Below are 72089 nucleotides of genomic sequence, written 5' to 3'. Positions count from 1 at the left end.
CAGGTCTTGAATAGTCCCGTGAGTATTAAAGAAACAGAAATGGTAGCCAAAGAACTCTCCTTTAAAACCCTAGTTGGTTTTGTAGGTGAGTTGTAGCAAACTTTTGAGTTTCTGATCTTATGCATAACAAAAGGGTGCAACCCATCCATTTTACTTTTTGAACCTACTGTAACCTAGATTGCAAAACCAGGTAAGGAGAACCCAAGAAAAGAAAATCCTAGGGCTGTTTCATTTATGAAACAAAAATCCAAAATAAAATATTGGCTAACAGATATTAACAGTATATTCAAAAGCACAGATGATGGCCAGGTAGAGTTCACCTCAGGAATATAAAGATGTTATGGTTCAACATCAAAAGTCGCCGTATAAATGGTTGAAAGGAAAACAGTCATAAATTAGCTCAACTGATGCAGAACAAGCATTTGATATATTTTTATGTTGAAGTTGGTGCATTAGCTTTTATTTTTTATTTTTTTAAAGTCTATTTATTTTGAGAGAGACAGAGACAGTACAAGTGGGGGAGGGACAGAGAGAGGGGGGAGAGAGAATCCCAGGCAGATGCCACGCTGTCAGCGCAGAGCCCGATGTGGGGCTCGAACCCATGAAACCGTGAAACCATGACCTGAGCTGAAACCAAGAGCCAGATGCTTAATGGACTGAGCCACCAAGGTGCGCTACATTAGCTTTATTTTTAAGAATTATGTGTGTATGTGGGTTCCATTACTATTGAATTCCATTTCAGGATAGTAAGAGACATATTGAGGCTTATGTGTTAAGACTACTGCTCTCAGGTGTCACCGACGCATACTGAGGACCAACAGAAACACTGTCTAGTTCCCTTAGAGATAATGAGTGGGGCCTGGGAAGGGACAGCCCAAGTTATCTGTTGCTGATGGTGGGTGAAGGCAGAATTCTGGGGAATTGGGGTGTCCTGAGACAGAGAAACAAAGTGTTGGTCAGATCAACCTCAAAGAAGCTTGAACTGGATTCATGGAGAGGATGATGGTGGGTTCAGCACTCTGGGATGAAAGGGGTGACATATTCATTGATGTGGTGTGGGTCCTGATCAAGGTGGCAGACCTGACTGCTCTTAGAAATAAATTTGCCTTGTCTGAGGCACCTGGGTGGCTCAGTCAGTTAAACATCCAACTTGGGATCAGGTCATGATCTCACAGTTCATAGGCTTGAGCCCTGCGTCGGGCTGTGTGCTGACAGCTCAGAGCCTGGAGCCTGCTTCAGATTCTGTGTCTCTCCCTCTCTCTTTCTCTGTCCCTCCCCTGCTCACGCTCTGTCTCTTTCTCAAAAATAATAAACATTAAAAAAATTAACTAAACGAAAGAAAGAAATTTGGCTTTCTTACCAGAGCCATTGCATAGATTCTGAGTTGGCATTAAGATGCCTTGTTTGAGGAATACATTGGTAACAGGATCTTTTCCCTTTTCTGCCTGTTTTGAAAGTGGGCACTGGGACAAAAAGGTGGCAACATGTGCTGTGTAGTTTTGACTTTAATGGGAGTGTCCTAAGCAGCTGTCATCCCTTGTTAAGGTCAACTGTCTGGGACTTCTGCAAGGACCCAACATAACAAGTCAGCTACTGTGGGTCAGATCAAGTTGTTACAGATCACAGGGGGAGGTCATTATAGCCCAACTGGTCTACAGCATATTACTATGTTTGATTTGCAAGAAATATTTATACCTGGTGTGTTAGTAGACATGCAGGAGTTAGGAAGGAAGGCACATAGCTCAGTGAGGCATCCCATGGTGATAGGAAGCCATTTCATAAGGTAAGGGATAATTGTCTCGATCTTGATTTCAATTATAGCAAACAACAGATGTGACAAGGCAAACTGAACATGGAGTGGCAAGGCAGAATAGGTGACTTTAGTGTTCAGGGAAAAATGTTAATTTGCCCATCAACAGAGACAGGGCCACTAAAATTGGGGGACAAAAGCAGACACAGTCTGAGTAGACTCAGACCCCCACGATTCTTTTCCAGGTTGAGGATGGCTAGGTTTACACGAGCACTCATTTGTCCAACAGCCAGGTTTTAGTTTCTTGTTATTATTATTATTTGTTAATGTTTATTTATTTATTTTAAGAGAGAGACAGAGAGAGCATGAGCAGGGGAGGGTCAGAGAAAGGGAGAGAGTGAATCCCAAGCAGGTTCCATGCCGTCAGCACAGAGCTTGACGTGGGGCTCGATCCCACAAATCGGGAGATCATGACCTGAGCTGAAATCAATAGTCTTACCAACCGAGCCACCCAGTTGCCCCTAGTTTCTAGTTTCTTGTTTTTAAACTATAGAGGCAATTTCCAAGACATGGTCCAACATGGGACTGCACCTCTAAGGTATGAGGGTATGGTCCTTTCCTCTTATAGGGACATGAGTCCAGTTTCCTGATTTCTCCACTGGTTTTTGAGTTTTATTATGAAGTGGGCTGATGAGCCAAGGGCTGCATTTTGAATTCTTCTAGAACATTGGGCAGTAGTCCACAGATGAAACTTTGGAGAAATGACCACTCAGAGGGGCCTTCAGTAGGTTGAGCGTCTGACTTCAGCTCAGGGCATGATCTCATGGTTCATGAGTTCAAGCTCTGCATCAGGCTTGCTGATGTCACCACAGAGCCCGCTTTGGATCCTCTATTCCATTCTCTCTCTGTCCCTCCTCCACTCATTCTCTCTCTCTCTCTCTCTCTCTCTCTCTCTCTCTCTCTTAAATAAATAAATAAATAAATGCAAGACTTTAAAAAAAAGATGCTTCAGAGGAAGTCAGTGGGTAAGGTCATGAGTGAGTCCATACATAGCTCAACAGTTAGGGTACCAGTGGGTTGTTGTGTGGACCAGAAATTAGTTGTCTGGTAACAATATGGTTTGATAGTGAGTGCACCCCTCTGAATTATCTACTTTTTAAATTAATGTATGCTTAACATACAGGGTTATATTCATTTCAGGCATACAACATAATGATTCAATAATTCTATGCATTGTTCAGTGCTCACCATGATAAGCATAGTCATCACCTGTCAGCAAATAACATTTTCACAATCTTATTGAGTATATTCCCTATGCTGTCCTTTAAAAAAAAAGTTTTTTAAATTTATTGTAAGAGAGAGAGAGAAAGAGAGAAAGAACTAGAACAAGTGGGGGGGGCAGAGAGAGAAGGAGAGAATCCCAAGAAGGCTCCACACTGTCAGCAAAGAGCTCCATGAAGGGCTCCAACTCATGAATCATGAGATCATGACCTGAGCCAAAATCAAGAATCACTTAACCCACTGAGCCACCCAGGTGCTCCATCCCTATGCTGTACTTTGATCATCTCTTGACTTACTTCTTTTGTAACTGGAAGTCTGTATGTCTTAATTTTTTTTTAGTGTTTCCTTATTTTCGAGAGACAGAGAGAGAGAGAGAGAGCAAGTTGGGGAGGGGCACAGAGCAACGGAGACAAAATCTGAAGCAGGCTCCAGGCTGTCAGCACAGAGCCCGCAGGGCTCGAACTCACAAACTGTGAGATCATGACAGGAGCTGACGTCTGATGCTTAACCTGCTGAGCCACACAAGTGCCCCTGGAAGTCTGTACATCTTAATCCCCTTTGCCTATTTCACCCATCTCCCTACCCACTTCCTCTCTGACAGCCACCTGTTCTCTGAATTTAAGTCTGTTTTTTGTCTCTTTTTTCTTTGTTTCTTAAATTCCACATATGAATGAAATCATATGGTATTTATCTTTTTGTCCAACTTATTTCACTTAGTATTATACTCTACAGGTCCATTCATGTTGTCACAAATGGCAAGATCTCATTATTTTATGTGGCTGAATATATATTCTAATATATATATATATATATATATATATATATATAAAATATATCCAGGTGCTCCAGTACTTCTACTTTTAATTCTTTGAGGTACCTCCATACTCTTTTCCACAGTGGCTGCAGCAATTTTCATTCCCAGCAACAGTGCATGAGGGTTCCTTTTTCTCCAAAACCTCACCAGCACTTCTTCTTAACTTTTTGATTCTAGCCATTCTGACAGGCTTGAGGTGATATCTCATTGTGGTTTTGATTTGCATTTTCCTGATGACGAGTGATGTTGAACATCTTTTCATGTTGGCCATCTGGATATCTATTCAAGTCCTCTGCCCATTTTTTAATCAGATTGGGTTTTTTTGGGGGGGGGATGTTGAGTTGTATAAGTTATTTATATATTTTGGGTATTAACCATTTATCAGGTATATCATTTTTAAATATCTTTTCCCATTTAGTAGATGTCCTTGTCATTTTGTTGATGGCTTCCTTTGCTGTGCAAAAGCTTTTTATTCTGGTGTAGTACCAGGAGTTTATATTTGTTTTTGTTTTCCTTGTCTCAGGAGACATACCTAGAAAAATGTTATAACGGCTGATGTCAAAGATTACTTCTTGGGTTTTCTTCTGGAATTTTTATGGTTTGGGGGCTCACATTTAGGTCTTTAATCCATTTTGAGTTTATTTTTCTGTAATGTATAAGAAAATGGTCCAATTTTATTGTTTTGCAATGTAGCTGTCCAGTTTTCCCAGCACCATTTTATTAAAGAGACTATATTTTCCCTATTGTATATTCTATATACTTGCCTCCTTTGTTGCAGATTAGTTGACCATATAAGCAGTTGACCCATATAAGCATGGGTCTATTTCTCGACTCTCCATTATGTTCCATAACTTCTCTACTTCCAGTCTTCCCAGGACCTGTCCCCACCAAGAGTTGATGACAGCAGATAATTTCTGTCAGGTGGTATGCATGTACACACCAGACCAGGCTGCTGCGGTGCTTGGAAGGAGGGTGTGCAAGAGCTTTGGTGGCAGGTGATCAAATTAGCCAAGTACAAATACTCTGAGCCAGGCTCACCTGGACATTCTGTCTTCAGGTTAACAGAGAACAGGTGGGGCTGACTCTTCCTTCCAGAAGCGCAGATACTCAAGGATGAATGCTATGGGAGTGGGTGACTGAAAGTAAAGGAATATAGTTCTTTTTTCTTCTTTCGTGTTTTATTTATTCTCTATTATCCACTCTCCCATTCCTCTCCAAATCCTGCCACACAGACATCTCTTTGAATGTGTTTAACTTACATCCTTGTTTGTGTGAGTTCTTGTAAGATGTGTATTTGGTGTGTATGTGCATGTATTTGTAACTTATGTGAAAAATGTTTCACATTGTTACATGGCTTTTTTTTTTCCCAGTGCTACATGCAGAAGATCATCAGTGTTGCTCTGTGTTTATCTAACTCATTGATCTAACTGCTGAAAGGCTGACTGTGGCATGCCTCCCTTGCTATTTCCCTGTGCACTCCCCTGGTGATGGGACACCCAGAATGGATCCAATTTCCCACTGTTGCAAACCACACCATAATGAACATTCTCCTACATTACCCTTTATGGATCTGTGTGAGAATTTCTTCAGAGTTCATGGGGATAATGAATTCAACTATGTACTGACACATTCAGCCCTGTGATGGTTGCTAAAGTCTCCACTACCACTAGAAGTGCCCCTGCATTCCCGCCACAGGATTTGGCATGATTCAACTCTTTATTTTTATTTTTCTTAATATTTTTTTTTGAGAGAGAGAGAGAGAGCGAGAGAGAGCATGTGTGCACAAGTGGGGGAGGGCAGAGGGAGAGGGACAGAGAGAATCTTAAGCAGGCTCCACACCCAGCACAGAGCCCCACTCAGGGCTTGATCCCATGATCATGAGATCATGACCTGAGCTGAAATCAAGAGTTGGGCGCTTAATGCACTGAGCCACCGAGGCGTCCCATGATTCAACTTTTTAAAATGTTGCCTACCGGGCCCCTGTGTGACTCAATCAGTTAAGGGTCTGACTTCAGCTTAGGTCATGATCTCGCAGTTCATGAGTTTGAGCCCTGTGTTAGGCTCTGTGCTGACAGCTTGGAACTTGGAGCCTGCTTCAGATTTTGTGTCTCCCTCTCTCTCTGCCCCTACCCCACTCATGCGCTCTCTCTCTCTCTCTCTCTCTCTCTCTCAAAAATAAATAAAAACATTAAAAATTTTTCTAAATAATAAAATGTTGCCTACCTATGAAATCTAAAGTGAAATGTCATCATAGTTTTATTTTGTATTTCTCTGATAACTAATGCATTTGAGCATCTTTTCTTATGCCTGTTACCTTTTTTGGGTTTTCAACTTCAGGAAATTGCTTGTTCAAATCCTTTGTAGACCTGTTTGTGGAGGCCCCTCCACTATTTTGGTTTCTATGTGGGCTTCATTGATTGTCCTGATCCCATGGGAAGGCTGGACTCTAACCAAGGCTTCTGTACTCTGTATCAGGCACGATAGTGCCTTTGTACTTCCATATGAATTTTAGGATCAGCTTGTCAAGTTCTGCAAAAAGCCTGCTGAGATTTTTACAGGTATTATGTTGAATCTAGAGATCAGTTTAGGAAGAATCGACATATTAACAATACTGAGTTTTCCAACACATGAAGAAGGTATATCTTTCCATTTATTTTGTTCTTCTCTCTCTCAGCAATACAAGCATACAGGTCTTCACATCTTTTGTCAAATTTATTGCTAATTCACATTTTTAGATGTTATTACAACTGGAATTCAAAAAATTTATATATCCAATTGTTCATTGCTATATACAATTGGTATACACAATTGTGTATATTGACCTTGTATCTTGCAACTTGCTGGCTTCACTTATTAGTTCTAGTAGGGTTTTTTGTCATTGTTTAGTAGATACAATTGTATTTTCTACACAGATGATTGTTTCATCTTTATTTTTTAACAATTTATTTTATTTTTTGAGAGACAGAGAGAGAGCGAGAGAGAGAGAGAGAGAGAGAGAGCACGAGCAGGGAAGGAGCAGAGAGAAAGGGAGACACAGAATCCAAAACAGGCTCCAGGCTCTGAGCTGTCAGCACACAGCCCGATGTGGGGCTCAAACCCATGAACATGAGATCATGACCTGAGCTGAAGTCGGGTGCTCAACCAACTGAGCCACCAAGGCACCCCTCATCTTTATTTTTTAATGTTTATTTATTTTTGAGAGAGAGAGAGAGAGAGAGAGAGAGAGAGAGAGAGAGAGAGACGGGGCGAGGGGCATAGAGAGGGAAACAGAAGATCTGAAGTGGCTCTGCGTTGACCCACCTAGGCACCCCAGTCAGTTCATCCTTAAATACAGCTTTACTTCCTCCATTTCAATCTGGGTGCCTTTTCTTTCTTTTCATTCCATTGGTAAGAAACTCCAGTACAATGCTGAATAGAAGTAGTCAGAATGGACATCCTTGTCTTATGTTTGATCTTGGGGGGAAAACATTCAGTCTTTCACCACTAAATATGAAGTTAGCTGTGGGTTTTTTTAGATGCCCTATATCAGATGGAGGAAGTTCCTTTCTAGTCCTAGTTTGCCAAGTAGTTCTTTTCTTTTTTAATCATATATGGATACTGGATTTTGTCAAATGATTTTCTGCATTTATTGCAGTGATCCTATGGGTTTTTCTTTTCTTGGTTTGTTCATGTGGTGAATCACATTGATTGATTTTCTAATGTTAAACCAACCCTGTATTCCTGAGATAAACCCCATTTGGTCATGATACCTTCTCTTTTTAATATATTGTTCAATTTGATTTGACAAAGTTTTGTTTAAAATTTTTGCATCTCTTGCACCTTCTCTTTTGACACCATTTCCTCAAATTTGCCTCGCCACCAAGTACTTATCTTCAGTATGACCCCCTCCTCCTGTCCATATCCTTCAGACTGTGTCTGAGATGATTACTATGGCTGAGACTTCCCAAACTCAGAGGGGGCCCAAGAAAATTTAAAACAAAGGTTGAAAGCATTTCTGATGTGGTAAGTCCTACCTTTGAGAGCAAGGATCAACTCCCTGGCGGCAGGCTTGCCCCTCAACAGATGCAGGTTCCCAGCCTGAAGAGCTATCACACCTTTTAAAGCCTCTCAGTACCTGACAGGTGTGTTCTGAAGAGGAAAGCATTACTAAATGCTTAGGAAATCCCTTGCCCTGGATTAACCCCTCACTGTCACTGTTCCCCCATTTGGTATTGCTCTACACTGAGGAAATATCAAATACAGGTCACCTCTCAAGAGGGGTCCACCCTTAAACACTGCTGAAGAATCCTATCCTGTTCTACCTAATGAACTTGATATCCCACACCCTAAGGGGCCCAAATAACTACTTCAGATATCTGAGTTTGTGTTTTTTTGTGAATCACTTTTGTTTCCAAGATATTGGGAGAACACACAGGACAGGATACACTCTGCACTTTTCTTGTTGCACCGCAGAAACTCTTCTCCTTTTCATCCCTTCATGCACAAAAGTAATAATGGTAATAATAGCAAACACATATAGAGTGCTTACTATGTGCCAGACACTATTCTAAATTAACTTAATACCCTCAATCACCATATGAAATAGGTACTATTATTATCCCCATTTTTACAGACAAAACTAAAAAATATAGAAGTTAAGTGACTTAGGGTGCCTGGATGGCTCAGTCAGTTGAGCGTCCGATTTCGGCTCAGGTCATGATCTCAGAGTTCGTGAGCTCAAGCCCAGCATCAGGTTCACCTCCGTCAGTGCAGAGCCTGCTTCAGACCCTCTGTCCCCCTCTCTTGCCCCTCCCCAACTTGCACGCGCACTCTCTCTCTCTCAAAAATAAATAAACATTTTAGAAAAAAAAAAAAAAGAAGTTAAATGACTTGCCCAGCTATGCAATGACAGATCTGGAATTTGAGTCCAGGCATTCTGGCTCCAGAATCCACTGCACTACTATGCTGTCGAGTGACAGAACCATGGCACTGTTCCATACTTGTACTCTAGCAGAGGGCCCCTCCCCACCTTCCCACCCCTACTATCTGTACAAACTTTAAGACTTCAGAATATGTCACGTCTTTGGTGTCTGTGGTGCCTCTGGCCAAATCTGACATCGGGGAGAGTTTCCCACTGTCACTGACACCCAAACATACATATGTGGAAACAAAAACTAGGACTGAGGATGGAAGATTTAATGTGACATGAAAAAATATTGCATATTCAAGAAGCAAGATGAGGAATCTATAAAAAGCAACATGCATTCCCTAGGTATTCTTAGACCCCAGAACTCTGCCTCTCTGCAAATGTTGAATGAACATTCCATCAGGAACAAAACAGGACTACCTGCTACTACCATAATCCTCAATGTTGTCTTGGAAGTTATAAAAGAATAGTAGGACAAAACAATCAGGTAACTGGTATAACACTGGAAAAGCAGAGATAAAAACCTATTTGCTGCTGATATAATTTCATGCCCAGGAAACCCAAAAGGTTCTGATATGAAAAATGCATTAGAATGAGTATATTAATAAGATGGCTTATAAGTCAGTCAAATGTACAGAAGTCAATAACCGTCCTCTATCTTAATAATTTCCTAGGAAAAGAAATGGGGGAATTTTTTCCATTCATAAAAAAAGGAACATTCAGAGAACAACAAAAGCCCTTAGAGTCAAGCAATAATCAAAGAAGGATCTTCAAAGCATCCAGAGAAAAAGGACACACAAAAAAACCAAAAAACAATTAGACAACATCAGACTTCTCCACAGCAGTAATGGAAACCAGAAGACAGTGCTGTAATATCTCCTAAGTGTTTAGAGAAAAAAAGTGTAATTTAGAATTGAGTACTCAACAACCCTATCTTTCAAGAAGAATAAAGTAAAATAAAGGCATTTACAGATAAATGCAGTTGGAGACAGTTTACTGTGAGGAGATTTGCACTCAAGGATCTTCTAAAGCATCTATTTCAAGAAGATGAAAACCCATCCCCCAAAAGAAGGAAGCTGAGCAAATAAAATAATAAATGAGTATTCAAATGTAAACAAGCACTGTCTGCATAAAATAATATTATTTGTGTCTATTCTTTGTGTATTGAATGACTTCCTTAGAAAAGAAAGAACTAAAATAGTGAACAACAAGAACATGTGACTTGGGCAACAATGCTTTATTAAGTTTTTGTACTGTTTGGGTGGGGGAATTATGATTATGTTTAACTTTAGACTTTAGATTAAATATGTATAGTAAAATTTTAAGACAAACCACTAACAAAACTTTTGGAGGGACCAATCAAGAAAAAAAGAGAAAAGGCACAAATAAGTAATACGAGCAATGTAAAAGAGCAGAAATAAAAAAATAAGAGAATAGAATGAATTTTATAACTTATGTGAATTGGGACCAATTTCTAGAAAATTCATTTATTTATTAGATGAGCCCACTATAACCTTAATCAGACAAATGCAGTAGGTGACCAAAGATGCAAAAATCCTAAGCAATTTATTATCAAACCAAATCCAAGATGAGTAAAAAAAAAAAAGATTTAATATAACATGAAAGTGTTGGGTCTAATTCCAGAAATGCAAGAGCAGTTTATCATTAGAAAGTCCCATAACAGGGGCGCCTGGGTGGCGCAGTCGGTTAAGCGTCCGACTTCAGCCAGGTCACGATCTCGCGGTCTGTGAGTTCGAGCTCCGCGTCAGGCTCTGGGCTGATGGCTCAGAGCCTGGAGCCTGTTTCTGATTCTGTGTCTCCCTCTCTCTCTGCCCCTCCCTCATTCATGCTCTGTCTCTCTCTGTCCCAAAAATAAATAAACGTTGAAAAAAAAAATTAAAAAAAAAAAAAAAAGAAAGTCCCATAACAAAGTGTCCCCGTGACTCTCACAGGGAAGCTCAGTCCTCTTTGTCATCCCTGGAGAGAAGGGGAGGCTGAGAAAGAGGTAAATCTCTTGGAGATGGGGTCTTTGAAGAGGCCAGGCTGGGGACAGGCCTGGAGCCTGTGAAAGCATATTATACACTGCTAGAATAATATATACAGGCAACAGCTCTGAAGCAGGGACATTAACCTCATTTTACAAATGTAAAAACTAAGGCTAAAAAAAGTTAGGAAACTTGACCAAGGTCAAAATGCTAGTAAGTAGTTGAGCAGTGACCCAAACTGAGGTGGTTCTGGATCTACAGCTCGTGTTCTTAATCACTCTGCTCTTCTCCCTTTATTGTTGATGGTAGTAGATGTTCAATAAATGGCAGCCAAGGGCCAAGTACTTGACATATGTTCTAACACCCACAAAAACTGTCCAAGGTTGGCATTAGACTCATTTTACGGATGAGAGAACTGATGCTTAAAGAGGATCAGTTAAGTCACACAACCAAGACATGGGGGTTCCAGGATTTGAAACTGGGCCTGCCAGACTCCACAACCCACTTGTCCTAGATTATTGCAGGGGTGAATGAAGCCCGAGAAAAGATGAATCACAATGCCTGAAGACAAGACTCCTGGTGAGATGAGGGTCTCTACATCATGGCTGGTGTCAGGAGTCAGAAAAGCTCCTCTCCACAAGGAGATCCCCACACATAGGGCTGAGGAGACTCTGTCATCTCCAGGAGAGTGGGAATGATCCCTGCCCCAGGGAGGTCCAAGGGAAGCAGGTCACATGAACATCATGGTCTAGATAAGGAAGCCAGGGATGTTAGAAACTGGTGTGGATGAGCTCATGGACAGTCAGGTCTGACCAACTTTTCATTACTTTTCTTAAGAGTTTGAACACATTGGCATGTCGTGGGGGGGGGGCACAAACTTCTCATATCTGGGTTTTGGTGCTAGATTATCTTAGGATGATCTCATAGGAAGACAGGTGAATAGTAAGGGTAGTTAGGCAGGTCAGTACACATCATTCTGCTTCCTATCTTTTGGCCTTTGCTCATGCTGTACCCTTTGCCTGAACTGACCTCCTCTCCCCTTGTTAGTCATCCAGAAGATCCCTACTCATCTTTTAAAGCTCAGTTCAGGGGCGCCTGGGTGGCTCAGTCGGTTGAGCGTCCTACTTCAGCTCAAGTCATGATCTTACAGTTTGTGGGTTCGAGCCCCATATCAGGCTCTGTGCTGACAGCTCAGAGCCTAGAGCCTGCTTCAGATTCTGTGTCTTTCTCTCTCTCTCTGCCCCTTACCTGCTCACACTCTGTCGATCTCTCTCTCAAAAAATAAATAAACATTAAAAAAATTAAAAAAAAAAAGCTCAGTTCATATGCCATCTCTTCTAAGGAATTTTCCCTGGTTCCCTGTCCTGGGTTCTGTGTTCCTCAGAGGCTCCCACAGTCTGTTGTATCCACTGTACTGGCCATACTGAATTATGGTTCTGTGCCTGGGAACACACTTTGTTCATCTCTGGGTCCTCAGTGCAGAGCAGGATGCCTGACACAGAGTAGGCGGTAATTCAGTTTTGCTCAACTAAATTTATAACTAGTTAGATGGTTCCACTGGTTATAATAAACGAATTCATGTTGGTCTGGGGAGGGAAATCTCTAGTGGAGTGCTATAGGGCCCTGTGTATAATGATGGCATTTTGATGAAATCAGTGGGTGACAAAAAACTAAGGGACTAGGTTGCACATTAGACAACAGAATTAGTATCCCAACACTCTTGGCAAGTAGATACACTGGAGCCACAGTGGTCCCCAAGGAGTTTAGGGGAAAAGTCAGGACTAAAACCTCATAACCAATTGCAGCCTTGACAATGGAGAAAAGGTTTTTTTGAGCTGAAACTTACCTCCCCATGTAGTCCACCATTATAACAGTACTTACTAGGTGCCAGGCTTTGTACCAGCTTCTGTACCACCTCCAACCCAGAAGAAATCCAATGGAGGTGATTTTCTTGGTCTGGGACCAAGAAACAGTTACACAGCAGGAAAAAGGGGGATTCTAGCTGGGATCAGAAGGCCCAGTGAAAGCTGAGGCTTTGTTTTTTACCAAGAGGCGGGCATGACCACAAAGCAGTTTGAGGGCTGTTTGAAAAAGAGACAGGTCTGGGGCACCTGGGTGGCTCAGTCGGTTAAGTGTCTGACTTTGGCTCAGGTCATGATCTCACAGTTGGTGGGTTTGAGCCCCATGTTGGGCTCTGCACTGACAGCTCAGAGCCTGGATCCTGCTTCAGATTCTGTGTCTCCCACTCTCTGCCCCCTCTCCTGCTCACACTCTGTCTGTCAAAACTGAATAAACGTTAAAAAAATTTTTTTAATAAATAAAAATAAATAAATAAGTAAGTAAACATAAAAAAAGAGGCAGGTCCACTTTTAGGAGCCCCAGGGCCCAGAGCCAGTCACAGAGAACATGGGTCTTTGTCACCACCCTACCAACTGTGAACTTGCTTCTCGAAAGAACCCAGGAGCTATCTTCACTGATTCTTCACAGCCCTCACCCTTCTGAACAATGACATCCATGCTCTTTGGCATGCCATGAAAGGCCTTCATGCCTAGCCTAGTTCTCAATGCATTTCTCTATCATCCACATTAATTAATACAGTTTATTCCATAAATATTTATTGAGTGTCTACTAAATATTACTATGCACTGTTATTCTTGGCACTGGGGATACAACAGTGAACAAAACAAAGCCCTGCTTTATGGAGCTTACAGTCTACTGAGAAGAGGGAAACATTAATCACAATAAATAAATATAAAATATATCAGGTGGTGGTCAGTGTTTTGTACAAAAACATAAGACATCAAGTAGAGTTAGAAAACACTGGTGAACAGGACTAGTTTGTACGTGCTAGTCAGGGAATGCTTCTCTAGGGAGGTGACATTTAAGCACACTGGAAGTGGGTGGGAAACTCACGAGATTATCTGGAAAGAAGAGTGTTCCAGGCAGTTGAGAACAGCAGATACAAAGGCTCTGAAAGGAGAGGGTACTTGACATGTTTGAGGAACATGGAGACCAGGGTGCTAGAAAAGAGTAATTGTAAGATTAATAGGATATGAGGTCAGAAAGAGGATGGGGACCAGATTTTGTAGACTTTTGGGCCATGGTGAGGGCTTCAAGTTTTATTCTGAGGGAGCTGAGAGCCACAGGAGAACTTTGAACAGAGAGACATGATCTGATATGGATTTAAAAGGAATTTCAAAGAATTAGTAATAGGTATTATAACATTAGGCAAAAGAAAAAAACAGACAATTACTAGGAAAACAACAAAGGATGTATAATCAGAGTGCACTATGTGGTTTGGATGTGGACAGTAATTACAATGTCATACTTATGCCAACAGTGATTGTTGGTTGAACAAAAAATGTATATAAGATGTTTTTCAAAATAACAGATGCAGCCACAAAGATAAGCAAGCAAAAAGAGACTATGAGGGATGACTAGGCAGATTAGAAAGTGAAATATATGCAGTTTGTACAAATGAAAAATGCATCTATTGAAATAAAAAAACTCAGTAGATGGATTAAACAGATCAGATATAGCTGAAGAGAGAATCAGTAAACTTAAAGATAAATCTGAAGAAACTGCCCAGAATGAAGTGCAGGAAGATAAGGAAATAGGAAATATCAATGAGACATTATGAGATATGGAAGATATAATGAGGCCCAAAATATGACTGACTGGATTCTGAGAAAGAAAATACAGAAAGAATGGAAGAAAGGCAATATTTTAAAAGATAATGGCTGAGAATTTTCTAAAATTATGAAAAAACATGAATCCAAAAGCATGAAGCACATTTCCAAAGTAGAATAAAAAAGAAATACATGCCTAAACATGTTACACTGAAACTGCATAACCCCCTGTACATCCCCCTCTGAGACAGAGGGGGATTCTCTGTCTCTACAGAGAATTTCTTAAAAGTGGCCAGAGTAGAAGAAAACAATAACACCTACCAAAAATAGCAATTATACTGACAGCAGACTTCTAAATACCTATAACAAATCATCTTTTAAGCATGGGGATAAATTACAGACATTTGCATATAACAACACCTGGGAGAATTTAACACCACAAAACCTGTACTAAGAGAGCATCTAAACATTGTACTTATGATAAAATAAAAGGATCCCAGAATCATGGTCTGAGATGCAAGAATGTATGCATGTAAATCCAAACAAATACTGTCTATATAAAATAATACTCACGACAATGTGTAATTTGTGAGGTTAGCAAAAAAAAAAAAAAAAAAGGAAAAGGAAAAAACTACAATACTCAAGCAATAGCATGTGGCAAAGAGAGGATGGACCAGGTGTGAGGTTCCTGCATTCTTCAAGAGGGAGGTGAAAATGCGATTTAACTTTAGGCCTTATAAGTTACACACACATGATAAAAGTTCAGGAATAACCACACAAAGAAGTGGGTAAAAAAAGAATGTGTAAATCCCAAAAAGTAGAAGACAAAATTGAGTAAGAAAGCAAATAAATAAATCTCAAAACTAAAGAAAACAGGCAAGAGATAAAAGAAGCATAGAAAAGGCAGTGGTAGGAAACAGAAATAAAAAAGTACAAACAAGTCCAAACATATCATAGAAAATGCAAACAGAGTAAACTTGTCCATTAAAAGAGAACATCAGATTCGATTTTTTAAAGGGTCCAGCTATATGCCATTTTCGAGAGATATAAAGTATAAGGGCATGACAATGTTGAAAAATAACAGGATAGAAAATTGTATACCACACAAATCCGAACAAGAAGAAAAGCGTGTGTTAATGTAAGATAAGATAGACTTCAAAAAATACATTATCGAGAATAGAGAGGGTCATTACATATTTACCAGGAATGTATAATAATTCTTCATTTGAATATTCCTAATAAAATATCCTCAAAAAATATAAAATTTTAAAAAAGAACTATAAGGAGAAGCAGATGACAAATCCACCACCATAGTTGAAAATTAACACACTTCTTACAATTACTGGCATAGCATGACCAAAAACTCAGTGTAGATATAGAAAATTTGAATAATACAATTAACAAACTTGATAGTAGACATATGTAAAACTCTGTGTTCAACAATTAGAGAACATACATCTTATAAAGCACATAGGAAACATTCAAAAATATTGATCATGTACTAAACCATAAAACAAGTCTCAATAAATTTCAAAGAGTTGTTATGACACAGACCACATACTCAGACCATAATGCAATTAAGACAGATTTCAATAACAAAAAATTACATTAAAAATTCCCCATACTTTTAGAAATTTATAAACACACTTCTATATAACTCACCAAATAAGTAACCATGATGGAAATTCTGAAGTACTGGGAATCGAACAATAATGAAATACGACATGTCTGAATGTATAGAAAAGTAGTATTTGGAAGGAAATTTCTATCCTTAAATGCACACGTTATGAAACAAGAAAGGCTGAAAATGAATGCGCTCCATGTCCAACATAAGAAATCAGAAAAAGAACAACAGAATAAATCCAAAAAATGTGGAGGGAAGGAGATCAAAAAAGATGAGAGCAGAAATTAAAGAAATAGAAAACAAAGACACGATAGAGAGGAGCAAAAGGGCCAAAAGCTGGTTCTTCGAAAAGACTAATAAAATAGACAAACCTCTGGTGAGATTGATTAAGAAAAACAGGGAGAAGGCACAAATAACCAATATCAGCAATGAAAAAGGAGACATGATTACAGATTATATACAGCAGGGAATCTTTCAAAAGAGAACTTTTTGCCAATAAATTTGAGAATGCAGATAAAATGGACCGATTCCTAGAAATTGATAACTTATCAAAATGGACTCAAGAAGGAAAACAAAATCCTGAATAGCCCTCTAATGGCTGGAGGAACTGAAGAAGCAATTAAAATTCTTCCTACCAAAAAACAAACACAAGAACAACAACAACAACAACAACAAAATAGGAGGCAGAATTTTCTAGCTGATTACAGGTAGGTGAAAAGCTATTGAGCCCCTCAGCCCTGGAGGTGTCCACGTAGGACTTAAGGCAGTGGAGACCCTAGGCAGGCCACTTCTCTCTATGGACAGCCTCCTAGGGAGATCCTTACAGGGCGGCCCCCTGTGAAGTGGGGCCTGGAAAATCCCTCTACAGTCCCTGGAGGTAGGGAGCACAAGTGAATAACATCCAGCACTCAGTTAATGCTCTGTGGTCAGTGTGCTGATAAGCAAAGCCAAGGAGGAGCTCTCTCACTTGGACAGCCTCTTCAGCAGCCAGCTTCTGTAGTCTTCTGCTCACTGAGGACAAGGGACCTGTGGAGCTGCTGGAGGAGTCTGCGTTCCAGTTGCCAAGAAACACCACACACAGCCCAAGTTGTGACTGGTTGGTGTGGGGTGGGGTGCAGGGAGGCCAAGCAGGGGCTTCTGGAGGGTGGGTAGCTCCAGGTAGAAGCCCTGAAACTGTGTCTTCGCGAATAACAGAAACTTCTATCCGTTTGCAGCTGATGAGCCCTTTTAATGGTGTCCAAGCTAGCTGCAGGGTGATGGTTCTAACAGTGATGCGTGTTCTGAAAATAAGAGCTTCATCATTATTTTGAAATAATTAATATGAAAGAAGTCAATTGGATTTGAAATCTAATCACATTATCTCAAGAAATTTGAACAACAGATTTGTCAGGAGAACAACAACAACAAAAAGCTGTTATGTATCATTTCAGTTGTTAAACATTTTTGAACAAGTTAAAAATTGGTTTTAAATGCTTTAGCACTTAGTTGTACAAGGAAAGATTTTTGATGATGGGGACTGTTAAGAATTTGAAGAATGTATCATTAAAGAGTCTTGATCAGGATTTGTGTTTAGCCATTTCAAGAATAAAACCGGATATAAAATAAACATGGCATGGAAGCAGATTTCAGGCTTCTCATTTACATTTCTGAAAAGATTTTATTTAGAAATTTAATATTAATTCAATGGTAGAAAGCAAAATACCAGGCCAAAATAGTTTTACCAGAGGATTCTACCAAACAGATCATTCCCAAGTCATATAGCATCTTCCAGAATATTGTCAAAGGGGGACTGCTAACTCATTCTATGATATCAGCAGAACTTGAGACAAAAAGCAAATTATGACAGCATGAGAAAGGAAAATTAAAGACCAATTTTACTCATGGACACAGATACAAAAATCCTAAACAAATATTAACTAAATCTAGTACTGTATAAAAGGGAAAAGATCATGAACAAGTTGTGTTTATAGCAGAAATGCAAAGGTAAAATCTATAAACATCATTTACCACACTATCACTTTACTGACAAAAAAAACCCATAATCATCCCCAAAACTAGAAAACGTATCTGATAAAAAAATTCAACACCCTTTCATGATTTAAAAACAATAATAAAAACTTGGCATAGTGAAACAGGTGGGCACTTGCTTTAATCTGATAAAACCTGGAGAAATCTACAGCAAATAGCATTCTTAAAAGGGAAAAAAGTTAGTGGGGTTTCCTTTAAAATACCCAACAAGACAAGGATGCCCACTACTGGTTTTTTTTCTCTTGAACACTGTACTGGAGGTCCTGTCCATCTCAGTAACACAAGAAGAATAAATTAAAGGCATAAAGATTGGAAAGGCAAAAACAAAAATGTCATTATTGGTAGCTGATATTGTTGTCAACATAGAAAACACAAAAGAACATACAGACAGCTTAAAAGAAACAAGGGATCCTTGAGAAATGGTCAATGCTAGGGATGAGGCAGGAAAATCTTCAGATGAGTAGGGAACATCTTGTAGTGCCAAAGCCAGTAAGGCAGTGCTAAAAAACAAACAAACAAAAAAAGATGGAGGCATGTCAAAGGGACACAGGAGCCAACCTGAAGGAGCTCCCAGTGACCAAACTATTAAATAAATAGGCATGAGTTCTTACTGATACAAACAGGTGACTGGATAAATGAGGGAATGAATAGGTAAATAAAGAAGAAAAAATAAATAGTTTTTACAGAAGAATTCCAAACGATACATGTAAATACATGTATACATGTATCATTTACCACCCCCTTCCAGAGGTGGAGCTTAAATCCTCTGCCTCTCCTTAAGGGTGGGCTAGATTCTTCTAAAGAACAGAAAATAAAAGGGGAAAAATAACAACTTTGCAGTGGAGAAACTGGACAAACACTACCTTAACCAAGTGATTAAGGTCAACATCAGTGATGTCATGGGGTATCACATACCTCTGATATAATGTGATGAAAAGGGCACTTCAACTCTACGGTATTCCTTCCAAAAACAACCCCAGGCTAATTATGAGGAAAACTTCAGACAAATCCAAACTGAGGGACATTCTATAGTATGCCTCAAAACTGTTAAGGGCATAAAAAACATGGAAAGACTGAGAAACTGTCACAGAGCAGAGGACAATAAAGAGAGAGAACTAAACTCAATATGGTATTTTGACCTGGATCCTAGAACAGAAGAAAGACATTAGTGGGAAAACTGATAAATCCATATAAAGTCTAAAGTTCAGTTAATAGTAGTATACCAATATGGCTTTCTTAGTTTTGACAAATATACCATGGTGAGGAGTACACAGGAACTCTCCATACTATCTCTTTTTTTACTCTTCTGTAACTGTAAAATTATTCGAAAATAAAAAGTTTGCTTAAAAAATATAAGTTCAGAAAGGTGAATGGCTATAATATTAATATAAAAACCAACTTCATTTCTATACACCTGCAAATGAGATAAAACATGTTAAATAACAAGATGTCCTTTAAAGCAAAACCATTAATATCAAGGAATAAGTCTGACACAAGATATGCAAGACCTTATGCAGAAATTAGAGAACTATACCAAAAAACATTCAAGAATTTATTTAAAATGAAAGGGTATATATCATGTTCATAGCTTGGAAGACTTGACATCATAAATATACTCAATTCCCTTCAAACTGATCTATAGAGTCATTGCAATTCTAATATTCTTGTAGAACATGAAAAGATGATTCTGAAATGTGTTTGAAATAACAATGGGCCAAGAATATGTGATATTCCTGAATAGGATGGGGAAGATTTTGCTGTATTCATTATCAAGATTCTTCATGAAACTAAAGTTATTAAGGTAGTGTAAAGTGATTAAGGTGGTGTCATATTAATTCAGGGACAAAAAGTTGGCCAATAACAGAGATTCCAGAAACAGACCAATACAGATATGGAACTTTGGTGTATGACAGGGGTGGCACTTCAGATCATTAGGCTATCCATGTGGAAAATAATGAAACCGACTCCCTACCCCATCACCTTCTACCACACAAAAACCAATTCCATTCAGACTAAAGACTTAAATAGGAAAAATAAACTTTTTTAAAAAATGTGTTTACTTATTTTGAGAGAGACAGAGACAGTGTGAGTGGGGGAGGGGCAGAGAGAGAGAGGGAGAGAGAGAGAATAAAATCTCGAGCAGGCTCCGTATTGTCAGCACAGAGCCCAATGCGGTGCTTAAACTCACGAAACCATGAGATCATAACCTAGGCCGAAACCAAGAGTCAGACGCTTAACCAACAGAGCCACCCAGGCGCCCCAGGAAAAATAAACTTTTAAACTTTTATTTGAAGGAAACAAAGAATATCTTTACGACCATAGGTTAGGAGAGATACACAGAAAGTGTGCTGGTTGGAGACAAAAGATTGAATTGTTCAACTAAAATTAGGAATTCCTGCTCATGCAAAGACACCATTAAAAAAAAAGCCACAAACTGAGAAAAGATATTCAACACGTATAATTGGCAAATGATGAGTATCCAGATAGTTGAATAACTCCTACAAATCAGTAAAACTGATACAAATCCCAATTTTAAAAATGGGCAAAAAATGTTAACAGTCATTTCACAAAAGAAGCAACATGAATGGCCAATAAACATGAAAAAATGCTCAACCACATTAGTGACTAGAAAAATGCTAATTAAGTCCACATCGAAATATCATTTTATATCCACTATAATGACAAAAAGTAAAAAGTGGGACAATATCAAGTACTAATTAGGGTGTGGATCAATGGGATCTCTTATAAATTGCTGAAAGGTATATAAATTGTTAACCTTCAGATAGGAATACATTTTGGCATAATACTGTCAAGCTGAATGTTTATATGTCCCATTAACTCGCAATTCTATTTCTAAGTATACACCTTAGAAAGATGGGTGTACATGCATACTAGGAGACACACACAAGAATGTTCATAGTAGCACTGTTCATAAGAGCAAAGAGCTGGACCAATCCAGATGTCTATCAACAGATGAATGTATGAATGATTTGTTTTACGGTCACCCAATGAAATATTATGTAGCACTGAGAATGAACAAGTGATAGTTACATGCAAAACATAGGTGAATCTTTGAAACATAATAATGAGTGAAAAAAGTAAGTCACAGACGACTACATATAGTATGAGGCTATTTTTACAAAACTCAAAAACAAGCAAATAAATAATGTATTGGTTAAGCATTTCCACAAATGTGAAAAAATATATCAAAAAAATTTTAATGTTTATTTATTTTGAGAGAGACAGCGTGAGTTGGGGGGGGGGGCAGAGACAGAGAGAGAGAGAGAATCCCAAGCAGGCTCTGTGCTGTCAGCACAGACCCAGATGTGGGGCTCAAATTCACGAAGCTATGAGATGGTGACCTAAGCCAAGATCAAGAGTTGGATGCTTAACTGAGCCACCCAGGCGCCCCCAAAAATATATCAAAAAAAGCAAGGGAATGTTAAACACAAGACTTAAGAAATGGTAATTTCCGGTGGGGTGGTGGTGGTGGTGGTGGGAAATAGAACAGAAAAGGACAGAGATAGATGCTATCTTAATGTTGCTCTTGCATGGAGCTGTGATTTCTTCAGTTTTGATTATATTATTTCTTTATAACTCATGTATATAATTTTTATTATATATCCAATAGTTTTATATGAACAGAGAATAGAAAAATAGGATAAAGTGAGGAATGAAAGCTCTTTTGAAGAGTTTTGCTTTCAGGGGAATAGAGAAAGTCATAGTTGCATAGGGATGTACGATGAATAGGGTTTTAGATGTTTTTTAAAGATGGGAGCAATAGGAGAGAAACGGAATGACAGAATAACAGCTTTAGTGAACCAGCTTTCCCTTTGAAAGAACAAAAATATGGGCAAACCAACTAAAATCAACCATTTCAAAACTTGCAATGAACCAAAGACACAGAATGAAGTAAAAATCATCTATCCAAGAAAAACTACTGAATCTCGGTGAGACAAAGGGTTCTGTGACATTTTAACTTGTAGTTAATTCCCGTCCTCCTTCCCTCTCAAGCTCAGTAGTATAGCAGCCAAAGGTTGACTAAATTGCAGACAACATAGAGGCCTCACTGCTTTGGCCAGGAATTTAAAAGGAAATCTCAGAGAATGGAACAACCATTGGAAACTTTGAAAAGCTCTGACATATTCCCAGGTATATAAAGGCCTGTGCACATATTCAAGGCTGTGCAAATGCCCAAAAAAGAGCTGGAAAAGGAGAGGCCCCAAGTCACTCACTTCTGGCTGACTGTAAGGCCCTATACAAGCAGAATGGGAAAGCTAAGGCTGCTTGTAAGTTGGCTAGTTTGAAGGCATGCCTTCTCACACAGATCCCCTTGTCAAAGGGTGGAAGACAAACAGACAAGGCATTTAAGGAAACCCAACCAATCACTGGCTGACCACCAAAGTATATTTATCCAGGTGTGATGTCCAAGGAATCCATGCTTAAAAATAAAAACAAGAACCTTTTAAAAATAAGCTAACAGAGAACTCAGGGGCCACATAGTACAAGGAATATAAAATCCAAGGAATTAGTCGAGAAAAGTAACTAAACAAATAAACAGCAATGCGAAAAATAACAACTACCAAACATACGCAAACACACACACACACACACACACACACACACACACACACATCCCAGAAAAACAAACCTTGAGGGTAGAAGAGGTTGATAGCAGAGTTATTAGAATAGAGTATCTAAAATGCCCAGTTTTGGGGGCATCTGGCTGGCTCAGTCAGAAGAGCATGTGACTCTTGGCTGGGGGTTGTGAGTTCAAGCCCCATGTTGGGTATAGAGATCAATTAAATAAATAAAAACTTTTTTAAAATGACCAGTTTTGGGGCGCCTGGGTAGCTCAGTTGGTTAAGCATCTGACTTCAGCTCAGGTCATGATCTCACAGTTGGTGAGTTTAAGCCTCACGTCGGGCTCTGTGCTGACAGCTCTGAGCCTGGAGTCTGCTTGGGATTCTGTGTCTCCCTCTCTCTCTGCCCCTCCCCTGCTTGTGTGCTCTCTCTCCCTCTCTCAAAAATAAATAAATAAACTTAAAAAAATAAAAAATAAAAATGCCCAGTTTTTGACAAAAAAATTATGAGATACGCAAAGAAACAGCAAAGTATGTTACATGTACAAAAAAAAAAAAAAGTAGCCAACAGATTTGTCCCTGAGGGAGTCCATGTTTGAAACTTAATAGACAAAGACTTTAAATTATTACTATAAATATTTTCAAAGAAATAAAAGAAAGCATATCCACAGAATTAAGGAAAAGTATGAGAACAATGTCTCACAAAATAGAGCATACCAATAAAGACATGGAAATCATTTAAAAGATCATATAGAAAACCTGGAGTTGAAAAACATAGTAACTAAAATGAAAAATTGACTTAGAAGGGTTCAACAACAGATCTGAGTTGGCAGAAGAGAGAAAGGGTGAAGCTGATGATAGGTCAATAGAAATGATCCATTCTGAAAAGCAGAAAGAAAAAGGAACGAAGAAAAAGAAAAAGAGCTTGCACAAACCTTCAGGGCACCACCAAAAGTATCAACATACGCATAACAGGAGTACCAAAAGAGCAAGAGGAAGAGAAAGGGGCCAAACATAGCAAACTTGATGAAAAACATTAATCTGTACATAAATAAATGCAAGTAGAATAAACTCAAAGAGATCCATACCTAGACACATCATAGTGTAACTGAAGAAAGCAAAGACTAAAAGAAAATCGTGAATACAGCAAGAGAAAAATAACTTACTGTGTATCAGGGACTCTCAATATGATTAACAGCTGTCTTCTCATCAGAAACCATGGAGGCCAGAATATAGTAAGATGGCATCTTCAAAATATTTACAGAAAAAGACTGTCAACTGAGAATTCTCTATCTAGCTAAACTGCTCTTCAAACATGAAACAGAAGTTAAGATAAACAAAACCTGAAAGAATTTGTTGCTAGCCTACTTATCCTACAAAAAACCCTACTTTCAGCCTTAAATTAAGGGACACTGAATGGTAACCTGAAATAGGTATTATGAAAGAAAGTATTTTTGTTTGTAACTCATATTCTCCTATCTGTTTTAAAAGACAACTGTTATAAAGCAATAATAATAAAAGTGTGTTGATGGGCTTATAATGTAAGAAGTAATTTGTATGATAATAACACTACAAAGAAGGAAAGAGGGAACAGAGGCATATTGGAACAAAGTTACTATTGAAATTAAATCAGAATTAATTCAAAGTAGATTGTTTCCAGTTAAGATGTTAATTGTAATCCTCAGGGCAACTATTAACTGTCTATTAACTATATTAACAATCTAACTAAAAATATATGGTTAACAAGGAAATTAAAAAGTTAAAGTAGAAAATATCTACTTAACACAAAAGAAGAGAGGAACTGAAAAACAAAGGAACAGAAAAGACAAATGACATACAAAGCATATATTAATCCTTCACAAACTCTTCCAAAAATAGGGGAGGAAACACTGTGCAGCCAGTATTACCCTGATACCAAAACCAGACAATGACATCACAAGAAAATTACAGACCAATATACCATATGAATACAGACGTAAAAATCCTCAACAAAACACTAGGAAACCAATTTCAGCAATGTATACAAAGTATTATATAACATGACCAAGAAGGATTTATTTCAGAAATACAAAGTTGGTTTATCATTTGAAAATTAATCAATGTAATACACTATATAAATAGAATAAAGCAAAAACTCCAGATGATCATCTCAAAAGGTGCAGAAAAGTCATCTGACAAAATCCAATACCCATTCATGGCAAAAGACTCCAAGAACTAGGAAGAGAAGGAAACTTCCTCAATTGATAAAGGGCATCTATATAAACCCCACAGTTAACATCACACTCAATGGAGAAAGACTCAATACCTTCCCCCTAAGATCAGGAACAAGACAAGAACATCTGTTCTCATCACTTCTAGTCAACACTGTACTAGAAGATCTAGCCGGGGCAATTAGTCAAGAAAAAGAAATAAAAGGCATCCAGATTAGAAAATAAAAAGTAAAACTATATTTGCAGATGACATGATCTTATACATAGAAAACCCTAGGGAATCCATTAAAAAACCATTTGAATTAATAAGTTCAACAATGTGACAGGATAGAAGAAGATCAAGAAACAAAAAATCAAATGTATTTCTATGTACTAGTAACGAACACTCCGGAAGTGAAATTAGGAAAATAATCTCATTTATAATAGCAGCATAAAGAATAAAATACCTAGGAATAAATTTAACCAAAAAAGTGCAAGCACTAAAAACTACAGAACACTTCTGAAAAAAACTAAACATCTCAATGGAAAGACACCTTATGTTCATGGATTAGAAGGCTTGATATTGTTAGATGGCAATACTTCCTAAATGGATATATAGATTCAATATAATCCCAATAAAAATCCCAGCTGTTTTTCTGCAGAAACTGACAAGATGATCCAAAAATTCATATGGAAATGCAAGGGACTTAGAATAGTCAAAACAGTCTTGCAAAAGAAAAACAAAGTTGGAGAACTCCCATTTCCTGATTTCAAAACTTATGACATAGTAATCAAGACAGTGTGGTCTGGCATAGTGACAGACATACAGATCAATGAGGTAGAATTAAGAATCCAGAAAAGTAACCTTTACATTTAGGATTTACGGTCAGTTGACCTTTGACAAGGTTTCCAAGATAATTCAAAGGGGGGAAATACTCTTTTTAACAAAAGGTGCTACAACAACTAAACATCCACATGCAGAAGAATGTAATTTGGACTCCTGCCTCACACCATACACAGAAATGAACTCAAAAATGAATCATTGACCTAAATGTAAGAGCTAAAATCATACAATTCCTGGAAGAAAAAGCCAGAAGAAATCTTTGTGACCTCAGGTTAGGGAACATTTTCTTGGATATGACACAAAATGCTGAAGTGTCAAAAAATTGATCAATTGGACTTTCCCCAAATTAAAAACTTTTGTGCATCAAAGGACACCATCAAGAAAGTAAAAAGACAACCCATAGAATAGGACGAAATATTTGCAATTCACATATCTGATAAGTGACTTGTATCCAGAACATATAAAGAACACTTACAGCTCAACAGTAAGACAATCAAACTTTAAATGGGCTAAGGATTTGAATAGACATTTCTCCAAAGGAGATACACAAATAGCCAATAAACACATGAAAAGATGTTCGACATCATTAGTTATTAGGGAAATGCAAACCAAAACCACAATGAAGCACCCCTTCATACTGACTAAGATTGTTATAATAAAAAAGACAGACAGTAAAACGTGTCAGTGAAGATATGGAGAAATTGGAATGTAAAATGGAGCAGCCCCTTTTGCAAACAGCTTCTCAAAAAGTTAACGTAGATTTGCCATATGACCAAGTAAGTACACTTCCTAGGTATCGACCCAAAGGAAAAGCAAACACACACCCACACAAAAACTTGTGCACAAATGATCAGAGCAGTATTATTCATAATACCAAACACGAACATGACTTAAATGTCCAAAAATTTACAAACAGATAGGACAAACAAAATGTGGTCTATTCCATCAAATGGAATATTATTTGGCAGTGAAAAGGAATGCTACATCAACAACATGGATGAACCTCCAAACCATTATGCTAAATGAAAGAAGCTGGTCAGAAAGACCAATATACTGTATAATCACATTTATATAAAATGTCTAGACTAGACAAATCAACAGAGACAGGAAGTAGATTACTGGTTACCTATGACTGAGGGGAGGGGAGTAACGGGGAGGGTCTGCTAATGGGTATGAAGCTTCTTTTGGGGGCAGATAAAAATGTTCTAAAATTGATTGTGGTAATGGTTGCACAACTCTGAATATACTAAAAAAAACAGCACCCTTTAAAAGAGTGAATTTTATTGTATTAAATATATCTCAATAACACTCTAAAAAAAGGTGGGAGCAGTAACAGAATGTCTGTGTGCTAATGATTTGTAGAGAAGTGGAAATTGCTGGAACAATGTATTTGAGTGGAGGGACCAGAGTCTGATGACAGCAGGGCCAGTTTATCCATAATAATAGAGAAGAAGGCAGAGTATGTGACTACAGGTGCTGTTTGGTGGTTAGATGTGGTTATGGGAATCTGTGCAGGTTTTCTTCTGATGGTTTTAATTCTTCAGGCAAGTGGGAAGCTTGAGAACAGGATGGAAGAGGAGGTATCAGGAGATTTAAGGAGAAATAAGATGCTATTTTGTATTTATACCAATTATACCAATGTTAATTCCCTAATTTTGATAACTGAACTATAGTTGCATAATTTATTAATATTTAAGGAATCTGAGTCAATGAGGAAGGTAGGAGAGTGAATGGCGCAGGGTAGTGCAGCGGAGCAAGCAGAGAGTAGGACTTAACCAGGGCAGGAGTTTTGCCCTGTAGACATGCTGAAGTACACAGAGGGCAAAGGAAGTGACGATATATGCAAGGCTATGGTTATCATGATGCACCATGGAATCTGAGCTGATTAAAAGGGCATGGGAACACGGAGGAAGTAAAGGGTAGTGAAAGCGTTCAGTCTTGGTGGTGTGGAGGGGTTGTTGGAGCTGGAGAGCTAGAGGGAGTAAACTAGAAGGATAAGAATCACTGGCTGGATGGCAGAATGCCTGAAACAGAGTACGGAGGTGATACAGTCATAGGTACAGATAAGAAGGGTGAGACTATCAGAGAGGGTAGCTGAGGTGGGATTGAAAGGCAAGAGCATTATAGGAAAACGGATCAAGGAAGTGAGAGACAAGAATATTGGAAGGATCATCAATGAGGATATTAAAATCACCAAGAAGTAGAATTGGTGTAGTGCTAAAAAGTGACAGTGAGATAGTAGCTAAATTCTAGGAATGAGGTATGATGGGAGCAGGTATTAGTGTATGCCTATACCTGACTATAACACAGACAGGTGGGTAATGGTTTAGTCTGATGATTTGAGATTTAAAACAAGGTGGTTGATATTTACATAATCTTAAAGTATCTCCTCACAAATCACTTATTAATTACAAAGGAAAAAAGAGCAACTATAATGGAGAAACCTGGCAGACACCACCTTAAACAAATAGTCAAAGTGTACAAAACCAGTATCGGGAAAAACTGACATCATATGCTTTCTGACATAAAACACTGAAGACACATATCTTCTTAGGTATTCAGCCTAAGGAGGATATGACAACTAAATGAAATGTAAGATCCTGAATTAGATCCTGGAAGAGAAAAATTACATAAGTGGAAAAACTGATCCAATCTGAATAAGTTCTGTACTTTCATTAATACTATTTTACCAATGTTAATTCCCTAATTTTGATAGTTGAACTATAGTTGCATAATTTATTAATACTTAAGGAATCTGAGTGAAGGATAGGTGAGAATTCTTTGTACTATTTTTATAACTTTTTAAGTCTGAAGTTAGGTAAAAATAAAAAAATTTTTAATGCTAAAAAAAGTTGTTTGAGGAGGAGGGAAAGAAAGTGTCTGGGATGGTCAATCAGAGTGAGGACACTTACCTTCACCTCCAGGCCTCCTGGAAAGAGGGGTATGAGGGGGCGCTGGGGAGCAGAGTGCTCAGGGGAAAGCCAATTTCTATTCAAGCAGGGGGTAGACAGTCAAGGGACGTTTGGGGACATTTTTGATCACCACCGTAACTGGAGATCACTAGTAACATTTAGTAGGCATGGACCAGGGGTGCCCAGTGCTCAAGACAGCTCCAAACAACAAAGAATTATACCATATCCATGCAACTTTAGAATGTCCCACCAGACAATCACGTAGGTGAAAAACCCATTCATTGCATTCATTTATTCATTCAACAAACATTTATTAAGAGAGCCTATTGGGGCACCTGGGTGGCTCAGTTGGTTAAGTGTCAGACTTCGGCCCAGGTCATGATCTCACAGTTCGTGGGTTTGAGCCCCACGTTGGGCTCTGTGCTGACAGCTCAGAGCCTGGAGCCCATTTCGGATTCTGTGTCTCCCTCTCTCTCTGCCCCTCCCCTGCTAATGCTCAGTTTCTCTCTCCTTCAAAAATAAATAAAACATTAAAATTTTTTTTAAAAAAATTAAAAAAGAGAGCCTATTATGTGCTAAGCACTGTTTTAGGTAATAGGGATACATCAAGGCATGAGAAAGACAAAAATCTCTGCCCTTCTAGAGCTTACAATCCAGTAGGAGACTTAAGCAATAAATGACAAACACAATAAAGGTGTAGATTATATATTATATAAGAGGGTGAGGAGCACTATGGGAAAAAAATAGATGGGGTATATTCTAGGGAAGAGCTGTAACTTTAAAGAGGATGGTCAAGGTAAGCCTCATTGAGAAAGTGACATCTGAGAAGAGGCCTGAAGGAAGTGAGGGCATGAGCCTTGTACATATTTGGGGGAAAGCATTCTAGGTCTAGGGGATGGCCCAGTACAAACCCCAGAGGTGGAAGTGTGCCTACTATGTTCAAGTAGCATAGAGGAGGCCAGTATGGGTGGGAGAGAGGGAACAAGTGGGGAGAATGGTAGGAGAGAAGGTCTGAAAGGTTATGGGGGCCAGATTATGGAATATGTACTGACTTTTCCAGAAATTCAATGAACCATACAAATTGAGGGAGGATTGCACTTTGTTTTGTTTAAAACTTTATGAAGAATAACAATTCTTGATATTCATGAACAATGGTTTGGAAAAGCATATCACCCTACCCATGGTTTCTGAGCAATCAACACACATGTGTCACATTCCCAGGTGCAAGTATCATTACATGCAAGACCATTCATTATATCTTCCAGTGAAATTATATCCCAGCCTTTAAATACTGAAATACATATCATTTTATCATAAATTACTCTTCCTTTACTTCTCCCTTATATTACAATTAGGACATTACATTGGTTTGGGGGGAATTGTGTGTGTAGACAGATTCTATTATCTATGAACTTCATTTCATAATAGTGAAGGGGCATTTCAAAATATAAATTATAAAAAATGGAGTGTTGAGTCCAATAGGTATGAGAATCACTAAGGCATGGCAAGAAAACGAAGGGACTATTCAGAAGCCAGCATGAGAATGGAGATTTTGCTGTTGACTGACAGCAAGTTCCAGAAGGCTTGGTTAAAGGATTTCAGGATGGGGACAGAAAAGAGGGCATCTGGGGCTGTGTGGAGATCTAACTAGAAGAATCCTGGTCTTCTTGTGGTGACCAACATGATAAAGGTTAAAGGGCCTGGTTCACTTTTTCATCTAAGCTGCTTCTGACCCTGTAGGTCTCTGCCTGTTTAACACAGTAGAGTGAGGAAATAAAGAGGAGTCTCTCCTCAGTGAAGCCAGAATCCAGTCAAGGCCCGGTTCCATTTTTTAATTTATTTTTATTATGTATGTATTTATTTATTTATTACCCACAGAACAGTCCAGAACCCCAGGTAAAGCTCATAAGGGCTCTCAGGCCAAACTCATTGCTATAAGCAATGCACCTTTAACCTGCTTAGAGATGAGAAAGAGACAGATACAAAGATGAAAAACAGTAACAGAGAAAGAAGCATTTAGAAAGAAGAATCAATGGGGGTTGGGTCAGAGACAGGGAGAAAATAAAGTCAAATACCAAGAGAGATCTTTTTTTTTTTTTTTCAATCACGACAGTCATAATTTATTGGGAATTCTCTAGGGGCCAGGCACTGAGCAAAGTGATGCACATGTATGGTCTCAGGTGGAGATTATTAGACTCCCATTTGACAGATGAGGAAACTGAGGCCTATATGGGTGATGTAGATGGCTCAAGGTCTCATGGCTAGTTTTAACTGGTAAGGTCAGGGTTCAGCCTTCTAGGTCTGGGCTGTCTAGCATGTCTCAGAGAAAGAGACAGGCAGAAATACAGAGACACACAGTAAGATGGAGGTAGAGACGGAGAGGGAGAGGAGCGGCAGAGAGATGGAGACTTCAGACACGCACGCAGACGATCACGTGAGCTGCAGACCTGCACCGAACCGTTTCCCAAGAGACAGGGGTGGAGGATGGAGAGTGGGCATGGGCGATGGGCTCCGCAGGGTACTCACCTGGTTGCTGTCTGGGGCTGCAGGGGCACTCGCCCTCCCTTTGCTACCCGCAGGATCCTCAGCAACCTGCTGACCTAGGGTTAAGAGGCCGCCCAGGTAAAAGCTCGCCCAGGCCCCACCCCTCTTGCGCTCCAGCCCGGCCTCTTTCCTTTACACCCTCCAACCCCGTCTTTACAGCGTCTCACCAGACACCTCCTGCCATCCGCGTCGCCGCTGCCGAGCGCGAGCAGATTCGAGGGACCGACGGCTGGATCTAGTGAACACACTGAACGCGTCCCTCCAGTCGGCTGGAGAACGAGCGGGTTAGCAGGCCTCCACAGCTACTGACCGCTCTCGGGTTCCCATTGGAGGAGTGCCCTCCTGCCTTCCCTGGGATTGGCTGGAGTTGGAAACACTTTAGTTTTACTCCCCCAGGCCGGGATCCAAGCCGAAGAAAACACCGCCCTCTTGGGGGGTCTTTGATTGGTTTATGAGCCAAGCCCACCCTTTAATAGGATTGGCCAGGAGAAGAGGACTTGTCGTTGCCCTTTGCCAGTCTGTCTGACAGGGCTTCGGGAATTAGTTGGGAACACGCAGACGCGAAGCCCAAAGCGAGGCTGGGCGTCAGTCAAGTAGATTCCCGGCTTCTTGACGTCTTACTCTCCGTGAGCCATTTTATCTAAGCCAACGCTCTGCTAAGAGACACGACCTTACCTCCACCTGCAGGGATTTCTGAACCAGGTTTCTTTTGCTCAAAATGAACGTACTGCCTCATTTCAACCATGGACGATGAGGTGGTTATGGGGCTCTGGCCATTCACCCATCAGGTCCTGCTGCTTACTAAGACATTGGTCAAGTGACAACCTCACCAGGAGCCTAAGTTTAACCATCTGTGAAAAGGGAAGATAATTTTGAAATCTTTCCTAACGATGCTGTTGTGCGGATTTAGAGGACACAAATTAATTGCCTGGCGCATATATAGTTAAGGTCTCCCCTCCTAATTCTTGCCTTTCCCATTGTTTCAGACTGAAGGAACTATGGCCCCAGAGAGGCAAACTGATTGCCTTGAGGTCACACAGCAACAAGACCCTGAATAAAACCCAGGTTCTGTTCTCCAAAGGAAAGCTATTTAAGAAGGAAGGAGAGACAGGAAGGACATTTCTGTTATCAGGAGATCTTAACTGGGGTTGATGGACCTCCAATCCAGTCCCAGGACAGGGTTTGGAGGGGCCCATGAATTCGGATGAGAAAAATTATACATCTTTATTTTCACTCTAATTGAAATTTAGAATTTTTTTCGGTAGAAAATGCAAAATAGTAGTAGTACCTGTGATTCTGTCACCAAGAGAAATCACAGAGCTTTTCATATCACAGTACAGATGTTGCAGATCTCTTGAAATATGTAATCTCATCTCTAATCTAAGTTTATGATAGGGGCGCCTGAGTGGCTCAGTGGGTTAAGCCTCCGACTCTTGATTTCAGCTTAGGTCATGATCTCATGTTATGTGAAACTGAGCCCCACACTGGGCTTGGCACTGACTGTGGAGCCTGGTTGGGATTCTCTCCCTCTCCCTCCCTCTCTCTCTCTGTCTCTCTCAATAAACAAACAAACAAACAAACATTAAAAAAATAAAATCATGATTCTCATGAGACCCTCCACTAGATCTTATGATTTAAGGGATTAGTGAGGAGCACATATATTACCATAGCACATATTTGCCTTTTCCATATTTTAATAACTACAGTTCAATATAATCAGTTTCTTTTGTAACTCTAGGTATCTAATTTTATGCATCTAAAAGATGCTGTTTTGTTTTCTTTTGTTTTGCTTTAGAAAAGGCCTGGGGCACCTGGGTGGCTCAGTCAGTTGGGCATCCGACTTCAGCTCAGGTCATGATCTCGTGGTTCGTGAGTTTGAGCCCCGCGTTGGGCTCTGTGCTGACAGCTCAGAGGCTGGAGCCTGCTTCAGATTCTGTGTCTCACTCTCTCTCTGCCTCTTCCCTGCTTGCACTCTGTCTCTCTCAAAAATAAATAAACATTAAAAAAAATTTTTTTAAAGAAAAGAAAAGGTCCATAGCCTTCACCAGATCACCAAACAGGTCCATGGCACAAACTTGTCTTAAACTCTGGGATCCAGGAAGACAGACTTAGTTTATCATGTTTCCTTATTGTATCCCTATCACTAAGTTTAGTATTAGACACACAGTAGGTATTCAATCAATGTTTACTAACTGAATAGGATTCATCTCCAACCATCCTCCATACCACCAACCAAGGGAACCAGTGCTGGCACTCTTGGTCACCTGAGAAGGAGGGATATTCCTGAGTCTACTTTTGTCCCTGTCCATCTGCTTTTGTTCACAGAAGTGGGTGGAACTTTAAAGGTCTGGTCCCAGGAGATCCTGGGAACCTCACCCCCAGGAACAGGGCCTTCTGCTGCAGAGGAGTGGGGCAAGCTATGAAGGATACAAAGACAAATAGCTTTAGCATGGGAACAGGCCCTGGGGCACACTGGGTCCATGACTCCTCATCTCCCATCTGGTCCTCCTCCTGGTTTCTGTTTAGGCTCCCAGAAAATGGCTCCTGTATTCTCTGGTCTTCAGCAAAGACTATATTTTGGAGTTGGATGTGACCTTAAAGACCTTCAAGAACAGCCCTCCCTTTTGGAGGCCCAAACTGGGCAGGACCTGAAGCCACACCACACACTGAGGAGTAAGAACATGGAAAAGATGTCACTCTAGGCAAAGAACATCCTCTCCTTCCATGTCTTAACCCAAAACATGAGAACCCTAGCCAACTATATTAGAATCCCAGAATTGGCTTCTAACAGTGTCCTTGAAGCCAGAGGCCTTCTATGACAGTGTGGGTGAAGAGGAGCCTCAAATGCCAGGATGAGGGGCTGGGGATTTGATTAGGAGAGCAGAAAGGAAATCAGGGAAGAGCATGATGAGGGCCAGGCTTCAGAGGTCTGCTTCAGGGCTGGTCTCCATCTTGGGATCCTGGGCAGATTGTTTCTCCAAGTGTTGATGTCCCAGCATGCTTGATCTAAGTTTGCAGAAGGGAAAAAGACCCTCTAGCGAGGGTGATGGAATCACATTGTGAGGCAGAGCACACTGAGGGAAGGATACCCAGGCCAGGCTGTCTGTCTCTCAGACTGGCCTCTTCCTGGCCTACTCCAGGCCCTTTGCCCCTGATGTTTCTCCCCTAATTCACCACCTGATAATTGGGACTGGCCCCTGATACTACACAGTGGTATCTTTTTCCTCTGCACGAGATGCCTTTGACTTGGGATCCTGCACTCTCAGCTCTGGCCCTGAGGCAAGATGTTACCCTTTCTGGGCCAGAGTCTCCTCTACCCACCTCTGACAGTGCAGTCCCAGGTCAGAACCAGAGCCAACAAAGCCTTCATGCTCTCCCCAAAACATTTATCAGAATCATGGAGTATGTCCAAGATCTGGTGTTCCAACTATTTCACAGAGGTGGGACAAGGAAGGGAAGGGGCCTTGCCCAAGGTCCCACAACAACCCGGCAGTCATCCCTGACTCCTCTCAGTCCCCTCTTTTCCCATATCCAAAGTCCATTGATTCCATCATCTTAAAAGCTCTCATAGAATAGATAGGTCTTTCATGTCAAAGAATTTCAATTAATTTATGTAGATATTTCCCCCTCAAGGAGATGGAGCTTAACTCCCCACTCCCTAAGCATAAACTACACTTAGTGGCTTCCTTCCAAAAAGTATGTAGGGTACAGAAAGGGGGCTGGGGGGAGGGGACGAGTAGCTTTACAGTGGAAAAACCTGACATACCTCAGCCACGCGATCAGAATTAACATCAACAATGTAAGACATATTGATAACATATACCCTTGATATGATGAGGCTGTCATTTTCCTTCTGTGGTCTTCCTTCCCCAAACCCATAACCCCAATCTAATCATGAGAAAAAACATCAGACAAATCCCAATTGAGGGACATTCTACAAAATACCTGACCAGTATTCCTCAAATGCTGATGACTTCAGGTCATCAAACACAAGTAAAGTCTGAGAAACAGTCACAGCCAAGAGGAGTCTAGGGAGACATTACAAATAAATGTAATATGTTATTTAGGATGGCATCCTGTAACAGAAAACTTACATTAAAAACTAAGGAAATCTGGGGCACCTGGGTGGCTCAGTTGGTTAAGTGTCTGACTTCGGCTCAGGTCATTATCTCAATTTGTGGGTTCAAGACCCGCATCAGGCTCCGTGCTAACAGTTCAGAGCCTGGAGCCTGCTTCAGATTCTCTCTCTCTCTCTCTCTCTCTCTCTCTCTCTCTGCTCCTCCCCTGCTCATGCTCTGTCTCTCAAAAATAAATATTTTAAAAAACTAAGGAAATCTGAATAAAGTGTGGACTCTAATGTATTGGTATTGGTTCATTAATTATGACAGACGTACCAGACTAATGTAAGATGTTAACAATGGGAGAAACTGGATGCGGGGTATATGGGTACTCTCTGTATTATCTTTGCAATAATTCTATAAATCTAAAACTGTTTTAAGATTCTATTTTTCTAAGTAATCTCTACACTAAACGTGGGGCTCGAACTCACAACCCTGAGATCAAGAGTTGCATGCTCTACTGACTGAACCATCCAGGTGCCCCGAAATCTAAAACTTCTAAAATAAAAAATTTATTTAAAAATCCTCCCATGTCTGCCCATTACGTCACTCTCACCTGAAGAATAGCTTAACTTCCTCACTGCTCTCCCTCCTTCCAATCCATTCTCCTGGCAGCCAGCAGAGGGCATCCGCTAAAACTCAAATCTGTATCTGAAGCCTTCCATTCATTAAAACATGGGCATTGCATGGAAAATTCGGGAGGTATATTGCCGAAGACCAACCTGGATATTTGTATAAGTTATTATTATGAGGCACAAAGAATCTGGAGGTATTTACGATGTCCGCTTTAATAAAGTTACCGTTATCCAAAATCTGAAACTCAGCCTTTCCAAAGTCTCCCAGATAGTCTGCCTTTCAGACGTCCAACTCCCGACACTCCCCCCCTCAATCACACAGCTACATAGTAATCTCCCTTTGCTTTCTCCTTATCCCTATGCACTCTTGGGCTCGAGCCATCTTGTCTTGCCTTCTCTTCCAGGCCCAGTTCCAGGGACCCTGCTCCCTCTCCCTAAAATGAGAGAGCATCCCTGCATTATTAGGATGTAATGTCTCGACAGATTATCATTTTTTTAAACTACATGCAAATGAGAAAAAAATGGATTCCAGTGGCTCCCCACGCCCAGCTCACACTAGGCCTGAGGAAAGGTTTGACGCATGATAAATAAAAAGATGAATCACTAACAAACGGATATTCCAGGGCGCAAGGCGTTTCTGTGCGCCTGCGTGACACCGGACGGCGTGGGAAGTTATTTGCTACCTGGCTGGTCCACTGCAGCCTCCGGTAGGGGGGGGGGTGGGGCTTTGTCAGCCTCGCCCTGCCATTGGCCAAGATGGTCCGCATTGGCTGACGCAACACCTCTGCGGTCCTGCAGAGCTCGCCCCCAGAAAACCAAACACCCCCCCTCCCACCGCCACCACCATCTTGCAGGCCAGTGCGGAGAAACGGATGGCGTTTTGAGGGCCTGTGGGAATGTAGACTGGCTCCTGGGGATGGCTCGCCAAGCAGGACAAAAGACTGGAAGCTGCACTTTGAATTTGCTCAGTTTTATTAGGATTACCAAGGTTCACAAGGAACAATGAGGGGCTTCTGGGGGGGAGGGGAACAGGAATACCGCAATGACAAGCGGCCTTGCATAGACACCAAGGCGAGCTAGCGGGCACAGCGTGGGGAGGGGGCGAGGGACGGAGGCAAAGAGAGGCTTGGGAGAACAGGGTGGCAGTAGAGCCCCCCAAGGCCACAGCGGCCCTCCCCGCTTCGGGATCAAGGGTGTCCACTCCACACAGCACGAGGAGGAGGATAGAGGGGCCCTGACCAAGGCATCACAATAAATACGTTTAGCAGCACACAGAAGCTTGCAGGGGAGGAGGGCCAAAAGGAAGGGGGAAATCCCCCCTTCCCTCCCCCCCCCCAAAATAAGAACTCTGCAATTACTAAACCATAAAAATAAACTTTAAACCCGTGTACGAAGTCGGTCACCCCCCAGAAGTGCAATATGGGGCCGCGCGGCCCTAGCTGAGGGGGAGGGCAAATGGGGCAGGGGGAGAGGGATACAGAGAGGCAACCCCTGCAAGGGTAAAATGTTTATCCAGTTTTGCCCCTCTTCCCCGGGTTGGCCCAAACATTTTGGACCTGAAGCACCTCCTCCATGTCAGAGTCTTCAGAGTCTTCCCCTCCTTCGAAGTCGTCTTCGATCCCTTCTTCCTCCTCCTCCTCGCTTACTTCCTCATCGTCACTCTCCTCACCTTCTTGCTCGCTGTCTGTACAGGGGAAGAGAGACAAGGGGCAAGGAGGGGAAAAGAGAGGGTGGTTAGATGAGCAGGTAGATGTCACTCTTTTGTTTGTTTGTTTAAACAATAGAAATTTATCTTCTCAGTTCTGGAAGCGGGAGGATAGTACTTAACAGTGAACAGAGCCTATAGCCTATAGCCAGGGCTTTGGGGGCCTGGAACCACTCCCCAAGCACCTCTGCTTGGAAAAAGCAAGTGTGTGTGTGTGTGTGTGTGTGTGTGTGTGTGTGTGTGTGTGTGTGTTATCTCAAGCAAGCCCAGAGGGAAGGAGGGGTGGGAGCCCTGCCTCTGGCTTATCAAAATTGATACCATGTCTGAAAGTAGCTTTTTCTCCCCATGTAATGTGTCATTGTATGTGTCTTCTGAGCTCTAACCTTGGCTGAATAAACCTTCTGTTCTTCCCAGGCAGCTCCCCCTCTTCTTTTCCCCAGTCTGATCCAAACAGGCCACACACTCTGTCTTCTTTAGTCCAATTCCCTACCCCCACTCCCACCCTAGGGCTGGGCAGATAGCTCTTCGTCCCCTTCTCTGAAAGAAGATGCCATCCAGTGGCAACTCCTTCAGTTTCCCTATTCTAACTGAATATACGTCTAGATTGAATTTACATTCAATGCCTCCTTCCTTGCCCCTGCCCTCAATGGAAATTTGCCAGAGACCCCATGGCCAAAACCCCCAGGAGTGGTTGGTCTTCCAGCTCCTTCTACCTCCCCCAGGGGCCTGCCTCTCCAAGGTCTGCCTGCCCACAGCCAGGCTCAAACATCTCCCTTGCCTGTCCTCTGCCATCCCCTTCTTAGCCAAGGTTTGATTCTATTGCCTTGCCCCTTGCTCATTCCCTCCTCCTACCCCACTGATGTGGCTCTGCTCACACCAATCCATTGAAACTACTCTTGGCAAGGTCACAGATGACCTATTCAGTGCCAAATCCAGTCCTCATTATACCTGACCTGGACACTGCCCACAATCCCCTCCATGCCCAGTTCTCTTCCTAATTCTACCCTCTCAGAGCCTCAGTTGCCTAATCTATAAAATGGTGATAACAGTACCTAGCTCATAAGAGCTGCTGTGAGGATTAAATGAGTTAGTAAGTAAATCACTTACGATAGTGCCTGGCACATACTAAACACTTCATTAATGTTAACTGGCCAGAATCAGGGCTAGGATTCTGTTCTGGCTTGTTACCCCCTTTTATTTATAACTTCTGACTTCCCAGACACATAAGCAACCACCTGCCTGGGCTACCTGTACCTTATGTCCAACAGGCCTTTCCAACTCCATGTTCCCCTCTGCATTTCATCAATCCTGCCACCATGTCGTTCCCAATCCTAAGAAATGGTACCTCCGTTTGCCAGTCATCCAGGCCAGACCAAACCTGGGAGTCACCGTAAATACTGCCTTCTCCCTCAACCCCCCACGTGCAAACCTTTCTCAGCATTTCCTAAAATACATGTTTTGGTGAGCAGTAAACAGTGGCTTCTGCGGTTAAGAAGTTTGGGAAATGCTGGGTTCCACAATGTTTAAATAGGTTTCTTACAGCAGGACTTTTCAGAGCCTTTAAGGGGCTAATGTACCTGTCACTCTACCTGCAAATATTAACGTATGCAGTATTGTCCCCAACATACCTGACTACTGGACCTTTTTGTGAGAAACAGCTTTCAGGGCTGGTGAAGGATCCTCAGAAGACAAACAAGCCTGGGAGTTCCCTGAAGGCCAGGGCTGGGTACAGAGTGTGCTGAATTGTAATATGTTTGCCAGTTTCCCCCTTTCTGTGTGTGAACTTGTCTTTCTCAATTTTCTACCCACCTTCTATCTCTTCATTCCTTATTTGTCTATTGCTCTGTTACAACTTATCTACCCACCAGCTAGAACTGAAATTTGTTTCTTTGGTTCTCTTACAATTGTTAAGTTAAAGGTTCCCTGGCCTTGCTTTGTTTAAAAAGTTGCATAAAATGCTTTTTCTTTTCTCCACAAGAACAGACTGTACTCATGCCTTGATATCCTGACCCTGGCCAGCTTTTTTCTGGGAAGAGAAAGAGAAAAGAGGGGGGCTCTAGGCTCACCTTCCTCACTGCCCTCATCTTCTTCTTCCTCCACTGAGGATCCTTCTTCAGAGATGTTCTCCACTTCGGCCTCAGAGTCATCCTGGTTGTTGCTGTTATCCTGATCCTTGTCAGGGTCATCACTATCATTCCTGTAATCTTCGATGTCTCTGTCGTCATCATCACTGCCTTCATTGTCACCTTCATTGCCATCATCATCACTGCCTTCATTGTCACCTTCATTGCCATCATTATCTTCATCATCACTGCCCTCGTTGTCTCCTTCGTTGTCACTGTCACTGCTGTCCTGGTTGTCACCGCTGCTGCCATGGTTGCCACCTTTGGGATTCTCGGCACTATTAGGGTTCTCATCACCATCAGGATTCTCATCGTTGTCATCAGTATTTTCTTCATTGTCATCAGGGTTCTCTTCGTTGTCATCAGTATTGTCTTCAGGGTTCTCACTGTTGTCGTCAGGGTTCTCGTCGTCAGGGTTCTCACTGTTGTCATCGGCACTCTCGTTGTTGTCAGTGGTCTCGTTGTCATCAGAGCTCTCATTATTATCAGTGGTCTCGTGGTCATCGGGGCTCTCATTGTTGTCAGTGGTCTCACTGTCAGGGCTCTCATTGTGGTCAGGGCTCTCACTGTCACAGAGGCTCTCACTAATGTCGGTTATCTCATTGTCAGTGGTCTCAAAGCAGTCGGTGGTCTCCATGAAGTCAGAGATCTTGATGTCATGAATGGTCTCATTGTCGGTGATGTCATCACTGTCTGAAGTCTCGCTGATAATGTCTTCCATTATGTGATAGTCGTCAGAGTCTTCCATAATCACCACCTCACACTTGTCCCTGTTTTTACTGTGGGGAAGCCTGGAGTTGAGTATAGGATTGGTGGGAGGCAGGGCAGACACTAAAAGGTGCTAAGTAACTGAGGAGGCAGTAGGTTACAAGGAATTCAAGGGATGAGGTTAGGGTGGGGAGAGTCCCATTTCTGCTCCTGCCTGCACGACCTCAGGCCAATCACACCCCACTTATGCGTATCATTCTCCACTTGTAAAACATACTGAATTCTCTCAAAGGTCCCTTTGGCCCTATAAATTCTGGGTAACACTTGCCTAATCTTTGTCCCTAACAAACCACCTCTCAGCCACCAATTCCCCCCCCATCACCTTTCTTCCTTTTCTTGCTTCTTTCTGTTTGCCCTGTAGCCTCCTTCTCCCATCATGTAGTAGCGCAGAGGGTTGACCCACAGGTCATTTTTGATAATCTGTTGAAAGAAATGAGGGGGGAAGGGGAACAGAGTTATGGGTAAAAGCCCCAGAGCCTACTCCCAATTCCCCAAGCATCCAGAAGCAAGCCTAGCAAGGCTTTCTCTGGCAATGCCAGGAGGGGCCCCACCTCAGCAATCCTGTCAGCCTCTGGGAGGCTGTGGTTTGAGAACCAGCTGAAGAAGCTGTAGCTGGTGTCCTGGTTCCTGTGCCTGCGGGCCTGGGGCTCCTGGCCCCGGTGCCAGCGGATTGGAGTTGAGTGGGACACCAGCCGGCCTGAGAGGAAAGGAGGCTGTAGAGAGGGCACTGGACAAAGACAGATGGGAGTGGGGAGTGACGGTTTTCCCTAGGACCACCTCTTACCAGAGCGGCTGCGCTGGAACTCCTTTACAATCACCATGTTTGTGAAATAGGGGTTTGTCTGGAAATACAGCTTCATCTTATAGCCCATGGAGATATGTCTGAGATCCTGTACCTGCTCAGGTTAGAGGTAATGTTGAAATCCCCACCACACCAAGGCCCTTCCCACCCAAACCCCCTCACCTCCAAGGACCAGATTCCTTGCCCGATCCTAGTAAAAAACATGTCTTTGGTCTGACCTGCAGATTGGTCAAGTAGCGGAAAATGTCTTCATCACGTCGGTTGATCAAGATTGAAATTTTGGGGTGGTTGAGGAACTGATGGAGGGAGCAGTTTAGGTCAAGGAGTGACTGTTCAATGAGAGAAGGAGGGAGGGAAGGCCAGGCAGGGCAGAGCAAAAGAGAAGCTGGAGCAGAATTCCTTCTGTGTTCATGTGATGTGTGGGGAGCAAGTGGGTCATGGGACATGACCCATACTTTTCTTCCTATGATACTATGTGGTGAGAACCTATGTTTATGCAATGTCAGACATCTGTTATTAGGTTGCCTTGCCATGGTCCATATTTGCTGTGTGTCTGGGTGCTAAGGGTCCTATGTCTGTGTGATGTTGTATCCTTGGGTGCTGTGAATTTGTATTCACAAGACATTGTGTGTCTGGGGGCTGAAGCCCCAGGCCCAAGTGATGTTATATCTGGTTGTTGAGGGCCTGTAGTCATGATGTTGCTTATTTGAGTGTTACAGGTCTGTGTCCACATGATTTTGGGTATCTGAGTCTGAAGGTTTGTATCCATGTGATAATGTGTCTGGATGCTGAAAACCAGTAAGTCACATGATGCTACATGTCTGCATGCTGAGGACCTGCGGCCACATAATACTGTGTGCCTGAGTGCTGACAGACTGGGATCATGTGATACTTTGTATGAGAGTGTCAAGGGTCTCTATCCATGTAATTCCATTATGAAGTTAAACCCATGTGTTCCTAACATGTTGTATATATGTACCCCAGAGATAAGATTTTCACCAATAGTGAAGAAGATTCTTCTTACTCTTCTTTCCTTCACTTAACTCCTTCATCTCCACTTCTAGGTACTCCTTCTTCTGACCTTTTAGGGGTTCCAGCTCCTTTCTAGCCCCCTTCTCTCTAGCAAGGATTGGGGTCTCCCTAGTATCTCAGCAGAGACCTAGACTTGAAGAGCCACCTGTGACTTAGGCATCCTTTCTGGGCAATTTCTCTGCTGTGTGCCTTTCCTCTCCCTCTTCACCATCTCTGAGCCACTTTATCTTCTGTGTGTCCCTCCCCTCCTCCTTTCACCATCTCTGGTCCAATTTTTCTGTGTGTCCCTCTACCATCCTCCCCATTTCACTATTGATTTTTATTATGCTCCTCCCCTTTTCTCTTTCCCATCTGTGGTCCAGTTTTTATGCTGTGTGCCTCTCTCCCCCCTTCATCATCTGTAGTCCAGCTTCTCTGATGTTTTGCCCCTCTCCTTCCATTCCTCCTCCACCAAACCTAGGCATTTTTCCAATGGGATCCACCCACACACAAATTCACCCTTTCTGTTCCTCCCCCTTCCCCCCCCTTTTTTATCATGAGCTCCTGGCCCATGAATTTAGATGACAAGGATACTGCTTTGACCCAGAAGCCTGGGATATGCTGGATGATGAGGTCCCTGCGCTCCAGGAAGGGTCTTCGCATCTGGATGAATTTGCGCTTCAGACGGAGGAAGGCCTTGCCTGCCTTTATGTTCACCGCCTCCAGGTCCAGTTGAATGTTTTCCAGTGCCTGCAGGATGCACTCTATCTTCTCGGCATTCTTCTTGCTTTCCTTCTTCACCTTCCTCTGCTTCCTCTTCCTCCTCCTCCTCCGCTTCCTCACGCTTTCCTTTTCATCCTCATCGTCATCTTCCACTAGGATGATAGCCTCTTCCTTCCCCCCTGGACCGGTTAACCTCTGGTACGCCCAGTGCCCTGCGCTACAGGTTTCTAGGACATTCTCTCCAGCAAAACTGCCGGGCTCCACAACCTGAAAGTCAATCTCCACACTTCCCCCAGAAGCCTCCGAAGGAGAGTATGTTTCTAGGCTCTCCGTGGGAGGGGGCGCCTCCCCATACCCTGACTCCATCTCAGGCTCCCAGCCGGGACCCCCAGAACCCAGGGTGAAGTACGCGCGGATCCCCCCCTCCTCCAGAATGACATAGGGCGGCGGCGGAGGCAGAGCGGGGCCCAGCCCCACCCCCCTCATGTCAGCCAGCACCTGTGCCGCCTCGGTTTCCTCCTGGAGCCTCGGGCGCTGCTCGGGTGGAGGCAAGGGCAGTCGCAGGAGCGGCGGGGGAGGCAGGAGTGGCGGGGGAGGCGGAGGCGGCGGAGGCGGTGGCAGCTGGTCGTGCTGAGCGGGCTCGGAGCTGCTCAGGCGGCGGGCCTTGGCCGGAGGCCCCTCATCCTGGCGGTCCATGGCGACCGCGCTCACAGCTCAGGGGATCGCACTCGCCCCTTCGCTCTCGGCCAAGCCGCTGCTGCCTGTCACACCTGAAGCAGAGCCACTGCACCTCACACGACCAGCTCTCCCCACAGCCTCGCTCTGGCGTTCCCTCCCACAGCGCCAACCCTACTCCCTCCGCGCCAAGCGTCAAGGCCCCACCCTCTCCGTGACGTCAGAGGCCCATTCGTCCTCTCCAGTGGCTGCCAGCCGCGGCCGCGGTGCTCGCTCTCCCTCGACCTCTGCCTACTCTCACGCAATCCGCTTGCCAACACCACACCTCATCTCTTTCCGATTGGCTCCCCTCCGGGCCCGCCAATCACCGGGCTGACTCCGCCAGCGACGAGAGGGAAACTGCAGGGCGATTGGCTGCAAGGGAAGCTAAGGGGGAAGAAACCCCTCTCCCTCACCCCTCCAGCATTTTATCCAATGGGAAAAGTACCAGTGGTTCTGAAGACCAAAAAACAAAACAAAAAACAAACGCAGGCACCGAGCAGGATGTGCTCAGATAAAATTGGAAGAGCCTCGCTATCGTTTTCCCTCTTAGCGGCCCTCCCCTCAGCAACTACGCACTTCTTAAATCTGCTCCTTCCCCCGTGCCCAGCGTTTGCCCCCTTGGCGAACTCTGATATGGCCCCTCCGGGGGGCTAGGGTTGCCCTAAAGGGGTCTGGAATTTCGAAACCTAGGACCTTTGGTTTCGAGCTAGGTTTTGACGTAGCGTTTTCCATCTCTGCAAAATGACTCTAGAAATAATAATCACACACAAGAAGTAACTTTCTCTGCGTCATTAACATGACTGTGATTCCGTTCATCTGCTAGATTTTTCTAGGATTTTCTATCTTTTCGTCTGCTCAATACTTGCCCTCCTCCCAATCCTTTCCTCTCCCTTTACCCAGTGTATGCTTTTTAAAAATTGTATTTTAGATCTTTGGGGACCAGATTGATGGTCTTTAGTGAGGTAGGGTGGTGGGTTCTGGCTTTGGTCTGGGATTGGCATCAGGGGCCTGCTCTTCCATTTTGTAATACTAACCAAATCATTGCCTTTCTCTGAGCTTCAGTTTCCTCTCCTCTAAATTAGAGATCCTTAAGAATTGTAGGAAACTGCCCATTGCAGCCTTTCTGTGGTAGCGGAAAATTGGAGGCAACCTGGAGACCCATCACCAGGGGAATGGATAAGAAAAATGTGATACATGTAGAAGATGGACCACTAGAATGAATTAGATCTACATACAGCAACAAGGCTGGATCTTTATAAAACAGAATGCTGAGTGAAAAGAGAAACAGAACAAGATTTAAAGTACAATACTGTTTATGTAAATTAAAACACATAACAATACCATATATTTTTCACAGATACACATATATGTAAACAAATACATGAACGGTGAATTGGAAGGACATACATTAAATACACAAGAGTGGGTGTCTATGTGGGAGGGGGGATTGGATCAGGGATGAGTGATGAAAGGGATGAAACAAAACAAAAGAATAAAAGGGACTCACATGGACCAACAATGATATAGTGTACCAAGAACTGAGGAGTATGGTCAACTCAATTCTGTGCACCTGAGAGAATAAGTAAATAAAGTATTTGAGTGCCCAGGTAGCAGGCTAGCTGGGTAGACTCCCAGGCTTGGCTTTCTTTATTCACCCCTAACATCCCTCCTCTGAATTTAGTCAAAGGTTACCAAAGTCCCAGCTGTATACAGTGGACTCTTCAGAAGGGCTCCCATCCCAGACTGAGCAGTCCCTCCAGAAGCCATTACTTTGTAGGGAGCATTTTCTAACCCCATTAGTTCACCCTCAAGTTTAATCCCCAATTCCCAGTCCCTATTTTCCATTGCAGTCCACTTTCAGGAACACTTCATTTGTGTTTTTGAGAGGAGACTGACCATGGAGTTGGAATGGTACCTGGGGGTTCCAGGCTTTGGGAAGAGATGGAGTTCTCAAGTATCCTGCCCCTGCTCCATGTTCACAGCCTGGGCCAAAGGAGGAAGATTTATGAAATGGGAGTCTACCCTCTTGCTGCATACATATGTACAGTTTTAAAATTCTATTCTCTGACCACTCAACCTCCTGCTGCAAGGACATACTCTAGTTTGTCTCCTTTCAGTTAGGTGCATATGTGTACATGTGTGTGTTTGTGCCATATATCTCCACATACAGGCATTTGCTCACATGTGTGCACCAGGCAGTGCTGCCTCCCCACACAGAGTCACACACAGTCTCACTTGACCATACCTCCCCACATGTGGTCATGCAGACAGGACACACACACACACACACACACACACACACACACACACACAGAGTCAGAAAGAGAAAACATCCAATATAGCATTGTTCTTTTCAGTTTTCCATTTACAAAATCCAATGGTGAATCCAGGCAGTTAGAAAAAAGAAATGGAGGAAAACCTTCCAGAATATACCCTATCTACTCCCACCCCTGTGGTCCCCCCACCCCACTCCCTGGGAAAGGCACCCCCATCACTATCACTGAGAAAACAGGTACCCACCCCCACACCCACTCAGCCACTCTGGCCTGCCTTTCCAGAGCTGCTCCACAGCCAGGCTCATTAATGTCTCTCCTGCCTAGAGTGCCCTCTCCATTCCTCTTGGATCAAGGCTTCCCCAGTGCTGGGACTGTCTTGGGGGTAGGGAGGGAGCTTAGGACAAGGGCTTCTATCAGAAAGGGAAAAGGGTGTGGATAAATACAGATCCCTCCCTCCCCCAGGAAATGAGAGGGGGGCAAAGAATCTGGGCAAGACCAGGCAAAGGAATGCCAGCTTGGCTCACCAGTTCCATAAGAACTGGCCATGATGTGAGTCCAGGGTGGACTCCGCCCTGGGAGGGAGGCTTGGGCTCTCCCACCTGAAGAATCTGGCTGTAGTCTGCTCCACTTTGGGTGGAAGGAAAAAAGGGGAGAAGGGCTGTTCAGGGGAAGGAATCTGGGGGCTGAGGGCCCAGAAGGCCAAGGGCTACCAAGAGGGGCAAGGCCCCTGAAGCTTCAAGGGGACAAAAAGAGGTCAGATAGGAATGGACTCAAGTCCACAATGCCTTGGAGCTTATACCATTATGCATTATACCAAGGCCACCCCCAACTTTTCATCTTCAGGATAATAGTATGAACCCAGGAGACAATTCTGGGGTTGAGTTCGGCTCTGACCCCAGGTGCTCCTTTCCAGTTACTCTGGGGAGTTTGGCTTTCTCCCTACACTTCCTTGGGGGAATGCTCCTGCCCAGGGCACCCACATCAGCCCTAGTGGAGCTGGAGTGGATTTCCATCCTCAGGAAGAAGAGTTGGGGGCTGGGGATCCAGGAGGCAGCTCGAAAGAATGCAGCCAAGCTCAGATCTCTTCAACTCGAGGCGTGCAGCTCACATCCCATTCTTCACCTAGCCTGAGCCCATTCCAAGGGTCCTTCTCCCTCCCCTCCTGGCTTCTTGAACAGATGCTCAAGAAACACTCAGGAGGTCTGGACATGGTGGGGAGGGAGAGGAAACCAGGCTTGGGACCAGGGTTAGCTTAAAACAACAATTGCACACAACGCAGCCATTAAACATCCCCGCTTCCTGGGGACCCAGAACTCCCTTTGATCCCTGTTGTCAGCAGATGAATTTCTCCCTAAAATTCAGGTCTTGCTAAAGGACTTGGAAGGAGAGGGTGCATGGGAGCAGAGGGGGCAATAAGAGCTCTGGAAGTCTATTTTACAGGACAAATTTCCCCCTTCTGGACAATGTCAGAAGGAGAGACATTAAAGCAAGAAAGCCTATCTCCTCAGCTGTTAGTAGAAAAACCTGCATTTTCAGTCTTACTTTCTTTTTCTGAATTGTCACTTCTGAGAGAGAGAGGAAAAGAGAGAGGAGAGAGAGAGAGAGAGAGAGAGAGAGAGAGAGAGGAAATGACAGAGATTGTAGAAGTGGAGAATGAGGCAGCAGAGACAGGCCCCACAGAATTAGAAACACCTCTTTCCCAGTCCCCCACCCCGGTCTCCAACCCTGGGGAGGTGTTGGCAAAGGTGCCTAGATTCCGGGTGGTTCCAGGGGCTGGGGCCGGAGCTCAGAAAGAAAGGCTCCTGTAGGAGGCCCACCCTTCCCTTATTGTTGGCTCCAGCAAGGTAGCCATGACCTCCCTGCCTGTCTGCCTACCCGCCTGCTTCACATGACACAGTAGGGTTCTCTGGGAGCCGGGGCACCTCCTGTGCCCCAGCAGGGGGCGTGAGTCCTCAGGCACTTCTTGAGGTCCTTGTTGAGCAAGAAGCAGACTATCGGGTTGACGGCAGCCTGGGCGAAGCTCATCCAAACAGCGGTGGCCAGGTAACGGTGCGGCACGGCACAGGCTTTCACAAACACTCGCCAGTAGCAGGCCACGATGTAGGGTGACCAGAGGAGCAAGAAGAGCAGTGTGATCGCGTAGAACATACGGCCCAGCTGCTTTTCACCCTTGACCTCGTCCATGCCCAGCAGCCGCCGGCTGGCTGCATGCCCATTCTGCCTGATACCCAGCAGGGTTGGTGGCATGGGCCCACGGCCAAACCCAGCGATCCAGTTGGCAGCAGCCTGGCCGGTGGCCCCAGGACCGTGGAATGTCCAGTTCTGGCTAATGGCTGGCACCATCTGCACTGGCTTCATCTTGCGGTGACGATACTCGAAGAGGAGCAGCTTGCCATAGACAGCATGTGTGGCTGCCATGAGTACAGCCAACATAAGCATGAAGCCCAGCGTGTCATTGGCCTTGAAGTAGCGATGCTCAAAGATGCACTGGTCCTCCTCACGGATAAACTTGTAGGTGCCCACATCAAAGACAGGTGGGAAGGCCATGGCCACAGACAGGGTCCAGGCCATGCAGATGACAGCTGCGCATGTCCAGAGTGTCATGCGCTTGGCATAGAAGCGGTGGTGGGCGATGGCCATGTAGCGGGTGACGCTGATGCAGAACAGCATGAAGGCCGCATGGAAGCAAAAGAGCACAGCCATAAAGGCCACAATCTTGCAGCTGAGAGCACTGAAGGTCCATGAGGAGCCGTGGCGCACAGAAGCCAGCACAAAGGGGAAGCAGACGGCAGAGCGTATGCCGTCAGCCAGGCACAGGTCCAGCAGAAAGTAATAAGGAGCCTTGTGCAGGGCACGCTCCTTGAGCACCAGCAGGGACAAGATGGCATTGCCCGCCAGGCTTACGCACATGATCAGTCCCAACAGCACCAGCTTCACATAAGCTGATGCTGATGGTGGGGATAGTGCGCCGCTCACCTCTTGGGGCTCTCCAGTAGTGTTGGCCATACTGAAGGGGCAGGGGCTGCTCCCAGCCTTACAGGATCAGCCAGTTCGGTATTTGATGGGCCCTGGGGGACTCCATCAGTTGTCCTGCTGGGCTGCACCTGCAAATAGGGATAATGGGGAAGAGACAGACAGACAGAGATACAGAGATGAGGGCAGGAGAGAGACAGAGAGAAAAACACAGAGGCACAGAGACAGAGCGAGAAAGGATAGAACAAAGAGAAAATGGTGACAAAGACATAAATAGATGCAAATTGAGACAGCAATGGGAGGGTGAGAGTGAGAAGACATAAGAAGAAACAGAACCAGAGAGACAGGGAAAGAGGGAAAGGAGAGATAGAGATAGAAATGGAGAGAGAGAGAGAGAAAGGGAGGGAGAGAGAAACACAAGAAAAAGAGACAGTGAGAAACAGGTGGAAAGGACAGGTGAGGAAGAAACAGAAAGGGCAGTGTTAGTGGGTCTACATGGCCTCCACACTTACTCCCTGGCTGGTGTCAGGTCCTGCCCCTGGCCCACTGCTGCTCCTACCCCTTCCTTGCTGGGCGGGGGGTGCTTCACCTCTCTGGCTTGTCCTCGGTTACCTGTTTCCTCCATTGGTGGTTCTGTGGGGCGGGGGTGTTGGTGCAGCTCTCCTCCCCCTTTGCAAGGCCCTAAGGTTATGTTCCTCAAACTATTTTTGACCTCTACCCATAGTAAGACATACATTTTACATCACAACCCGGTACACACACATGTGTGCACACAGAGCTGAACCAAAAGTTTCAGAAAACGGTACTGATCCTATATGTCACATACCCCATTAGTTCTACTCTATTTCATGACTTTTTGTGGATGTTGGTAGCCACTCATTAAATAGGCTTTTTTTATATATTCATGATCAGGAATGTGGTTAGCGTGATCAAGGAAGAGTGGGAAGACCAATGTGGTTGGAACAGGGCAGGCAAGGGAGACAGTGGTAGAAAGTGAGATCACAGAGGTGTCTGAGGTGTTTGGGGCCAGATTATATAGGGCTGTGGGCCATGACAAGGACTTAGGTTTTTATTTTAAGTCAGGTGGGGAGTATTGTGAATCTAAAGATGTAGGTATGCTTGTGTGCTTTCATTCATTGAAAAACGATTTATTGAGCATCTATTGTATCACAGGCACTGGGAGTACAGCTGTGAGTCAGATGGACAAGCGTCCCTGCCCTTATGAAGCTGATATTCTAGATAATAAAGAAGATACATAAGTGAAGTATAGTAGGTCAGATGATGGTAAGTTCCTTAAAAGAAAAGTAAAGGAGGGAAAGGGGATAGGAAGTGCTAGGGGTGGGGGAGGTATGCTTTTGGATGAAATGGAGAGCAAAGGCTTCATGGAGGTGTCATCTAAGCAAAGACTTAAAAGAGGCAAGAGAGTGAGCCATGTGGGTATTGGATGGAAGAGAAGTCCAGGCAGAGGGAACAGCCAGTGCAAAGGCCCTGAGGTGGGATTACATGTGGTATATTTGGGGAAGAGTAAGGAGGCCACTGTGCTTGGAACAGAGTGAGCGATCAGAAAGTAGTAGGAGGTGAAGTCAGAAAAGTGGTGAGGCCAGATCACGTAGGCCATCGTGAGGACCTTGACTTTTACTCTGAGTGATATGGGAGCCATGGGAACAAAAGCAAGATGTGATGACTCAGGATTGCACAGCATCCCCCGTGCTGCTGGGAGGAGCACACACCATGTGGGGCAAAGGTGGAACTGGGGAGAGTACACAGGAGGCTCCTGCAGTAATTCAGGTGAGAAATGATAGCACTCCATGCCCCTTGCCCTGCTTTATTTTTCTTTCTAGAATTTATGTCTTCTAGCTCACTATATAACTTACTTTCAAAATTCAGTTTATTATCCACCTCTCCCTGTTAGAAGAAAAGCTCCACAAGGGCAGGGATTAGAGATTCACATGCTCTTCTCCAGAAGAGCAGTACATAGCACATGGTAGACCCTCAGTTAAAGGCTTTCAAATCAGTTAATTGGCTGAGGGACTAAATGGGCTGGTGGCTCAAGGACGGCTGCCTGAAGGCACCCAGGTAGGATAAGCTGAAAGAGCACTTTGGCCAATACAGGGGTGGGAGGGCACGGGCAAAGCTTGCGTGGGGGTGGGGGGCAGGGGGGGAACAGGGGGACTCCTGGTGTGTGCGAGCTGGGGGCGGGGGGAGAGGGAGTGTTATAAGGTAATATGGTAGGTGTCAGAGGGAAGGTAGCAAGGCAACCTGGGAAGAAGCTGAGGAAGCTCAGAACTACTGTTGGGGCTGGGATGGGCTGGAGGTTGGGGGCTACGGGGCTGAATGGAACCTCTCTACCCTCCCCTCCCGGGAAAAAAGTCACCCCTCTGTACTGTTTCCCAGCTCACTCCAACCTGGCCTGCCACAGCCACCTTGGGCCAAGCTTTTTTGATGACACCCCAAAGTCTCAGACATGGTGCCAATAGGCCATGAGAAGGTGCCAGGGCAGGGGCTTGGGAGAAATGGATTTGGTGGACGCCCTCTCAGCTGCTCAAAGCCTGATAGCTCCCACAGAACTGTGGACTAGCTGACAACTGAGTGTGTGTAAATGTGCACAAACATACACACACACACTCCTTAGCCTTGAGGGGAAGCAAGGGGAAAGCATTAAAGACAGAAAGAGATTGAATGTAGAAGAGAGACACACAGAAAGTGACAGAGGAGAGAGGTTTGTGTGTGTGAGAGAGGGACAGAGACATATGAGGGAGAAGGGGAGAAATAAACAGAGAAAGGGGAGCGAGCCTTACACACAAACAGGAGGAGATAGAAATAGAGACAGAAAGGGGAAGAAGAGTGAGAAAAAAGACACAAAGACACACACAGAAACAGAGACAGTACAAGAGACAGAAAAGGAAGAGAAAAAGAGGCAGGAAAATAGAGAATGAAAGAGAGAGTGAGAAGGAGAGAGAGAAAGAAAAATGAGACAAAAGGAGATAGGGAAGGAGGGAGAGAGAAAGAGAGACAGAAAGATAAGAGAGAGATACCAGGAAAGAGAGAGAACAATATAGAGACATAGAGACAGGGGTTGAGACAGAGACAGAGATAGAGATAGAAGCAGAAACAAAGATGGAGATAGAGAGAGGGAGACACAGAGAAACACACTAAGATTGAGAAGGTGGATACTTTGTAGTCCAGAGTCTCAGTGAAAACAAAAACAAACGCTAAAATGAAACAACACAAAACAATAGCAGCAAACAAACAAAACCCTAGTGTTGCCTAGAAAGCTGGGGCGATTCTACAGGTGAGGAGAGGTTCCTTCTGAGCAGACTGGCAGCCACAGCCTGGACCCATCCTGGGCTAAAAACAGTGCATGCACACAAACACATTCACACCTGCTCGTGCCCAGACACCCTCAGAAAGTTACGCAGACACCTACACACACGCTCACACGGACACATAGCCTACTGCTATGGAGACCTACAGACAGCAACCAGCTCACACATACGGACCTTGCCCCTCCCATACTCGCACACAGTACATCTGATGCTGCCTCCTTCCCACAGGCACTGAATACCCCTGTCTAAACACCAGTGCTCCGTCTTCAACAAAGGCATTACTGCCCCCTAGGGGACATTTTGGAAATTTGTAAGAGCATTTTTGGTGGCCACAATGCTGACATGTAGGATGTCCTTCCAACATTTAGGGGTCCAGACAAGGATGCTGGCCATCCAGTGATCTATGGGGCAGTCCCACACAGCCAGCATACATCCTGAATCCCCTAGACTTTATACTTGTAATGAGCTGAACCTTGAATCTAACTGTATTTCACATATAAATACAAAATCCCCCTAATTTAATATACCCTAAATTCTCCAGGAATATAGCTGTCAAGTAAATCCAGAGGTGACTGCACTTTGTTTTGGGGAGCACTTTCTTTGAGTTGTTCACTATTTCAGAAAATCTCACCCCTAGGCCTTTGCCTGTCATTTTCCTGCACTTTGGGCATGGGGCAGCCTCTGAGTTTTCCCCTCCCAAACCCATGTTTACTCACAAGACGTTACAAGCCTCTAACTACCTTATTGAATTTCCTGCGGAGTGCCATGCCCAAACATTTACATATTGAAATATAAATTATTTTCTTATAAATTACTTCCCTTTTACTTATTTATTTGTATTAGTTAATACAATATGCATATTGCATAAAATACTATATGGATTTTCTTTTGAAATTATATGTGCAGAGACTATATTATCTAAGAACTTCATGTCCATATAGTAAAGGGGTGTTACAAAATATGTGTTACATACAAGAGAGTGTTAGGTATGAGAGGGCTGAGAATTGCTCATATACACAGATACACACACACCCACACCCACACACACATGTGCAATGGCCCATAAACCCACAATTATAACTCCCCTAACACACACACACACACACACACACACACACACACAGATGAACATTCAAATCCCGACAGATAGATACACATATGCAAACCCATTCACACATTGTTCAAATCCTCTCACACACTCAAACTTTTGTGACACAGGCATGTATACAGTGGCATTCCTATATCATCACATACAAACACTGTTACACATGTTAACATTCAAAGTCATTTACATATGCCACCATACTCACATGCACTTGAACCCTCCCACATGCATACACACATATAAACACACACAGGCATGTACACACAGACAGAATCCCCCTTAAATATCCACAGAAATATTTGCATAGAGAAAAAATAGACAAGCAAAAAACTGCTCATATATACACACATGTACATACTCTAACACACTCTAACACACAGAGGCCGATTGATCCAAACCCTTTCACACAGATTAGGCATACTCACCAAAACAGACATGTACATCTTGGCACATGTACACACAGCTACCCATTCATGTACACTCTCACTAATGCAGAGAAGTATACCAGCTCCAACACACACACACACACACACACACACACACACACACCCCTCTTTGCAATATGCAACCACAACCAACCACAAAGAGAAAAACCACCCGTGTATACAAACACACTCTTGCACACACAGGGATGTGTACACACACAAGCATGCTCACATTACTTGATATATATACCCTGCAACAGATGTACACCCAGAGAAAACCCACACATGTTTCCTCAGACACAGGTGGAAACATTAGCAGAGCTACTTGGCTGGTGGGTACCTGCCACAGCAGGGAGCCAGAGCAAGAAGCCCTCTAGAAGTTCAAAGGGAAATTGTAAATGTTTGGATCCTTCCTATTGAAACATCCCAGATAATCTGATTATTACTTTGATTGCCACCCTGGTTCATCGGTGAGGTTTTTTGGTTTGGCCTATACATGTACAGTGGGTTTTTTTCTTTTTAATTTGGCCTCATTTATTTTTCCACAACTTTTTTTTATTATTATATAGTATAAGGTATTCCTAAGGGAATATAATTGTTTTTGTTAATTGCCTTGATTGCTGCTTCTTCATAAACTTTTTTTCCCTTCTAGAACATTTCAGATATAAAAACGTAGAAAGAATCCTGTAATGAACTTCAGTGCACCCATCACCCAGATTCACCAATGATCAACTCTCAGGGTCTTGTTTTGCCTATAAACTCATCCATTTCCAGAGTACTCTGAAGCATATCTATCATACCATTCATCCATAAGTATTTCTAAAAGGACTCTTTTAAAGACATTACAACAATATAATTTTTATTATCTCTTGGTTCATTTACTGACTTACTTGTGACTGGTTTTTAATATTAAAAGTTAGCCAAATCTGATTCTTGGTGGGATTTCATAATTAATTATTACCTTTTGCTTTTAGGTAAAAATATTTGTCAATAAATAAAGACCAACTGTAGTTGAGTTGAATTGATTCATTAAAGGGAAAGCAAGGCCTTTATTCAAGGCTTTGTTTACAGAGTGCTGCTCTTTTAACAGCGCAAAAGACCTCAAGTTTCTGTTTTAAAAAAATAGGTTTTCAGGGGCGCCTGAGTGGTTCAGGCTGAGCGTCTGACTTCGGCTGAGGTCATCATCTCATGGATTGTGGGTTTGAGCCCCGTGTTGGGCTCTGAGCTGTCTGCACAGAGCCCAAAACCTGCTTCAGATTCTGTGTCTCCCTCTCTCTCTGCCCTTCCCCCGCTCATACTCTGCGTATGTGTCTCTCTCTCTCAAAAAATAAATAAACATTAAAAATTTTAAAAAAGATTTAAAAAATAGGTTTTCAGAGGTCACAAAGATCTGATGGCCCCTTCAATACTTTATATTCAAGTAGATTTAATTTTTAAGATACTTCTTTTCCCATCAAAATGGACTTTTTGATTAAAGCTGGAAAATCAGGAGACTCACAAGACAAACACAGTCTTCCCTCAAAAAAATCTAGGCTGTCCCTAATTTGAGCAGTTTAATGAGGATTGTTTCAAATTTGGATTCAGCTGCCAAATAAGCCCTCTCTAGGGAGGCAAACCATAAGAGACTCTTAAAAAACTGAGAATAAACTTAGAGTTGATGGGGAGTGGGAGGGAGGGGAAAGTGGGTGATGGGCATTGAGAAGGGCACCTGTTGGGATGAGCACTGGGTGTTGTATGGAAACCAATTTGACAATAAATTTCATATTAAAAAACAAAACAAAACAAATAAGCCCTCTCTTCCTCAACCTAAATGTCTGATTTGCGTGGGAAAGTTATCAAAAGAAACTTCATTTCCCAGTAGGGTATGTCAGTCAACTGGCCACAAAACACTATCACACAGAGAAATATTTGGAGTTTTTAAAGCATCTCAAAGTGCAAATTAAGAAACCTGGCTCTTTTATGGGATGGGTTATAACATCCTTAGATAGAGCTCAACCAGCTAGTGACAGGGTTGCAGGATTAACAAGTAAAGCTAAGGTGCTCCTCTCAGTAGAATCTCACATGTTAGCAATCTGCCAGAAAATTGTCCACACCACATTTGGGACCAATGAGGTAAAAAGAATAAGAAAGGGGTCATTTTCAATTATTGCTATTAGGAGATATAGTGATGGTGGGTCAAAGGACATTGAAATGACACTAACCCAGAAGATTGTTGAATCAAAAGTGTTTTTCATTTTACATTGAGGAGTCTCTACATGTTGATTAATTGTGCTCAGTTCATAGTACTAGTCAGAAAACCTGAAGAGAAATGCAAGAAGCACCAAAATAAACTAAGGTTGAAATATTCAAAGTGATACATGAGTATTTTGAAATACTGTGGAAACTCTACATTAGTCCATAAACTGATGCTGCTAAGATGGCATGAAATTTGCATTGGGAATTTGTTCTGAAAATGCCGAGATTCATGCACCAAGGAGCACCCCCCTATCAAAGTTTGCCTGTAGGTCTGATTTCCACAGTAAATGATGGTAGGTGGGTTTGATTAAATCCAAAGCACTACCCACCTGTGTGTTGGGTTTCTGTGAAGTTTTGATATCAGTACATTTATCTCTATTGTTCTAAACCTAAGTGTATAAGGATTTTGTAAAAGATTTATGAGCTAAAAGAAAATTTTCAGCTTTTTTTTGTGAATGATTTTCATTTGCTGATTTGATGCTTACTTGTTCCAAGACAGCATGGCATTGGCACAAAAACAGACACATAGACCAATGGAATAGAATAGGGACTCCATAATTGGACCCACAAAAGTATGGCCAACTAATCTTTGACAAAGCAGGAAAGAATATCCAATGGAAAAAAGACAGTCTCTTTAACAAATGGTGTGGGGAGAGCTGGACAGCAACATGCAGAAGGTTGAAACTAGACCACTTTCTCACACCATTTACAAAAATAAACTCAAAATGGATAAAGGACCTGAATGTGAGACAGGAAACCATCAAAACCCTAGAGGAGGGGCGCCTGGGTGGCGCAGTCGGTTAAGCGTCCGACTTCAGCCAGGTCACGATCTCGCGGTCCGGGAGTTCGAGCCCCGCGTCAGGCTCTGGGCTGATGGCTCGGAGCCTGGAGCCTGTTTCCGATTCTGTGTCTCCCTCTCTCTCTGCCCCTCCCCCGTTCATGCTCTGTCTCTCTCTGTCCCAAAAATAAATAAACGTTGAAAAAATAAATTTTTAAAAAAAAAAACCCTAGAGGAGAAAGCAGGAAAAAAAACCCTCCGACCTCAGCCGCAGCAATTTCTTACTTGACACATCCCCAAAGGCAAGGGAATTAAAAGCAAAAATGAACTATTGGGACCTCATCAAGATAAAAAGCTTCTGCACTGCAAAGGAAACAATCAACAAAACTAAAAGGCAACCAACGGAATGGGAAAAGATATTTGCAAATAACATATTGGACAAAGGGCTAGTATCCAAAATCTATAAAGAGCTCACCAAACTCCACACCCAAAAAACAAATAATCCAGTGAAGAAATGGGCAGAAAACATGAATAGACACTTCTCTGAAGGAGACATCCAGATGGCCAACAGGCACATGAAAAGATGCTCAACGTCGCTCCTCATCACGGAAATACAAATCAAAACCACACTCAGATATCACCTCACGCCCGTCAGAGTGGCTAAAATGCACAAATCAGGAGACTATAGATGCTGGCGAGGATGTGGAGAAATGGGAACTCTCTTGCACTGTTGGTAGGAATGCAAACTGGTACAGCCGCTCTGGAAAACAGTGTGGAGGTTCCTCAAAAAATTAAAAAGAGACCTACCCTATGACCCAGCAATAGCACTGCTAGGAATTTACCCCAGGGCTACAGAAGTGCTGATGCATAGGGGCACTTGTACCCCAATGTTTATAGCAGCACTTTCAACAATAGCCAAATTATGGAAAGAGCCTAAATGTCCATCAATTGATAAATGGATAAAGAAATTGTGGTTTATATACACAATGGAATACTACGTGGCAATGAGAAAGAATGAAATCTGGCCTTTTGTAGCAATGTGGATGGAACTGGAGAGTGTTATGCTAAGTGAAATAAGCCATACAGAGAAAGACAGATACCATATGTTTTCACTCCTATGTGGATCCTGAGAAAGTTAACAGAAGACCATGGGGGAGGGGAAGAAAAAAAGAGTTAGGGAGAGAGCCAAACCATAAGAGACTTAAAAACAGAATAAACTGAGGGTTGATGGGGAGTGGTAGGGAGGGGAGGGTGGGTGATGGGCATTGAGGAGGGCACCTGTTGGGAGGAACACTGGGAAACCAATTTGAAACCAATTTGAAAATAAATTTCATATTAAAAAAAAAATATATATATATATATATATATATGAAAGTATACTGTTAAGGTTTATGGATTCAAAGCCAAACTTCAACTTAGAAGAAGTGAGGTCATGTGTGGTTCCCTAGGTGATATTTAGTTGGTGTTATTAAGTTGAATATTAAAGACTTATTAAGATGAGTAGAGCAATGTCTGTGTCTCCTTAGGGTAAAAGCTTCTTCAATTATTTTGAAATACTCAAAATGAAAATTTTTTGTTGGATTCAAAATTCATGTGCATTTTTTTTATTTTAGAGAGAGAGCGCACGCAAGTGGGGGAGAGGGGCAGAGGGAGAGAGATAGAATCTTAAGCAGGCTCCATGCTCAACATGGAGCCCCATACAGGGCTGCATCCCACGACCCTGGGATCATGACCTAAGCTGAAATCAAGAATTGGATGCTCAGGGGTCCCTGGGTAGCTCAGTTGGTTGAGCGACCCACTCTTGATTTCGGCTCAGGTGGTGATTTCATGGTTCCTGGGATTGAGCCCCACATCAGGGCAGAGCCTGCTTGGGATTCTTTCTCTGCCTCTCTCTCTGCCCCTCCCCCACAATGCACATTTGCACTTCTGCGTGCTCTCTCTCAAAATAAATAAACTTAAAAAAAAGAGTCAGACGCTCAACCAACTGAGCCACTCAGGCGCCCCTAATGTGCATTCATTACAAGAGTTTCAACATCACATTTGATTGAAAGAAAAGAAAGAGGTGTTAGATTTAAAGAAGGTTCCTACCTTTGAAGTACAAAATTCAAAGACTATAATTATCCAAGTTCTGATTATTGAGGAGAAAGAGGCTTTAACCAGTAAAAAACAAAAAAACAATGATCATTTGCTGCCACCTACACATGCAAGCAATTTCCTGTTGATGGTGACTACCAAGAGACAGAAGAGATTATTAGCTATTTCAGCAGAGAACCTGGGTAACATGGGTCTCTCTGCCTGGCCATGGCAAAAACAAGTGAGTTAGAAAGGGAGGTGAAACAGGCACAAACAAGCAGTTAGTTGTTGCATTTCTTAAGAAAGGTTGGTAAGGTGTGAAAGCTTCAGAGAAACCAAAATGGTACCTGATGACCCCAAAGCTGATGCCTTTAAGGTGAGCTTTGATGACCCACAGAATCATGCAGCTATGTTTCACACATTCAAGCTAATTACTGAAGTCATCAGGGCAAACTGTGCCTGCACAACCTCCATGGAATAGATCTTACCTTCAACAATAGGCTTTCCAAGACCACGAAGTGGCAGGTCATGATATAAGTTTATATCCATGTCAGAACTACTAATGGTTACTTGTTTTGTTTGTTTTGTTTGCGTTTTTATCAAGAAACATGATTACTTGATGTAGAAGATCTATGCTCAGCACAAACTGATTTACCAAATCATGATGAAAATGTCCATAAATGAGTCAGATTCCCATAAAATAAATAAAAGCAGTCATGATCAAAGGCTCAGAGGTGGGCATGAATGTTGACCACCGCAAATATGCATGAGTGAATAAAAGTTATATTTCTAGAAGTGAGCTCGTGTGCTGTGAAAAATTCCTGAAAAGATGTCATTTGAATTCAATATTTAATAACTCCCTCAAAACTTTGCATTTTTGTTATCCTTATCACAATTTGTGTAACATAAATAAAATCTATGGAATTTCTTTTCACCAAACCCCAGTACCCCTAAATCCTCTTCAGTTTACTCCAATGTGTCATATGGATAGTCCCCTTCTCCATGTGCCAGGTTGGGCATGCCCTAAGACATTCACATCTAGTCACAATGCATAGACCCACTAGCACACATGGACAGATATGTGCACACAGGCACATGTGTACATGGAGATTCAAATTTGCACTCACATCCAGACTTACATCAGCTGATAAGCACAATCAGGTGCATTTGTATATGTACACACACACACACCTCCTCTTCTACACAGAAAGTTAGGCATGTGTGTAGGTACCCATCTAACAGCAAATTATGCAAAGATATAAAAAAACACACAAACATACACGTACACACATACAGATAACTACCCTTCAACAGAAATGGAGGCCTAGGCAGAGAAAAATTCACCATACACATGGGCACATGCAGACACATACACATACAAACCAAATCATACGGGCCTACATGCTTTCAGATACAATCATGCATATGCATAGACATAAGAACTGGCATTCTGACACAGGTTAAGTCCTATTCACATCCTATAGATCCAGGCCCTCCCCTACCCCCAGGATCTTACATTAAGAGATTAAAATCCACTGTTTTATACAAACCTTGCCCTGGTACACATACATTATACACACAGTACCGACACTCTCACACATACAGGCACATTGCTCAGATTCACTGCTACACACACAGAGGCAGGCATATACAGAGCAATGCAGACTCACACACACACAGCCATGTAGCCACCGATGCTTATAAACACAGCCAGACACAAACCCTCAGATAAACACACCCATTCACACCTATGCATTCACTTATACAACACAAATACATACATCCTATTACATGGCCATATGGGCACAAATCCTTTATACACACATATCATCATATATAAACCTGGATACTAACCTTCCTACATGTATAGGCACAACAGAGATTCACACGTACACATTTACATCCTGACTAGTACAAACCTGTTTACATATTCAGATAAAAACACACACAGGGCACCTGGGTGGTTCAGTCAATTAAGCATCCCACTTCGGCTCAGCTCATGATCTCATAGTTTGTGAGTTCAAGCCCCACATCAGGCTCTGCACTGACAGTGTGGAGACTACTTGGGCTTCTCTCTCTCCCTCTCTCTCTCTGCCCCTCCTCCACTTGTGCTCTCTCTCTCTCTCTTAAAATAAATAAACTTTAAAATACACATACACATGCTCATATATGCAGCATACCAGCAATGCAGGTAACACCTGAACTCACATGGACACACATCATCACAGATACAGATATATGCATTCATTCACCAAGATGTACACTGGGAAATACACATGCATGGCCAAACCCCTTCCATTGACCTCCTAGACACACACTTCCTTTCTCATATGCTTATGGTTTTATATACACAATGGGACACATATAAATATAAAGCCAGTTTTATGTACAAACACACAGGATCCACTCACTCTCTTACACATACACATGAACACAAATAATGTAGGAAATACGCACATAGAAACTACTCCATTGCACTTGCTGATGGGCACATACTGTTACTTACACACCAGGCACATACAATAATTATAGTACTATGTAACACCTGATACAGCACAGAGGACTCATTATGTGCCAGGCACTGTCCTAAGCACTTTTCAAATATTAACTCATCTGATCCTCACCCTATGAGATAGATACTATTATTACCCCTACTTTAAAAATACGAAACTGGGGCTTAGTTGAGATTAGGTGACTTGCCCAAAGCCCCACAGCTAATAAATGACAGAACCAGGATGCAAATCTAGAGCCTACCTCCAGAGACCTTGTGGATCTAACTTACTCACAGGGAGAAACACACTCACCTCACACACACATACAGATACACACCACTCTAGCACAAACACATGCACACACAAGCCACGTACCAACATATGTGGGTACCAATAGCCACACACATGTAAGCACATACATACTCACATTTACACTCTACCAGAGGCATATATGCCCTAGGAAATATATACACATTCCCAAACATACCCACAATCACACACCCCACCCAGACACACCCACACTATCAAACACACAAAACACCCTGTTATACCACCTACACACCATCTGGACAAATCCACACTCACATGCAGATACACCAACATCCTCAGATATGCTCCCCGCCCAAATACACACAAACACTCTCACACACACTATCCAGATATACCCACATGCCCATACCCCCACCCAGATACACTCACACACCCCACCCAGATTCACCTATATCCTCTCATTCACATACCACCCAGATATACCCTATCCATCTCTCATATACCAGCCAGAGAAGCCCACACTCCTTTACTTAGATACACACACAACCACACCCCAACACAGATACGTGCACACTCTTTCTTATACACACCATTCAGACACACCCACTTTCACACACATACCCAATACTGATACAGCCACATTCTCTCACACACATCCCATCTAAACACACCCATCCTCATACACACCCACCTCAAACACACCTACATTCCACAGGCACTCCACCCAACAACAGCCACACTTCTGCAAACTCCCAACTCAGTACACCCACACTGTCATGTGCAACATTCAAATATATTCAAATCCATAGACACTCCCAACCTAGAGCCCTCATATTTGACCCAGGCACACCTACTATCTTCTTCACACATGGTATCAAGGCACACACCCACAATGACACACACACCATTCACAGACACTACACTTACACACAGCCAACCCAGATACTCACACTCACAAATTCCCAGCCTAAGTAAATTCACACACACAGCACCTACACATTATCCAGAGACACCTGCTCACACACAAATCTTATACGTATACACCCATTATTTTCTCATGTTCTCTCCCTCTTTCTCTCTCTCTCACACACAGCAAATAGATCCACTCACAAAGCCCCACCCAGATACATCCACCCCCTGATACATATGTATACACCATCCAGATTCATCACAAGTGGACCATCGAGATTGTCTCTCTCTCTCTCTCTCTCACACACACACACACACACAACTAGATACATTCCACTACAATCTAGACACGTCTGCATTCACACACGCACGCACACACACACACACACACACACACACACACATCCCACCCAGATATATTCAACTCTTACACATGCCATCCAGGTATACCATCTCAGACACTCCACTACCCAGATACATCCATACTTTCATCCCCTCCACACCAGTCAGATGCACTAACACTCCAAACGCACTTTCCACCCAGATATGCCCCCCCAAACTCTCTTAAACACCCCATCCAGTTATACCCACACTCACACACGTCCAAGTACATCCATACCCAGATACACAACCAAAGCTCTTACAACACACCACCTAGAGATACTACGCACTCCACCACCCAAACACACCTGTGCTTTCACCCACCCACCATTTAGGTACACTCATATTCAAACACCCTCCACCCAAACTATACCCACACACGATCTAACACAGAGCCCAAATGTACCACTATGCTCTCTCTCACACACCATCCAGATATACCCACATCTCACACACACAACATCCAGACACACCCACTCACACTCCCCAACCCAGGTAAACCCAAACACTTACAACCTATCCAGATACACCTACACATTTCTCCCACCAGATACTTCCATACTGTCATATCCCTACCATACTCAGAAACGCCTGCATACTCTTTTACACATACACACAATCCAGATTCCCCTCTATTCATCACCATCATCCAGAATACCCACACTCCACACATACAATGCAGATATACCCATACTCTCTCTCACACACTATACACACATCTCATCCACATACACTCCCACACACCAACCATAGATACTTCCCAATTATATGTATACTCACATACACCCCCATCATCACCCAGATGTGCCCAAATTCTCCCCCCACACACATACACACCATCTAGATATATTCCATCGCACACTTCCATTGCCTAATAGACTTGTATGCTCATCCACCTACACACTATCCAGATATACCCATATTTAAATGCTCCTACCCCAATACACCCATACTCCTTCATGCACAGTCTACCCAGAAACACCCACACTTTCACAGATACATCTACACTACAAAACACATACATCATCCAAACACCCCCTCACTCTCTTGCACCAGCCAGATACACCCGTACACACATACTCCTCAAAAACACACATCCTCACACATATTCCCACTCCCACTCATACCATACCCAATACATATCATACCACCCCCATACCCAAACTCTCACCCATACCATCCTCCACCCAAACAGGCTGATGTTCTCATAACACCTCACAAACACACCATCTACATAAACCCACACTCACACTCACCCCTCCCAAATACAGCCAAATTTCTCACATACGTATTTTTCCCAGAAACACCCAGAGTCTCTTACATACACAGAACCCAGATCCCTTCTCTCTCTCTCTTTCTTTTTCATTCTCTTACCAAATATACTACCTTCTACACACACACACACACACACACACACACACACACCACTCTACCTAGATATACCTTTACTTATACATACACATTGACATCTAGATTTCTGCCTTGATGGCATAATTCGGGTGCTGTCTGTGAAAACCATTTACCAACCTTAGACACTACACAATGCCATTTTGTTCTGGGCCTTCAATGGTGGGGGGATGGGAAGGGAGGTCTTTGTGTTTCAAGAAATCCTTTTCTAAAAGGTCACAAGGTCCCCTTTCCTAAGAGGACTTCAGTCCTTAGGAGGACATCAGCCATGATTGGTTCCCACATCTTGAGTGTGAATGATGACAGGAATTATCCTGATACACCTCCCCCCCACAAAAACCCAGCATATGGTCAAGGCCAAAGAGGCCCCAGAAGAGGGTCATGGATTGCTTAGGTGTTATAGCTTGCCATCCTGTAGGATGTCTACACAGAGCCAGCTATGGTCTAGCAGGGTGCCACTGACTCTTAGACATGCACATAAACACATGCTGGGGTGTACACACAGCATCACACAGACTCTTAAGTACCCTCCTTTATCACTCTTTCAGTGATTAGGCCTATCTGGGTAAGCCCAAGGCCAAATCTCTCTCACACACACATACCATCAGACAGGCACATGCACAAATACCTACACTTATCCCTACACATAGGCACACTCACATTGCTCTTGGTCCCACATGTGCATTTCCATTTACTCTCAAACACAGGCATACATGCATGGCATATATTTCCATGACATAACACCCATGAAGGACATACATTCACTCACAAACACAGGTGTACACACAGGCATACTTTCACATGTCCACAGATGGACACACTCTACATCATACCCAGCGAGACAATGAAGAAACAGGACACACAGAAGTGAGCTCCCAAATATATATACACACACACACCCAGACATGACCACATAAGCATTTTCACACATGAGGGTTCACTCAAGCATTCACATGAGGGTGTACTCACACATAAACACCCAGATGTGCACATGCTTGTCAGTGAGATGATGTATTCACATACAGACATTCTAACACACATAGACATATACACACAACTGGGCATGTATGCCTGTGAGCATATTCACATATACATAGACATGTACATCATTCATTCCTATATGCACACAACCAGACACAGAGACAGAAATGTACTTACAAAATACACTCACACAATCACAATAAGATATGTACACCATGTACATTCCCACATGTCTATACACCCATATGAGAAGCTATGCAAACAAAAGAAGATCCATTTATACTTATATTCTTAGACAGACTTGGACACAAAGGTCTGTTCACACACATGTGCACATGGAAGAACAGTCAGATATTCTTACATGCTTGTATATCTGCACAAGAAGAACTGATAACACTTTTCACACACAAGCTCAAACATATTTATAGACCAAGAGGGCATGCACATACATTCACTTACACTGTTCTAGAACATATGTTCCGGAATAAACACAAATACACATACACAAATAATTAGAACTACACAAAGTCGTACATCCATATACCTGTACAGACTGGCACACACAGGCATATTCACACAAACACACTTAGAGGTGGCAAATATACAGACATGTTCACTCAAATGCACACACAGCCATATGTTCACAGGCAGTAGCATATACTCACACATATACACTCCCAGTCACTCACAGGCACATCCATACTCACGCAGTCACACTTGCACTCAGAAATTCAAACAAAACACATATTGAGATATGTGCACCAAGTATTATGAAATGTAGTTACTCATGCATACCACAATCAGACTCGCATTCACACATAACAGTGTACCCACAAACACACATAGACATGTACACAAATACATTCATTCACTTATGCACATAGCCTTTTGTGCATATACACACAGGCCCAGACCTCCCCCCACCACAGCCATACCCATATACATGATCAAATGTGTACACATGGGGATACCCACAATATATTTTCATGCACCAAACATGTATTCACACACTCCCCTCTACCCACACAATTAGTTCTTTTACTCATGTGATCATCTACACTAACATTCCCCTAATCAGATGTGGACCCACAGGCCTGTCTACAGACGATATGTACTCAAAACACACACACAGACATACACATAATCCAAAATGCTGGAGAATCCACATGGGCATTAACACACAGACCAACTCATATATATACATAACAGATACACCCACACAGAGGCATGTTCACACATAAATACTCTTCCATACATGCATGGACACACACACACATGCCCGTATACTCATAAACACACCGTTTAGATACACCTACACTAATATGCACACATAGGCACACACACCAATATACACAGATACAGCTAGACATTCACCTAATTCGGTATGCATACCCAGGCATTCTGAAACCCTCATACTCATATGCATATAATTAGACATGTACATTCAAAGACAAATTGATACCACAAACATACACAACTAGACATTCAACAGGCCTGTTGGCTCACAGAAACATTCTCACTCAGCCTCATAATCAAACATGCCCATTTGCTCACCCAGACCTGCAAAGTCATACCCACTCCCCTGTACACACACAAGCCTACCCAGACATTCACACACTTGCACATACCATCATGTGGCCTGCTCACATACAGGCTCACATATATCCACAATGCCCATGAACAGATACACAGACACACAGACTGCACACAGTTACACATATATACCCAATCTCAGATCCAGATGCCTCTAAACCACAGTCTGGGTACTCTCTCTTCCAAATTCTTCTTCAGAAAAGTCTACTCCATACCCCAAAGCCCCACCCCTCCCTACCCTCACCATGGGGTCTTCTGGGTCTCAGACTTTCCCCCCCTCCTATTCCTCCCCTGGCCTTAAAGACCTTCCTCCAGCCACCCACCCCTCACGCAATGTCCCACCACATCTCTATGCCCCAAAACCAGCCAGGAGACCCCACTGTCCCCCTCCAACCCAGTCTAGGCTCTAGACTAGGGTCCCTGGGACCCGTCTCCCACAGGTCTAGCTGCTGCATGGGCCACACCCCAGTTCTACCTGAAGCCCTGCCATCTCAGAAGCTTCAGCCTTGTCTCCAGGCCCTGCCAACCACTGACCACAGGCCAAACTCTTGCCAAGTCTCCCCTCAACAGGGAGATGCCTACATCACCAGGGCCAGGAATGCTGCAGGCTGCAAGCCAGGCCTCTGCTAGCTCATGGGGGCTCAAGCCTGTGTGTGTGTGTGTGTGTGTGTGTCTGTGTCTGTGTGTGTGTCTGTGTGTGCACACACACACACGCACGTGCAAGGGGGCAAGTGCAGGGAAAGGAGACTGGAGTGGAGTAGGGGTGGAAGGCTCTGCCCATAGCCACCACTCATCACTCCCTACAAAGAAAGAGTGACAACACTGAGCTGCTCCTGCCTCCCCTCCACTTCCCAACCCCCATTTGCCTACCTGCTGTCCTCCCTAGATCTCTGCCAAGACCCTGGAGAAGAGGGGCCAGTCCCTCCTCCAAATAATCATTAACAATATTAATCATGAATAATCAGCGATATTGACCATGAGCTTTGCTGATACTGCTTCAGGGCCACTTCTATGCACATCCTTTATTTGCATGCACCAACTCATCTAGTCACTACACACACCCATGATGGGAGGGTCACCAGTCTCTTTGGCGGATGAGAAAACTGAGGTTCAATAAGTGGCACACTTTCACTACAGTTGCAGAGCTAGTAGTTGGGGGAAGTGTCCCTGGAGAATCCATGTTCTTCATGCACTAGGCTTCCCTGCCCCTTCAGATATAGGGACCACCGGCCACACTGTGCACAAGACCATAAGATCTGGGGGTCCCAGATACAACACGGGCATCTGAAGCAAAGATAGCCTTGGGTGAAGGCTGGGGCCCACACTGTGGCCCCTGCAGGTTGTGTGGCATGGTCCTTGCCCCCACAGAGCCACCAGGCAGCCTAGGGCCTGGACGTGCTTCCCACCCCCACCTCACTTTCCCTACCAGCTAGGAATCACAGCAATATCTTCAGTGGTGAGTGAGCAAAAGTCTGTGCTACCTGTGGGGAGAGACTGGGGAAAGTAGAAAGGAAGGAAAGCCGGGAGAGAGGAAAGAAGGAAAGGAGGGGGGGCGGTGGTCTGGGCTGGGATCAGCTTCTCTGTCATGTCTACCCACCTGCCTGTTCACACACACAGACAGAAATCCACACACCCTGCATGCAGGCTAAGGAACCTGGAGGAGAGTGGAGGAGGAGGGAGAGGGAGATGGAGAGGGAGAGGAGGCAGCCGCAGGAGGCTGAGCCTGCCCAGGGTGCAGGCATTGAGGAGAGCACTGCCAGGCTCCCAGGCATGCCTTCCACAGCTAGCACACAAGGGGACATTAACACAGCCTCATGCCCCAAAGCGACCATCATGATAAAAACAGACCCCATGTGGGGAGTGGGGAAACAGGTGGTAGTTCCCTTTCTTATGGGACATTTGGGATTGGGGAAGATGGAGATGGCTAGAGGACTCTCCAGGCTTGGGTGTCCAAGTAGTCCTTGTGATGGAACGGGGATGGGGGCGGGGGAGACACACTAACAGAGTCAGAGAGAGAGACAGAGAGCATGGCAGTGATGGAGACTCTGAAATATGTGTGGGGAGACAGAAGAGAAGTCTCAGCCCCTCATCCTTGCTGGAGGGGTGCTGACTACTTACCTGGGCTCTCTCAGCAGGGCTGTCTTGGAATCCAGGGAGGGGGCTCAAGCTGTCTCACCCAGGATAAATCACAGCCCAGGCCACATTGTGGGACCCTCAGATGTGTCCTCAGTGATGTGCGGCCAGTGACACTCCTGCTTCTGTTGCCGTGGATACAGCGGCCGGGCTGGTCTAAAACGCAGACATCAGGGGAAGCAGGCACCGAAGGGGTGCACTGGGCAGGGCTGGGGGCATTAGGGAACACCAGGTGGGCAGCACACAGCCTTGGGGTGCCCAGCCAGCTGGCAGGTGAAGGTCCAGGCAGGTGCTTCCCCCACTACACATTCCCACCCCCATCTTCATGCCACCTCCAAGCTGGGAGGGGGACCAGCGCTGGCCCCTGCTACCCGTCTGCCCGCCTGGCTGCCGGTTCCCCCCTCCCCCCACCCCGTCTGCCTGCTGGCCGCCGCCTTTTGTCCTCAGAAGACACGGTCCCCGCGGGGCCTCTGCCAAGCTTCTAGCAGATGCTTAGGGGCCGGGGCTCCTCTCTGGGAGTACTCTGGCCATGGCCTGGGAGAGCCCCAGGTTGGGGGGCTCTCGTCCAGGCTCACCCCGCTCCACAGGCCTGGCGGGGATGGGGAAGAGGTGCAGGTCCACAGCCAGAGGCAGCAGCAGAGGTGGTGTTGGGGAGGGGATGGACGCCAGAAAGAGGGGGTGGGGTGGAGAGAGAGGCTGGCCAGATAGCTGTGTCCCGGGTTTTAGATCCGGGTTGAGGAGAGTGGCTCAGAGCATCCAAGGGGGGGGGGTCCTGATGCAAAACGGGGGCACCACGGGCCTGCCGGAGGGATGCTCCTGACTTGGCAACCACCCCAGCTCACACAGATCCGGGTCCCAAGATGTTGGGAACACCAGGCCTGGATGGGACATCAGTGGGGAGCCCAGGGCTTTAAGCTGGACCCCATCCGGCCTGTCTGTCCCCCCTCTCCTCGATTTGCACGGTCCCTGCCTCAGGGGCGGGCGGGGGAGGAAGGCAGGCAGGGAGGGAGCGGGAGGGAAGGAGGGAAGGAGGGAGGCTGAGCCGGCAGGGAGACTCCCAGCCGCCAGCCTGGTCCTCCCTGGGGCGGGGCGGGGCGCGGTGGGGGCTGGAGAGGCTGGGGAGCTGCAGGCTGCTGGCTGGCGGACTAGGTGGGGACGCTGGCATGGCAGCTGTGCTGCCCGGACAATAGCTGGCTGGGGAAGTCAGACTCCGGCTTTTCTGAGATGCTTGAGGGAGGCAGGCGTGGACGTGGGGAGAGGCGGCCAAAGGGCTGCTGAGAGAGCAACTCACCTGGGCTACAAGTGCAGAGGAGGCAAGGGTAGGGGTCCGGGGTCGGATCTGGGCTGAGAGGTCATATGGAAGTTTCTCAAAAGCTTTCGGATGGAGGGGAGGGGGCGGGGAATGCTTAGAGCTCTGCGAGGTAGAGCTCATAACCTCATTCGGAATGGGTTGTGTGAGGATTTTCCCAGCAAGGCCTGTGGGCTGGTGGTGGGAGAGGGGCAGGGAGCCCTACTCAGCTCTGAACAGCCCCTCTCAGGACACCTCCCTTGTCACTCCTACTTTCTCTGTGCCAGTAGACAGGCACACACTCATAATTAAGGCGGTGTTCCAGGACAGCAGAAGGGGACAGGTGAGGAACCCTAGTAGGCAGAAATTTTAAGACAAGGAAAAAATATTTCTGTCCTGAATGGATTCAATTGGGGCCAAATGATGCCATAGTGGTTCGCTAATTCATAGCATTCCAAAACTCCGACTCTCTTGATATAAGCAATTTTCTTTTATTTGTTTCCTTCTCTCATCCATTGGCTCACTCATTTCTTAAACATGGCTTTGTGCTAAGCCCCTGGTGGGCACTGGAGATACAGGTGGATCAGACTTGCTCCCTGTCCTTAGGAAACCCTTGCTGTGCTACCAGACTGTGGTCCTGCAACCCACTTGCATCTGAATCCCCAGGAGAGCTTGTGAAATGTGGATCTCCAGATTTACTTCCCAGAAATACTAATCCAGGAGGTTTGAGATGAGGCTCCAAAGTCTGTATTTTATCAAAGTTGGTTCTTTGAAAAAACTAGAAAAAATGATAAAGCGCTAACACTGATTTGGAAAAAATATATAGAAGGCACATAACTAGTATCAGGAGTAAAAGGAGGAAGCACAATTTGGGTCACAGATACATTAAAATATAAGATAGTATTATGAAGAACTTTATACCAAAAAAATTGAAAATTTTGATAAATGGGAAAATTCCTGGAAAAATACAATTCACTAAAACTCACACAAGAAAACAGCTTAAATGTAAAATATCCTGTAACTATTAAATAATTGAATTTATAATTAAAAAGCTTTTCACAATCTTCCAGACCCAGAGACTGTCAATGGTGAATTCTACAAAATATTTAAAGACAAAATGCACCAATTTTCTAATTTTACACAAATTCCTTCAGGAAATTGGAGACAAATTGTATGATCATTTCAATATATACAAAAAAAGCATCATGACAAAGTTTACCAAGAATATAAGGGAAATTCTCTAATTTAATATATGTCATCTACAAAAAACCTATAGCAAATATCATACCTAATGGGAGATGTTGAATGCTTTCCATCTAAGATTGGGAATGAGATAAGGATGCCCATCATAACTACTTTTATTCAAATTGTACTGAAGTCCTGGCTAGTGCACTAAAGTAAAATAAATAAATAAATAAATAAATAAATAAAAATACATAAGGGTTAGAAAGGAAAATAGGAACATACAGCTTCATTAGTCAAGAAAGTATGAAATAAATCAGCTCACTAAAATGACTAAAAAAGACAATACTGAATGTTGCTAAGAATGTGGAGTGACCGGAATTCTCATTCAATGTTGATGAGAGTATAAATTAATATAGTCACTTTGGAAACTGCTTAGCAATATCCACTGAAGGTGACCATATCCACACCCCATAACTCAGCAATCCTTCTAGGTATATGCCCAACAGAAATGTTTCTATATGTTTACCAAAAGACACATAAAATAATGTTCCCCTAAAAGCACTATTTGTCATAGTCCAAACTGGAAACAATTCAAATGCTAACAACAGAAAAATGAGAAATGAATTGT

The 72089-nt window shown here is 43.5% G+C and overlaps 3 protein-coding genes across 3 annotated transcripts; all 3 read right to left on the bottom strand.

Moving 5' to 3' along the window:
- Nucleotides 1-16707: 16707 nt before the first annotated feature.
- Nucleotides 16708-34897, bottom strand: LOC125156966 (uncharacterized). Its single transcript, XM_047843252.1, has 6 exons — nt 34856-34897; nt 34411-34516; nt 33466-33659; nt 31257-31358; nt 31072-31145; nt 16708-17269 (listed from the first exon to the last, which is right to left on the bottom strand). The coding sequence occupies exons 1-6, from the start codon at nt 34895-34897 to the stop codon at nt 16852-16854; spliced, it is 936 nt and encodes a 311-aa protein (XP_047699208.1). The 3' UTR covers nt 16708-16851.
- A 1839-nt stretch (nt 34898-36736) lies between these two features.
- On the bottom strand, nt 36737-43815 carry TSPYL2 (TSPY like 2). Its single transcript, XM_047844300.1, has 7 exons — nt 42786-43815; nt 41399-41476; nt 41163-41274; nt 40930-41075; nt 40701-40798; nt 39554-40389; nt 36737-37466 (listed from the first exon to the last, which is right to left on the bottom strand). The coding sequence occupies exons 1-7, from the start codon at nt 43608-43610 to the stop codon at nt 37291-37293; spliced, it is 2271 nt and encodes a 756-aa protein (XP_047700256.1). The 5' UTR covers nt 43611-43815; the 3' UTR covers nt 36737-37290.
- Nucleotides 43816-46154: 2339 nt separating this feature from the next.
- Nucleotides 46155-69282, bottom strand: GPR173 (G protein-coupled receptor 173). The gene is made up of 2 exons (XM_047844301.1): nt 68974-69282; nt 46155-49011 (listed from the first exon to the last, which is right to left on the bottom strand). The coding sequence occupies exon 2, from the start codon at nt 48911-48913 to the stop codon at nt 47792-47794; it is 1122 nt and encodes a 373-aa protein (XP_047700257.1). The 5' UTR covers nt 48914-49011; nt 68974-69282; the 3' UTR covers nt 46155-47791.
- Nucleotides 69283-72089: the final 2807 nt, after the last annotated feature.

The sequence above is a fragment of the Prionailurus viverrinus genome, chromosome X (assembly GCF_022837055.1).
Source record: "Prionailurus viverrinus isolate Anna chromosome X, UM_Priviv_1.0, whole genome shotgun sequence".
Lineage (NCBI taxonomy): Eukaryota > Metazoa > Chordata > Mammalia > Carnivora > Felidae > Prionailurus > Prionailurus viverrinus.
Note: the sequence above shows the minus strand (reverse complement) of the source record. Positions and strands in the feature narration are given on the sequence as shown.

What these genes read in the sequence shown, in the direction of transcription:
- GPR173 (XM_047844301.1), bottom strand. Translation starts at nt 48,913, where the DNA reads ATGGCCAACACTACTGGAGAGCCCCAAGAGGTGAGCGGCGCACTATCC.
- LOC125156966 (XM_047843252.1), bottom strand. Translation starts at nt 34,897, where the DNA reads ATGTCTTACATTGTTGATGTTAATTCTGATCGCGTGGCTGAG. An exon ending in CTGGGACTGCACTGTCAGAG is followed by an intron (nt 33,660 to 34,410) that starts GTGGGTAGAGGA and finishes TCCAAAATATAG; the next exon opens with TCTTTGCTGAAGACCAGAGA. An exon ending in CAGCCCCAGACAGCAACCAG is followed by an intron (nt 17,270 to 31,071) that starts GTGAGTACCCTG and finishes TCTTATTTTCAG; the next exon opens with AACACGCATCACTGTTAGAA.
- TSPYL2 (XM_047844300.1), bottom strand. Translation starts at nt 43,610, where the DNA reads ATGGACCGCCAGGATGAGGGGCCTCCGGCCAAGGCCCGCCGCCTGAGC. An exon ending in AGGCTGACAGGATTGCTGAG is followed by an intron (nt 40,799 to 40,929) that starts GTGGGGCCCCTC and finishes TTCTTTCAACAG; the next exon opens with ATTATCAAAAATGACCTGTG. An exon ending in AAGCAAGAAAAGGAAGAAAG is followed by an intron (nt 40,390 to 40,700) that starts GTGATGGGGGGG and finishes GCTTCCCCACAG; the next exon opens with TAAAAACAGGGACAAGTGTG.